Source organism: Alexandromys fortis, unplaced genomic scaffold (genome assembly GCF_014885135.2).
Source record: "Alexandromys fortis isolate MF-2015 unplaced genomic scaffold, M_Fortis_MF-2015_v1.1 scaffold_13, whole genome shotgun sequence".
NCBI classification, from domain to species: domain Eukaryota; kingdom Metazoa; phylum Chordata; class Mammalia; order Rodentia; family Cricetidae; genus Alexandromys; species Alexandromys fortis.
Genome location: NW_026067908.1, coordinates 16,524,969 through 16,597,057, shown reverse-complemented (window position 1 = coordinate 16,597,057; position 72,089 = coordinate 16,524,969). Strand labels below are relative to the sequence as shown.

Here is a 72,089-nt window from a genome sequence, read left to right as displayed (position 1 = left end):
ATGGTTTTTTTTTCCCCCAACAAACTAGTGCGGTAAGAGCGTTTGCACATAGACTAGCATGCTTGCATGCAGTCTAAGAACGCTCAGCAAGAATGGAGATTAGTAGCCAGGCAGTGGTGGCACACACCTTTAATCCCAGAGGCTCTCTATGAGTTCAAGGCCATCCGTGTCTACAGAGCAAGTTCCAGGACAGGCTCCAAAACTACAGAGAAATCCTGTTTCAAAAAAAAAAAAAAAAAAAAAAGAATAGAGATGAGTGTGTTACTTTGTCAGGTTGGCTTTCTAGTGGGTTTTTCAAAGCTTTTGTGTGCACATGTGCATGTTGTGTGCTTGCATCTGTGTGCACATGCATTGCAGGCATCCAGAGGTTAGCCTGGATGTCATCCTCAGAAACACTACATGTCTTTCTCTCTCCTAGCTCTTACATCCTCTCACTCCTCAATCTCTCATTCTTTCTGCTCATCTGTCTTCTTTTGCCCCGTCTCTCCCCTTCCCCTCTTTACTCTCTCTCTCTCACTTTTCTATGCCCCTCCCATCTCTATCTCTTTCCCCTCTTTTCCTCTCCTGCCTTCCTTCTATCCCTTTTATCTCTCACTCTCCTTTCTTCTCTCTTCCGTATTTCTCCCCTCTATCTCCGCACCCTCTCTCCCTCATCTTTTCTCTTCATTCTCTCATTCTGTCTTCTCTCTCTATTCTTGCCTCTTTCCTGTCTGTTCCCTTTCTCTCTCTGCACTCCCCCCTTCCCTTTCTCTGCTCTTTCTCCTCTTCCATGTCTTCCTCTTCTCCCCCTCTACTCTCTCCTTCTTTCTCTCTTCTATTTCCTCTTATTCCCCCTTCTCCCATTTTATTCTCCTCTCTCTACTGTTACCCCCACCCCTTCTCTCGCTCCTGACTCTTTTCTCTCTTCCTTACATTCCACTTCCCCTTTCTCTGTCTCCTAACTCTCCTTCCTCTCCTCTCCCACTTTGCTCTCTGCCTTGTCTCCCTCTCAGTATCATCTCTTCCCTGTCTCTCCTCTCTATCTTTCCTTCTCGCTCCTTCCTCATCACATTCTCATCTTTTTCTCTCTTCTCTCCTTCCCCTCTGTCTCCTTTGTCTCCACTCTCTCTTCTCTCTTTCCCCATTTATCTTCGCTCTCTACCTTTTTCTCTCTTCCCTCCCTCCTCCTCTTATGCATACCTCATCTCTCCCTGCCCTCTTCTCTGTAGTCCCCCTCCCTTTAACCTTCCCTCTTGCCTCCACTTTCTCTCCCTTATCTCACATCTTCATCCTCTCCTCTCCTCTTTCCTCTCTAGCTCCTCACTCTCTCCCATCTCTCCCCTCATATTTTCTTTTCACTCTCTCATTATGGTTCCCTCTGTACTCTCTTCTCTTTCCCTCCCTATCACACACTCTCTTCTCAATCCCCCATTTTCCTCCTTCCCTCCTACTCCATTCTCCTGCCTCCCACCCCTCTTTCACCTCTCACTGTGTTCCCTATTACCTTTCTCTGCCCAACCTGTCTCTCCTCGTCTCTTGTTTCAACTGTCTCTCACTTATATTGCATGCTTCCCTTTCTCTTCTACTGTTTCTGTTTCCTTTCTTGTATCTCTCCTCTCTTTCTCTCCTCTTTCTCTCTCCTATATCACCCCTCTTGTTTCCCCTCTCTTGCTGCTATTCTATCTCCTCTCCCTCTCCTTCATCTCTCTCTCTCTTTCTATCCCCTCTATCTAATGTGCATTAATAACATAGCAGAAGGATATACTTGTACAGATCTGCAAATACCTGAAGTGGAACATCAGGTACATTTTTTTGAATAGTGTAGTTCCCTGGAATATTCAAGTACACAGTGTAAATAGAGATTATGGTACAGCAACAATAATAACAAAGAAAGAGAGAGGGGAGAGAGAAGAGAGGGGACAGGAGCACAAGGAAGGTCACAGAAGACAGAAAGAAGAGAGATGGGACACAAAGAGGGGATGGTGAGAGGAGAGTGATGTGGGAGAAGGGATAGAGATAGGAGACAGGGACAGAGAGGTGTAAATAGATTTTTCTTTGGGCTGCCAGCTCATAAGAAATGACACAAAGACTTATTAATTATGAAAACTCAGCCTCTAACTTAGACTTGCCTCATTAGCTTTTATAACTTAAATTAATCCATTTTATACACCTATGTGTTGCCATGTGACTAACAGCTTTTACTTTTCCTCCTGCACATCCATCTGCTCCCTCTGTCTCCATTGATGTCTCCTCCTTTCTTCTTCTTAGAGCTCTCTGTCCCCAGAAGTCCAACCTAACCTATTTCTGCTCACCTAATTGCCATAGGCTCTTTATTAAACCAATCACAGTGACACATATTCACACAATGTAAAGGAATAATCCACAATAAAGGAATGAGAGAGATGAGATGGAAAAGAAGGGAAAAAGAGAAGAGGAGATAGACAAATGAGAGAGAAGAAAGAGAAAATGAGAGACAGAGAAAATACAGGGAGAGTAAGAGAGGAAAGAGGGATGAGAGATGAAGTCAAGAAAGAGAAAGAAGAAGAAAGGAGTTAGGAAGAAGAGAAAGGAAAGTGATGAGACAATAAGACCACACAGATGGAAGGGAGTGAAAGGAGAAAGAGAGACAGAGAGACAGAGAGAGACAGAGAGAGGAAAGACCAATGAGAGGTGAGGGATCATGGTGAGGGAGTATAGAGAAAAACGTGAGGCAGAGGGGGAGAAAGTGGAGAGGAGAGACTCACCAGGGAGAGCGACAAATGAAAGGATAGAGAGTTATGAGAGAAATGAAGAGAAGTGAGAGAGATGAGAGAAGAGTGTGGGAGAGATGGAGAGAAAGAGGTAATAGAGGTGAGGGTGGAGGATGGAGAGAGGGAAGACAATGTAAGGAGAGAGAGCAAAGACATAGAGGACAGAGGGTAGAGAGAGAAGAGAAAGACAGGGAGAGAGGCACTTCCAGCATTCTAAGCTGTAGGAGCCCAGAATCTGGGTACAGAATTCTGTGTAGGCGCCTACAGAAAGTCAATGTTCAGCTTCTAGGGACTGGCAGTTTGTCTTAAGTAAAACAAAGTGCAAGGCAGGTAGAGTGTATAGGGCCAGAAGGACAGATAGGAAAATTAAAACCATGTATGGCTAAGATAACAATTAAATGATGGAGACTTGAGTTGTTGCAACAATGGAAAACACAGTTAACATTTCCCCAATCTCAGAAACAAACTCTAAAGTAAGAAATGCTTCTAAGGAAATAGTAAAAGATATTATCAAGAATGGCCACAGACTATTCAAATTGTACATAAGCAGGGCACAGCAGCTCTTAGTCTTTCAAAGGTATGAATACTCCTAACTTTAAAATGGTTAGCTGACAAACCTGTGGGGGTGAAACAATAGCATTTGACGTCAGAAAAAAATTACAGACACTAGAACAGCTGGTACAAGAGCAGTTAAATGATCAACATACTGAAGAATTGACCAGTCTTGAAATTATCCTACATTTGTTATAAAAATAGCAGGAAAATGGAGAATGTTTACATATTTAAGGGCCAAAACTAAGGTGGTTCAGCCAATGGGCTAGAATTTTCTTACATTCTTTATTATCTAAGGGATGGTCTATTATAAGGATTTATTTAAAAGATTGCTTCCTTTTTTTTTTTTTTTTTTACTATAACTATACAAGAACAGGACAGAGGAAAGTTTGACTTCACAGTTGCTACTTATAATAAATTCCCAGCCTGTTAAAAGATGCCATTAGAATATTCTTCCACAAGGAATGTTAAACAGTCCCACCTTTTGTCAATATTTTATACAACACCAACATCCATTATAACTAATTTGTGAGCCGGGCGGTGGTGGCGCACGCCTTTAATCCCAGCACTTGGGAGGCAGAAGCAGGCGGATCTCTGTGAGTTCGAGGCCGGCCTGGTGTACAAGAGCTAGTTTCAGGACAGCTAGGACGGTTACACAGAGAAACCCTGTCTCAAAAAACAATAATAATAACAACAACAACAACTAATTTGTAAACAGTTCCCTGAATCTATAATTTACCGTTATATGGATATCTTACTGGCTGATCCAGACTGAGAAACATTAGAAAAAATATTTGAAGAGGTAAAGAAAATTTTACCTTGCTAGCAATTACAAATTGCTCCTGAAAAAAAAAAACACAAAGGAGAGTCTATTAATTATTTAGGCTATAAGATAGGTTTTCAGAAAAATCAACAATCAAAAGCACAAATCAAGAGCTCAATTATGAACTCTTAATGATTTTCAAAAATTTCTGGGAGATAGTAACTTGCTATGTCCTACAATTGGAGTAACAACTCAAGAACTAAGTAATTTATTTCAAACCTTACAAAAGGGTGTAAACAGTCAAAGAAAATTATCAGCTGGGGCTGAGAGAGAATTGGCTCTGCAGTGCAGAAATTACAGGATGCACATGTGGTTCACTTGGATCCAAAGCTTGATGTATTTTAGTTATTTTGCCATATACTCATTCTCCCACAGGAATTCTTATGCAGAGAGAAGATAATATCATAGAATGAATATTTTGCCACACAAACAGACTGCTGTTTTTTCTTGTTGACCATGCCCTTTGCTTTACAGAAGCTTTTCTGTTTCAGGAGGTCCCATCTATTAATTGTTACTCTCAGTGTCTGTGCTACTGGGGTTATATTTAGGAAGTGGTCTCCTGTGCCAATGCGTTCAAGTGTACTTCCCACTTTCTCTTCTGTGAGGTTCAGTGTGGTTGGTTTTATGTTGAGATCTTTGATCCATTTGGACTTAAGTGTTGTGCATAGCAATAGATATGGATCTAATTTCATTCTTCTACATGCTAATATCCAATTATGCCAACATCATTTGTTGAAAATGCTTCCTTTTTCCCATTTTCCTGTTAGCTAGGCAAACTTACAACTTGGATTAGAAAGTTAGCTTACAAACTTTTAATAAAACATCCAATGGTTAAAAACCTTATTTAAAATGTCCTATGGGAGACCTTGAGTCACTAAGTAAAATTCTTAAAGGGAGCAGTGATTCAAATTCCAGTAGACAGATAACAGAAGCTGCCAGACAGGTACTTATCCAGGTAGAGAATGCTATACAGAAACAGCAAAAACATTATATTGATTAGGATCAGCCTTGACAAGCATGTATATTACCTACAAAACTTACTCCTACAGCAGTGTTAGGGCAAACAGCCCACTTCTATGGCTGCACCTTTCTGTTAAATCAATTAAGGTATTAAACCTTTATTTTGAAGTACAGATTGCTTTAACACACACACATAAAAGAAATAAAATCTAAGAGATATTTTGGCAGAGAACTAACTATGATAAATGCTCCTTATACTAAACAACAGATTGATTGGTTATTTCAAAATAGTAATTCTTGGGCAATGTGTTTGCTCAGTTTAAAGGCCAGATAAACAATCTTTTCCCAGCTGATCTGTTGCTACAATTTGCACAACTACATTCCTTTACTTTTTCTAAAGTTGTAGAAAAAGATCCCTGAAAAGATGTTATGCTAAATTTTACAGATGGTTCTTCCAATAAAAGAGCGGCATATGTTGTTAATGGTAAAAAGAAATTGTGGAGCGTGCCCATGGCTCTTTGAAAACAACTTAAGAGGATAAAAACCAAAATAAAATAAAATAAAATAAAAATTGCCACATAATGCCTTAAGTTATACACCTTTTATGGATGTCCACGAGCAATCTGCTGCAGACAGATTTTGGCATGATGGCACCAAGGTGACCTTTGCTAAGGCAAGGTAAAAAGCAAAACAAAACAAGCAAACAAATAAAACCCTTCCACTGGATTTTGGAAAAGACCTGACCCTGTATCATTTTGGGGTCAAGAATATGCTAATGTTTTTTTCACAGGAAAAAAATAAAGCTGGATGAGATGACTGTATATACAGTAGAGAAATGTCAGCCCTGACGAGATCGTAGCTGCTGATGACTCCATAGGAGAAGCGGAAAGAGGTTCCTGAATCCGTGATCCTGACTTCCTCAGCCCACCATGCTGCAGGCTGAGGAATAGGGTACCTGAACCAAGGATCCTGACAACAGTTTGCTGCAGTCTGACAAGGGAAAGAAGATTGTGGCGATGACTGGTGATTTCCAGCCTCTTGATGGACTTGCTACACAGACTTCCAGACCTAGTGAGTCAAGTTTACCTTGAAGCCTGACGAGAAACACAAACTGAACAGTTGACTGTTTTAATCTGTGAGCCAGAAAACTCATTTTTGCCAGTGTAGTATTCAATCTGCTGTTGAAATATACAGAGAGCCTGAGAACTGAGACCTCAGTTTTCCCAAGGGGAAAAAAGATCTCAGTTACAAGCAGTGACTGAAGCCCCTCTTCAAACATGGAGAGTAGCCTAAGGGATTTTTGCTGCTCCTCAGAGACTGGGACAATTACTTAAAAGCAGCAATGTTGCTAGACTCTGACTCATCAGAGAAACCTTTCTTGTTTGACAAATTGTGTGTTTATTGTTAATTTCCACTCCAGAATTATGGTATTGACCAGTTAATGTTTGTAACTGCTTTGGTTCACCATAAGATATTAAGAAAAATTTTGACATTCCTTATGAGTGCTTAAATTTGACATGTTAGATAAAATATTTAGATTCTGATACAACTAAAAATTGTTAAGAAATACTCTAGACCAATTAAAAAGTGCATTCCCAACCCTGGTGATCCTCCTCTCCTTTAATTAGAAACTGTAGTCATTAGGAAGGTGATTATTCACAAAACGTTATCCATGTGCAGATGAGCTCTCTTGACAAAAAATTGGCTCAGAGACACAGAGCCTGGAGGTACTTCCTCCCTTAACCCTTTGCTTAAAGAGGTCAGTGTCATACACGGGTTAGATCTTTTTCTTCCCAGGCACCTAAGACATGGATATGAATAATTAGAATACATGTACCAAAGACAGGTAAGTCAGGGAAATGGGAAAGTGTTCACCTAAGACAAACACGATCATCTGTCCTGTTGCAGAAGCCCAGGCTTTATTAAAATAAAGAGGGAGGGCCCAAAGTGTGAGCTTATTTCCACAGGTCTGAGGGTCAGAGACTTGGAGGTTGCTTCAAGTGACTGACAAGCTTAGTTGTCTGTCCCAACACAGGATGTGATTACTTAATTCTTTGACATTAAGGTAGTCCATATGAGCAGGTCCATGCCATCCTGACAGATATGAAAGTATCAACTAACAGGGAAGCTACAGAAAGGAAGAGAATGACACAATACACACGATTCCTCACATAAGTAAGAATCCCAAACAACCTCAGATAAGAATGGGCAAGGCAATTCCTATGGGAAAACTGTTCCCACCTCCCACAAAGCTAAAACAGTGCTGGTCACCAAAGCCATCACAATGAAAATGGCAAGTTCCACTTGCTTCCCATCATCCTCTTGGCACTTAGAAGTCCAGAGGTTCCAAGCGGCTCTCTGATGGTGTGGGAGCCCACGTGTGACTCGGTCTCCATCTGGAGTCATTTCTGACTTAAAGAAGTCATTTGAGTTCAAACCTGCTTGCTCTATGTTTTCTTATAATCTTGAGGGCTCTGAGAGACTTCTGATTTAGCCCAATGAGAAAAAAACACTCTAACTAGTAGACAGTTTGCTGACGACAAACCTGAGGAACATCAAGATAGAAGTAAGGCTACTTCCGAGGAGAATCACATGTTGGAGAGGAGGCTGCTCACTCAAGGACAGGAATAGTCTTGTGGTTAGATACTGACTGACCTTCTGTGCTGTGCTTTGTTCTGCTTTTGTATATAAGCAAGTTCTAAAATAAACTCTGGGTTGTTTGGTTGCTTTAGCATGACCAGACAGACCTCCCGAGTCTATCCTGTCTTCTGTTTCTTCTGACTGTTCTTTGGCCTTGAGAATCCCCTACCCAGGAACCCTAGCTCACCTTGTTGGAGCAGGGCTCCTACATGATGTAGTGTGTTTTGTGGAGGGCAGGTAGATAATGCAGCTTCAATGAGCAACTTGGTTGTTGTGAGATATTTGATTACTCTGTGTAAAGATATGTCACTGTGACTGGTTTAATAAAAAGCGAACTGGCAAATAGCTAGGCACGAGGTACAGGCGGGACTTCTGAACAGAGAAAAGCTCTGGGAAGGAGAAAGGGGTATGGCTGGACACAGATGAAACAGGACATGCAAGAGAAGAGGTAAAGGCCAGAAGCCACAAGACTGCATGTAGCCGAATAGAAATGGGTTAAGTTATTAGAGCTAGTTAAAAACAAGCCTAAGTTAAGGCTGAGCTTTCATTATAAGAAGTTTGTCATTATTGAGAGCTGGCAGGACAGAGAAAGACTCATTACACTTAGTAAACTGTGAAACTGGAGGTCTACAGGCTTTTTGAGTCTGAAGCTCCTCCTCTTGGAGAAACTTTCGTTTGTTCAAGAAAAGATGAAGACTGATGCTATCAGCAGCAATCCCTGTGACATCAGAAGCAATGGGGAAAACCTTCATCCCCATTAAAAGGGACAATAGCGGTATGTTTGTATATGAAGTGATTTTAGGATGGATAAATCAAATCATCACCATGGTAAACTCTATGTCATTGACAGGAGAGCATTGTAGCTCAGGCTCCAGGAAAGCAAACTCTGAAATTCAGACTCTTATGTGACAAGTTCACTGGGAAGTACTCTTCAGAACACTCGTGGGGGCCTGAGAGGAAGAAAGAGCTGAGCATGTGCAACATCCAATCTCAGGAACATCTCAGCTGTCTTCACTAAGCTGTCCTAGAGCAAGGCTTTAAGCATTTCTGTTTTCATGTTCCTCAGCCACTGGATGGCTTGCCCTGAGGGAAGACTCATCTTCTGGCACAAGGTAGCTTCTTTTTGCTGAGCCTGATTTCCTGTGCAAATGTGATAGCTGTGGCAGCTGATGGCTGGTGCTTCCACTCTGAAGTGCAATTTGGTCACGCACAATTCTGTCCACCAGAGAGGGAGAAGCGTGGTAAGGAGGTATTCAAAGGTCTGCAGAATCAGGACTTGGGGGGCTCACGGGGGGGAAGGAAGACTTTGGGGATGAAAGAGTCTGTGAGTCAGTTCCCCAGGTCTCAAAATTGTGACCACCTGGTGTAGGAGGTCCTTCTGTTTGTGTGTTGTTTTCATTGGTTAATGAATAAAGAAACTGCCTTGGCCTAGTTGATAGGGCAGAACTTAGGTAGGCAGAGAAAACAGAACTGAATGCTGGGAGGAAGAAGGGCAGAGTCAGAGAAGCCATGGATCTTCCACCTGAGATGAACACCAGTTAGAATCTCCGGTAAGCCACTGCCACATGGCGATACACAGATTAATGGAGACGGGTTAAACTAATATGTAAGAGTTAGCCAATATGAAGTTAGAGCTAATGGCCAAGCAGTGTTTTAATTAATAGTTTCTGTGTGGTTATTTCAGGTGTAAGCTAGCCAGGCAGCCGGGACAAACAAGTGGCCTGGCTCTTCTTGCAACAACCACCAGTGGAGGTTGGTATATGGATCTTATCAGAAGCTACCCTGACAACCCACTGGTATTACCAGTCAAGTCAGTTCTCCTGTCTGGGTTCCTCAGACCACCTGAAGTTTCTAGGTGGAATTCTTTCAGAAGAATCTATGGCTTGGCTGTTGCTAAATACACCCAAAGCTCAGGATGTCCCATGTCTCAGCCTGTCTCCATTGAGCTGATAACTGACTGGAGACTTAGGAAAATGTAGAAGAATCAAGTAGCCCCAGCTTTCCATGTCGGGCATCTCGAGGAACTGGGTAAGATCCTTTGTGGCGCTGCTTACCTATCTGGTAGAAAAGACAGTTCTTCCTGTGTGTCCTGTGGTCACCATTTGAACATGAATCTTTTCCCCGAGGAGTGGAACCATTCAGATCATCTTACCCGCCTCTGGTACCTGACTCCACTTCTCTACCAATGGTACTGTGTCACCCCGGCTCTCTGTGCTAAGCCAAACCCCTGCCTGGCCTTCACACTATTGGCATTCTGAATTGACTTCAAGAATCTTTTTTATAATCAAAGAAAAATCAGAAAATACAGAAACATCACTAAAGCACAGTAGGGGTAGGGAGTTGTTTCCAGACATAAAGAACTGGTTTTGTGGGAGCCTAGGCAGTTTGGATGCTCACCTTACTAGACCTGGATGGAGGTGGGTGGTCCTTGGACTTCCCACAGGGCAGGGAACCCTGATTGCTCTTTGGGCTGATGAGGGTGGGGGACTTAACTGGGGGAGGGGGAGGGAAATGGGAGGCGGCAGTGGGGAAGAGAGAGAAATCTTTAATAAATAAATATATAAATTAATAAAAATAAAAAAAAGAATAAATGCCTTCAGTCTCACTACAGGCACTTTAACATGACCATTTATCAAAATAACAACAAGCTCAAACCTGGGGCCCATGACCTTCCCAGCTTTTGACTAGGATTACAGTGCCTTCCTTAAGGTTCCTTCCTGTGGAACAGGCCTCATAGCCAATTGATATGAGTTAAGTTTCCCCCATAAGTCACGCCACTATTACACAAATGGGCAGATCTTGCCTGGTATCTTAGTTACTTTTCTATTGTTCTGAAGACACCAAGGCAACTCACAGAAAGAGGTTATTGGGAGCTTACATTTTCATATGGTGAGATCATGACCATTATAGTGGGGAGCATGGCAGCGGGCTGGTAGGCACAGCACTGGAGCAGCAGCAGAGACGAGAGAGCTAACTCACTGGGGATCGCTTTTGAAACCTCAATGCACCTCCCACCAACTCCCTATGATACACCTCCTCCAAGGCAAGGTCTTACTCCCTAATTCTTCCTAAACAGCTCCACCCACTGGGGACCAAGTGTTCAAACATATGAGTCTATTTGGGGCATTCTCATACAGATGATGGGAGCCGGCAAGTCACTACTGATTCATGCTGGGTCCAGCACTGGGTAGGAATACTGCCTCTTCTCAGTCCTCAGGATGACATAGCACCTTCCAGCACTGTAAACACTAGTCAGCAGGGATGAAGCTGTTTGTTTTCTTCACGTCCGATCCAAAGTGTGTATTGACTTCAGGGACTTACCATATCGATACGATGGATAACTATGTTGGAGATAGGGTTTCTGTTGCTGTAATGAAATACCATGACCAAAAACCACGCTGGGGAAAAAGGGTTTACATAGCTTATGCTTCACCAATGGAAGTCACGACAGGAGCTCAGTCAGGGCAGGAACCTGGAAGCAAGAGCTGATGCAGAGGCCATGGAGGGGGCTGCTTCCTGGTTTGCTCACAGCCTTTCTTAGAAACCCAGGACCAACAGCTCGGGGACGACACCACCCACAATGGACTGGGCCCTCCCCCACCAATCACTAATTAAGAAAATGCCCTACAGCTAGATCTTATGGAGGCATCTCTTCTCAGTTGAGGTTCCCTCCTTTCAGGTAACTAGTTTGTGTGTCAAGGGGACAGGAATAGACAGCACAGTGACCAAGGGCAATGAGGACTGTGTTATTCTGGAGACTTTTGGGGCCTTCCTGATCAATAGGGAGTCATCCCTTGCCTTGTACTTCAATTTCAGCTTAATAACCCACGTCTTCTGGGAGTGGCACTGTCTCATTAATGAGGGTAATCCTGTTGTATTTGGAGATTAGCTAACTAGTGGGTTTCTGTAAAGTTTACAATTATCCTTAGTTTTGGTTAGCCCACCAGCTACACTGCCCTCCCCTATACCCCAGCCTCATACACACTAAATCCTTTATGCCCTAATATGCCTTGTCGAGTAATAGGGAAAATATGGGGGGGGGGAGGGGGCAAGCATTCTGTTTGAATACCTCTTTTGGAAAACGCAAGATTCTGAACAAATGCATATGTGGTGTAAGCCTGTGTTTAAACTTGCATTCTGTGGGAAGATAAAGTTGAGGTTCAGTGATGCAGAAAACCATTTAAACACAAATGAGACTAACACAATGCAGGCCTCCAAGCCCTGGCCCCAACCAGAAAGTTAAAGCCAATGTTTAATTAGTAAGAATCCCTAACATATGGAGGAATGAACTTCCAACGAAATAAATTCATTGTCTTGTAAATAAACCATTTTTCTTGGGTACTTGACTTTAAATTACTATAAAAAATAAATTTTTTTTTTGCAGGATACCCAAAAATTCAAAAAGGATGAAGGTCTCAGCCTAGAACTACCAGGAATCTCTTCAGCAAGTAGCCACAGTAGCTAAACACCTGTAGCAGACACACAGCTGTAGCAGACATAGGGGACAATCTGATTCTCCACTCTCCACTACCAGACCCAGGAACAGACTAGCATGGAATGCCAAGGTCCTACTTAAACAGACAGAGATTACAAGATCTCGGGCACTGAGCTACATTCCTAAGTTGGTGTTTTTGATGAGGATAATATAGAAACTAAAGATATTATCTTGCTCTATATAAAATGTGTAATTTCTTACATGCTAGGGGAAAAATTGCTAAGTTGAAAACCAATTAAACCAATATTTGTCCTGATTTTAAAGAAGAGATTTTCACTTTCTAGTCACTTAAACACAATGGGGATGTTCTATCAGGAACTCACCAAGGCCAGCTGGCCTGGGTCTGAAAAAACCTGGGATAAAACCGGACTCGCTGAACATAGCGGACAATGAGGACTGCTGAGAACTCAAGAACAATGGCAATGGGTTTTTGATCCTACTGCACGTACTGGCTTTGTGGGAGCCTAGGCATTTTGGATGCTCACCTTACTAGACCTGGATGGGGGTGGGTGGTCCTTGGACTTCCCACAGGGCAGGGAACCCTGATTGCTCTTTGGGCTGATGAGGGAGGGGGACTTGACCGGGGGGAGGAGGAGGGAAGTGGGAGGCGGTGGCGGGGAGGAGGCAGAAATCTTTAATAAATAAATAAATAAAAGAACTGCAGCACGCCGCTCCCGCCAGCAGAAGAGACGACCGCAACAGGATTCTTCTCAGAACACACTTTATTGGAGCACTTACACTTGAGGTTGTAAAGAGGCAAAAGATCCCGTCCCCGTGACGCAGAAGAATATATACGGTGCCAGACAAAGCCCTGACGTGTCATCAACCCAATGGCTCAGGCCAGAATGGAGTGATCGTGCTTAAATTATGATTGGCCAGATCGGATGGCCAGATCGAAATACTCCCCGCGTTGGGGGGGGGGCTCGCGGGCGCATGCGCTGTGGGCGCGCATGCGCACAAGTTGCTCACAAGCTGTCAAGTTTGACGTGGAACAGCAAATGGCACCCAGGCCCCGTGCCCCTGACATGACAGCGCCATGGTGCGCGCTACATCTCCGCGCGCTACAAAGAACTATTTTGTGTGCACATGTATGTACCAGCATCTGACACAGTGTATGTGTGGAGGTAAGAGGGCAACCTGCAGATGGTTCTTTTTGCCATGTGGCTCTTGGGAACACAACTCAGGTCATCATGAGGTGACTACCACACTGGCTTCTACTTTTTAAAATTAAGTGGGCTGGTTGTATGTTGCTGTCATATCTGCCATCTTCATATACCCTACTCTTTGATCAAAATGTTTTCAGGGTTTCTTACGGCCACAGCTGTGCTAAGGCCACTTCTATCTGCACTATCTTTTCCTAAACATCACATACTCAAATCCTGCCAGACATTTTTTCCAAAGGCGCTGATCTCACCAGAGTCTTCTCATCAGTCTCTACTGGTCTATAGGTGTTTAGGTGACTGTGGAGGAGACACTGAGGAGAAGGCTTTGAGGTTTCCAGAGCTCATGCCGTCCCCAGTTAGCTCTCTCTGCCTCCTGTCTGGGGATGAGAAAGCTCTCAGTTACTGCTCCAATGCCATGCCTGCTGCCATACTCCTTGACACGATGGTCACAGACCCTTTAGAACACTCTGGGAATGTGAACCCCAAATTAAATGCTCTCTTTTGTAAGTTGCCTTGGTCAGGTTTTATTTTTGCCACAGCAATGTAAAGATAACTAAGACAGTGCCTTCTTTTTGTAATTCAATACATAGATTGCTAATAATTTACAAAGATCTGTTTTATTTTCAAATCTTTACTTACACAGACTTGGCAGCACATTTCTCCTTAGCTTTCATTGTAAGATAATTTCTCAAAGCTTAAAATTAGGTATTTTAATATGTCACAAGTAAACATGGAAAGATGAGTTTATATTTTAGGGAAAATCTTCCATTATTGTACAAACACTGATATTTACAATATTCTTAATGTTGGTATATACAATATAGCATAACATCTAAATGTACAAAAGTTTTAAATCATTTCATTGTTGTAGAACGCTGTTAAATGCTAAGTGCTGAAAAACTCTCAAAAACTGCCAATATTGTAGGAAAAAGCAACAAGTTCATACACTGTCATGCAGTATCTTACACAAAACACAACTGTGCAAGTCAACTCCAATCTACACACATAAAGGCAAATGACTCAGCTGCATAAACCATGCTAAAATCTAACTACAATTTCAGAGTTCACATGCTAAAGCAGACCGTTGTTTTCTTTGTCATGTTTTGTTTTAAAGATAGGCTCTTACTATGTAGTCCTACTCCTGGAATTCATCATGTAGACCAGGCTGACCTCAAACTCAGAGGTCCACCTGTCTCTACTTCTGAGTTCTGGGATTAAAGGTGTGTGCCGCCACACAGGGCTCAATTTTATAATATGTGAAACAGGAATATGAATGGTGAGAACATTTACTGAATTCCTAGAAAGCTACTGGGAAACCTCAGAGGAAACAAACCAGGCATTTCCCTGGGACTCACGGGTATATGACAGAAACACCGAAGGAGGAGAATAAAAGCCACCCACGTGCTGTGGGTTAATTTCACCTTTAACATTTAGTTTCATTTAGAATCCTTTAAGTTCCTCTTGGATATTTTTATTTTCTTGTGATTTAGTGGGGGCAATAAGGGAATGAGGTAGCTTAGAAGAAATACCAGAAAGCGAAATTCCCGTAAATGAAAGCACACATAAATCCTTTTCAGGAAAGGTCAGGAAATAATAACCTAAGTACAATACATTATTCTCCTAACAGTGATTTTTTTGGGGGCATATTAAAAATATATATTAAGTTGTAAGAGCGTTATTAAAGAACAGGAAAGTGGAGATGCAGATCAAATTTCTGTATTAAATTTGTTAATGCTGATAGAGTATGTTTATCAAAATGTGTGCTTTTCTTTGTGCTTCTGTGAAGGTATTCTGCCTTCATGCCATGTGACACTTGGTGGTAGAGGTGAGAGAAGAAAAAAGAAACACCGGGTGGCCAGCTCTACTACTGATAAGAAATCCACATGGGATGCCTGCGGATGACGGGCAAGCGTGTCATACAGGCAGGAGGGCAATTAGGTGGCTTCTGCTGGCACAGAACGGGGCAGCACTCTTGGGCATACTGGTTCTATCGGCTTCTCCATTGCACTCAAACCCAGAGAGACATACGGGGAAAGGTAACCTAAAAAGCAGGACAGCTCAGACTGGCATTCTGAGGCTGCCATCTTCTTTGTCCTGAGAACTGAAGAGGCAGAAGGAGCTTGCAGTCTGCATGTCACAGCCCTCACCTACCCCATCTGGGAGCAGGGGCACTCTGTGGAGAAACAACTGCGGGGACATCTGAGTGGGTCTGTGTACCACTCTCAGTAAGTGATACAACCATCTTACACCTAGGAGCTGTGAGGACGGACGGATAAAGGGGCTTGAGAAAGAAAGGAGCTTTACCCTGTGAAGTGTGGCACAAGCTGTAAAAGTAGAAACCAGGATAAAAATGTCTACCTATCTGTCTCTCTCCCAGGACTGAATGGTAGTGAGCAATGTCCTGAGTTCTGGCTAGGATGGGCAAGAACAAAGCGCTACTGGGCAGAGTGACAAAGATAACCTGGAGGTGGTGGGAAGGGACAGGGAACATTAGCTGCATTTTCCCGAGGCCTCTGAATACAGACAGGGCAAGCTATCCATTAGGCACAGTGTCTCAGACTCCCAGGGCATGCAACCAAAATTTTACTTCATTTTTTAGTAAAAATAATATAAATTTTAAAGGACTATTTTAATTCAAAATATGAATACTGTCACTGTATACAAACACAATTATAAAATATAAATTTAAATTTCATACAGAAGGGGTCCGAGTGGGCAAAAGTACTTGGGGCCTGAAAAGCTCATGAGCTGTGAGCACAGGGTCAAACCAACTGCAGCAATGGGAGCTCCAGGCCATTTTTCAGCACTGGAGAAGAATGCCAAGGCTAACTGAGGGCATTTGTTTTCTTGAGTACTATTTTTGAAGAACACCAGTCTAACAGAGGAGAAGTACTATTATTAATTTTCCTTACCCAAGGCAGAACAAGACACAAGTTTTAAGCTCATTATTTAACAGCTATGTTCTTCAGAGAGGCAGAACTTGGGATGAAGGTCTCAGGTGTCTCTGGTCCTCCACTTCTGCACACACTGTTGGGATGGGCTTTTCTCTAGGAACCTGCTTCATCAACTTCTGTGTTGCATGCCTCCTTGGGTCCAGACTCATCTGTGCTTCTTTAAGGCCTTGGAGGCCAAGGTTGGCAAGGCCAGCATGGGGGCCATCCGCAGTTGTCCAAGCATGTAGATACTACTGTAAGAGAGAAGAAAGCACCATGGAAAACAGACGGGACACAACAGGAGACAAATGATAAGTCTGAATGTTCTCAATTCAAGCTGCTAAAGACTGGTAAAGAAAGCACATATCTTTAATCCCAGCACTAGGGAGCTAGAGGCAGGCAGGTATCTGTGAGTTCAAAGCCAGCCTTGTCACAGAGCTAGTTCCAGGGCAGCCAAAGAAACCCTGTCTCGAAAAACCACCCAAACAAACAACTCCTCCAAACAAAACAAAACAAAACAAAACAACTCACAAACCAACCAACCAAAAACCCTCAGTAAAGAAGGTAATTCCTGTGTGAAGTATTTCTGATAGTGGATCTGAGATATCTGCACTCTGTATATACTCCTCTGCATTTAAAAATATTTTGTAAGATAAATTATAAATGTATTCTATAGTGGAAAAAAAGACCCTCAAGGCCCTCCACTCTGACTACTGCCATCTTTGAAGTCCTTAAAATGTAGCTCAGGGTAGTGAAGATGATTAGCATGTGAAAAACTCAGATTTGACAAAGAACTCTTAACAACTCAGCAACATTCCAGGGAAACATCAATGCAGCAAGCTAATCCACAGCTCCTGGCTCTGCTGCACCAGCCTCTGGAGACACAGGTGAGGAGGGGAAGGGCACAAGAGAGTGAACTGCTACTGGCTTTTGTGGCCTGTGCTTGAAGAGACACCACCTTATAAAATTCAGCTCTGAATTTCAACTGAGACTCCTGGATTTAGAGATGTGACAGAATTAAGGTCTTATACCAAAGCTGGCACGAATTAGGTTGGGAGCGCTATTCCTAATTTTGTGCTTTGGAGTTCTTATACTTCCAGACTTCAAGGGGATTTTACAAAGTATGTTTCACTGTCCATATTAAATGTCCTCACGGGAATGGAAAAACTACTAGTTTCCTTTAAAAATATATACATTCATTTGGGAACTGTACAATCTTAAAATGAAGTTACAAAAGAAGCAACCTAAAAAAAAAATCAGCAAATAAAATCAGAGCTGGAATAACACTGGGAGGTTATATGTTATAGCCTCAGCTGTCCATAGGAACTTTGGACTAGAGAAAATAAACTCTATTTCTTTAAATTATATAGCCCAAATCCGATTCAGGCCACCTAAGACTGTGAGGCGACTCCATCCAGTGCTGCATTGTTCTTTGGCTACACCTGCAGTAACAAATTCAGTTTCAAGTTAACAAAACTGTCACTAGTAAGAGAACCTGGACAATGGGCAAACACCAGTTTTCCAGCTAACACAATATTCCCTAATTGGTCCTTGTAGTGATATTTTGTTTGTGTTTTAACAAATAAAGCTTGGGGGGCTGGAGAGATGGCTCAGAGGTTAAGAGCACTGCCTGCTCTTCCAAAGGTCCTGAGTTCAATTCCCGGCAACGACATGGTGGCTCACAACCATCTGTAATGAGGTCTGGTGCCCTCTTCTGGCCTGCAGACATACACACAGACAGAATATTGTATACATAATAAATAAATATTTTTTAAAAAGCAAATAAAGCTTGCCTGAAGATCAGAGTGCAGAGCTAAGCCACGAGTGGTGGCAACACCTTTAATCCCAGGACTCAAGCGAGAGGAATCTCTGAGTTCAAGGCCATCCTGGGCTACACTAGATTGATCCAGTCTCAAAGTGAAACTGAGTCAGGTAGTGGTGGCCCACACCTTTAATCCCAGCACTAGGGAGGTGGAGATCAGAAGTGATATGGCTGGGCAGAGAAAGGAATATAAGGCAGGAGGAGAGAAGAGCTCAGCACAGTCTGAGGATAGAGTCTGAGGCAGCAGTCTGAGGCAGCAGTCAGAGGGTGCAGTCAGAGGACACAGCTACTCTTGATGACCACTATATGAGAATAAGCCCATATCTCTTCCTTTTCACATTATTTATAATAGAAAAGTTTAGAATTTTATAGATTAAGAGAAAAAATATTTAAGTTGTATTGCTTTAAAATCTCAATTACTTATAGTAGCATGCTAAGATTAGAGCACAATGTCTTACTTTTAAAATATTACAAGAACAACTCCGTTGTCCTGTTCTCTTCAGCCAGTCCATTTTCTTCCTTGCTTTTGTAATTGGAAAGGAACAAATTTTCTATTTGGGTCAAGAATTCCTCAGCGATGAAGCAATTGGCTACTTTGCTTAGTGTTTTCCTTAGACACTCCAAAAGCTAGTTGAAAATAAAAAGTTTTACGTTTAAATACTTCAGTAGTAAGAGGGCTTGCCTAACTATCACAATTTCTTTTCAAACCCCAGTAATACTCAAATGAGAAACACCGCTCTCAACAGTCTCAGCTGCACTACTGGAATCGCTGCTGAAGGCGAGCTTAGCTCCCTCATAACTCTACAGGAAATCAACACATGCAAGCAGCGCTCCCAGCTCTGGCCAAATCTGTGATCTTTGCCCTTTGTAACCATACGCTTACATCCGCAGAGCCGCCTCTAAAGACTGAAGAGCAAACAACAGGAACAATGAAGCACACAGAACTGTGGGTCCAGGTATGAAGTCTGGAGACCAGAAACAAGGCTCAAAACTGAGCTCCAGCACAGTCACCAGACAAATGAACAGAGACAGAGACGGGAACAACAGAGAACTAAGTACATAGTTTTAGGCCAGTTTTCCTGGAGATGCACACATTGGTTTTTCAATAGTATGTAGACAAATGTAGCAAAAAGAACTTAGTGTGTTTATTCTTTCTGGATATTCCCAAATAACTAAAACAAAAGTGTTGACAGTCTATTCATCTTGACCAGAAGTGTGTGTTGGGGGGGGGGGGGGGGCAGGGGTGCGGTTCTAAACCCTTATTTTCCAAGTACTAAGTTAAAGCCAATGACCACTTAAACTTAAATTAGATTTATACTATATTTTTTTAAATGGCCAACTATTATGGTCAAAAGGAAAACATGGTACTTATGAATTTTAAAGAAAAGATCAAAGGTTCTTCATTGTACACAATTGTAACCTGCTAAGAAATATATCAGTCAACACTGACAAATGCACTCTAAAAGGGTATTATTTCTATGTATACCTTTAGCCAATAGAACACATTAATTTTACAAAGTATATTAATAAAGGAAAACAGAATGTATTCACAGAACAGTGGGGAAAACAAGAACAGCAGCTTTGGAATCTGAATAATCAAGTCTGTAGGTGGAGACTGCTCATTCGTGTCCCAGCCACCCAGACACAAACAAAAACACAGAAACTATATCAATTTCAACATTGTTTGGCCAGTAGCTTATGTATATTTCTAGCTAACTCTTACACCGTAGATTAACCCATTTCTATTATTTTGTGTATCACCATGAGGTTGTGGCCTACCGGTAAGGTTCTGGCTGGCTCTGCTCGCGTCTTTCTCCTTGTACTTTCTCTCTCTATCTCTGTTCAGATTTCCCACCTGGCTTTACTAAGCCACTGGCCGAAACATCTTCTTTATAACTAATGGTAATAAAGTATATTCATAGCACACAGAGGGGAAATCCCACATCAGAAGCCAATTAAAAATGAAGGCAGCTTACTTTCTGCAAACAAGTAAGGTCAGAATCCCGGCGAAAGATTCTATCCATGGGGACACTGCTGCAAGAAGGAATTTGAAAAGAAACTGGTGACAAAGACACTATTTGTTGTGCAACCAACTGTCCCTGATGCCAGACATCAGGATTCTGTATTGAATCTAGGCTTTTCTTTCTCTGATTCAATTTAATGAGAAAGACTGCAAATGTGGGGCCATCACAAACCGTAACACGTACCTATGGGAAAGCCTGTATTTCTCAATTATCCACCTTGTCTTTTCAAACACTAATTCCCACTGAGGTTCTTCTAACATCTGCTGGACTTCAAATTTGTAGGGTAAACCTAGAGGAGTATAAAGAAGCACACTGTCATCAACTCCAATCTCCTTTTCTGACAGTGCCATCAAAAGCACCGTGAAAGACAGGATGGCATCTCACTCATCACCCAGGCCAAGAGGCCTTTTCATCAGAAAAGGGCAGTATCAGTAACAAACTGGGACTGTTCTCGGCAAAGCAGGCATAGTACCTTCTGAGGTACAAGCCATTCCGCCCATGGGAACGCTGATCAGCAGGCAGCATTCCTAAGAAAAGCTGACAGAAGCACCAGGCGTTCAGACTGTGCAGTTCTTCTCAGTGGCTGTCTCCTGCCTCTCCTAGCTTCTACACAGAGCTGTCCGTACTTTACTAAGTACTCGAGGGTGTTGTCTAAGCTCTCTGGAATTCAGACTGGTCTCTGGTAACTTAGCCGTCTCAGCTCCACCACTTCCACTCAGGTTTGCCAGCTGCGTTTCTCTCCTGGTCACTAAAGTACAGCAACCTGGGCTTAACTGATTTGTTCCCATCTTCTAGCAACCATCTTCCTTCACAGCCTGAATTACATCCTAAGTAAAATACTACTGTTTTGTATATTTTGCCTACTATTTTGGTTGATTCAAAAAAGTCCTTATTACTTCATTTTAGCCAGAAACAAAATTACATAAATGTTAAATTATTAAATTCTAATGAATAAAATGTGAATAGTCATATGTCCTCAGTACCAACTAATTGTATTAGATATGATTGGAATAGAGGCTCATAACCAAAACTCAGAAGACTGAGATCGGACTTAAAGTGAAGAAAAGTTTATTGTAATGCTTTGTGTTGTAACTTTTATAAATTATAGTTAAGCTGAGGAATCATGTGCTTTATGTGCTATACTCAGTAGGGCATTCTGAACTATTCCTGATATTACTCACTCAAAAAAAAATTCTCAGTGCTGATTAGGTGGTACTAAGGATATAAAAATAATAATCAACAGTCAACAGTGCTGAGACTTTTACAGAACATCAAAGATAATTAAGAATAAAGAGAAATTAATTATTAAGCAAACATTCATTTAGAATCTACTTTATGCCAGGCCCCACACTGGAAGCTGGATAGAAAAGTGAGTAAATACACTCTGTGGTGTCAGAGGAAAGGGAATGGTGCAAATGTAGTTCACACAGAAACACACACCCAGAGAAATCTGAGCCTCCACCCAGCTCTTTACAAAGTTCCCTCCCTGCCTTTCTTTGTCTGCAGACAGAGCTGCCCACAACAGTTACCAGGAGATACACATCCCAGAGAAACTAAGCTGGGTAGTTGGCTACGTCAAACTAGTTCTTTCTTGAGACAGATGAGACTTGGGAGATCTGAAGTCAGTTTGCCTTTGGGAATCCTAATATCCCAGGAGGTAATACAAGGATGGGTTATGGTTTTGTTTATTTGCATGCCATAGCAGAGAAAGCAAGAATGGATTTATGAAAATATTTGTATGAGAAAAGAACTGTGTTTTAGTTCTACAATATCTCCAGTGCCCAATATATACACACTTCCTATGCACACAAAGTCTCCAGTGCTCACGATCACTGCCTGCTCTAACGTTTCTCCATTTTCTTCCTTTTGTCTAAGGACATGGTAACACTAGAATGAAAGGGAAGAGGGTACTTTAACTAGGTGATATGCAATCAGTCCTTGGCTGATACACACACTTTCGCATCAAATAGTTTTACACAGTTATAAGTTCTTTGAGGACAGGGACAGTAAGAAGTTATTACTGTCGAAACTTACGATAAGCACCATCATGGCTAACTTCTTCACTTATAACCAAGCAGGTAATCTGGGAGTATGGCAAAGAGTTACTTCGATTATATGGACTAACAATCATCCCAATGAACTTTGCTCCTCCTCTGGAGAAGTAACTCTGCAATGAAAAGTATAATTAATTTCAATGATCATGGCTCTGACTGATAGTTAACTGGAGGAAAGAAAACAAACAAAAAAGGGCCCTATCTAAATAGCAGCAACTGAATGAAATGTCCTATGTACTCATTTCAGGCCCAAACTGTTCACCTTCATCAGAGACACTCCTTAAAAATACAAACAGCATGGCTGGGAGCTGGCTTAGGATACAATAGGTTTCACCTATTCAGAATCCGCAGAATACGCCTGTCATAACCAGTTATGGGCACCTGTAACTTGTAGCCTTAGTACTGGGGAAGGGGAAGGGAAGACGGCAGGACTGCTGGGTACCAGCTTAGCTACAGGGTCAGTGAGAAATCCCATCTCATGGGAATAAAATGGAAAGCGTCAGAACAGGACCAAATGTTCTCCCCTGGCTCATGTGCAAACACAGAGGAGTGTGTGCCTCACCTCACAAACATACATACAAAATTGAGAACAAAAGGACAACAGAAGTGCCGCATATAGGTGTGGTGGTACACATCTATCTCAGTACTTACAAGGCTGAGACAGGAGAATGCAAAATTACCACGAGTTCTAGGCCAGTCTGGGCCCACAGATTAGCCTTTGTCAAACAAAACAAAACATATACCACAAATGTTTTTACATACTATGATGTCAAATCGTTTGACTGTAATTCTTATTAATGTGGCAATAATTTATGAATAGCTACCTACATAGAAAATACCACAGTAGGCGGGGCAGTGGTGGCTCACACCTTTAATCCCAGCACTTGGGAGGCTGAGGAAGGTGGATCTCGGTGAGTTCAAGGCCAGTCTGGTCTACAGTGCAAGTTCCAGGACAGGTCCCAGAGATACAGAAAAATCCTGTCTCGAAAAAATGAAAGGAAAGAAAAGAAAGGGGGGGGGGGGAATACACATTAAACCTAACAGTGAGTAAAAATACAACTTGTTTTTTTACAAAGAGATATATCAATGTTTCTAATTACTACAGTTAAGACAAAGTTATAACAAGTCTAGTCCTACTTCTTCCTGACAGTTTTTAAGGGCTCTAGGAGCTTGTACACACACACACACACACACAAAACCTGCCTATACTCAATTGTTGACTTTCCCAATGCTTACTGATTTAATACGAAAAAAGCAAGTTATTTCAAAACTGAAGATGTAAAGAATGTTAGTGTAAAGCTAAAAATAACAGATGTTTTATTTCACAAAAATCAACAGGAGGATGTATAATAATTTACAAAATGTAGGTACATAATACTATAAACACACCTGGTATTTAGCTTGCGTGTCAATATCTCGTAAAGATGGATTCGGATCAAAAGCAGGATGAGAATGGTACCACCCAATAACACTGTAGCCTCTCAGAGCCAAGGTTTCTGAAGCCTGTGTTTGTGATACAGGATCCATCTCGCATTGTAGTCCTGTGCTCAGACTGTTACACGGTTCTGCTGCACAGACCTGTAAAGGATTTTTCTTACATTATAGTGAAATCCCACCAATTCGATTACTTGCCAAATAAACCCCAAAAGTGAGATTGTAGTCTTTGAACTCAGGTAGCATTTTTCTAATCTAAAAGGCATGATAATGGTTAGTTTTCTAGGCTGCACCATAACACCTACCCAAAGGCATTTTCAAAAATTCCCATTACATATGAAAATAATTTCAGCAGAATGAAGTCCGCCAGCATTTACCCACAAGCACTAGAATACATTACTGCACTTAAAAGTTGTAGCTTTTCACTGGGGAAGGTAGTGGGTAGCCAAGGCTGGCAAAATCCTCTTCCTCTTGATAGGAAACAGATGTTCAGTAAATGGAACGCTAAGTCACTTCTGAATACTTAGCTTTCTATACTTGCATACTCTCACATGTCCTGATAAAAATCAGTATTTTAATTATACTTTCTGAATTATATAAAATATTTGGTATGGCAGCAAGACTTGGTAACTGAACTGCTTGAAACATTAAGACTTACTTCAAGGGTCTTCTCAGCCTCTGAGTATCTTCCTCCTAACAGCCCAATCACCTCCGCCATAGACACGTGAGCATGCTACGGGGAAACAGGACAGACTCAGACCTTATCCACACACACACCAACGAAGAATCCTAGGACAGCTGCACAGCGGCAGCTGCGCTGCTCTGAACAGAGACAGCAAGGAGCTGGCAGCGGGGCTTGAAGCAGGGGACTCAGGCGTCAGTCCCTTCCTGCTGCCATCAAGCTTTGAAGCACACAGAGGAAGGTGGAACTTTTTTACTTAAAAGGAAGATACCATTTGCTATCAAAGGACAGAGTGAATCCCTCCAGAACCTCCTGTAGTCAGTGACCTCAAACACACACAACTGCTAGAGGGTCTGCAGTAAAGGGCGCACAAGGAGCCTCTGGGATTTACATGTAGTGGATGTCAGTCATCTACCAGGCAGCAGACACAGGATATTAGAAAATGGGTGACAATCTGCAAAACTCACGGCCATTTATTTTTTTCTAAAATATGGAAACGTGCAATTGTCTGCCTTTCCTTCAAAAGAAAAGAAATTAGATTTCTTATAAATCTGAAATATAAGTCTTCCACTTTCTCTTAGGCCTATAAAAAATGAATAATGGAAATTCAAGAACAGAAACCAGAATAACTAAGTGAAGTACAATAGGTTATCCTTACCAAATCCATTATTAATAATGCTTCTGAAGCTACTTTCACCTGAAATGGCTCCTGGAATATATAAAAAAAAGGAGAACATAAAAACATAAAATACAACAACAAAAGCCAAACAAAAAAACCCCCAAAAAGCACAAAAGCATAAAAACAAAAACATTTTGTTCTCAGAGTTGGAATATCCACCCTTTTCTTCTTACCCACCAAGTTTTCATCATTAATCAAAGTTCAGTACAAATGAGACTTAAAAACAACTAAGCCTCAAAGTCCTAGCAGCAAACTGCTCTTCCCTCCCACCTTCTGCCCGGCTGGGTCACCGATCCTTACTATATACCCTGCTGTGTCCAATTCACCCGTACACTTGCCTCACACAAACGGTAAAGAGTATTTCCTCTCCCATGGGGACATTATTTGTGATTACTCATTGATATCAATACCTGCTTTTCTTCACTGAAAAAATTACAAGGTATCAGTTGGAAAGGATCAAGTGAGCTGAAAAAGAAAAAAAGATTAATCACTAATTTGAAAAACTAGTAATAATATAACCTCAAACCTCTGCCTGTTTGAACAAATATTAGAGCAGGAGAGCCCTACTAAGGAGGAGCCACATGTCCTTTTAGGTCTGACAGAAAGCAGGAACTCTGGGACAAAGCAACTTCAGCAACTGAAGGAGCTGGTGAGCAGATGCAGCTCTTCAACTGAAGGAGATAGTGTAAGTTCAGGGACAAAGCTATTACCCCAACAGGAGTTCAGGAAGTTCAAGTAGCAAGTTTCTCAAAACAGCTTGTCAGGCTGTTGTGATATATGCCTTAAACCCCACTGCTCAGGAGGCAGGGCCAGCCTGGTCTCCAGAGGGAGCTCTAGGCCAACCAGGGATGCATACTGAGACTGTCTCAAAGGAAACACATGCACACCAATACTTGTCAGTATCCTAACAGATCCACTATAGCGGGACTCAATAAATACTTTCTAAACGAAGGGCAACAAGCAAGTCTATTACACAAACCAAAGCAAACAGAAAGCCCTACGACATTATTTCAGAACGTAAAGAGATGGAGAGGGGAATCTAAGCAAAGCCAAATACAAAAGCAGGTGCAAACCAGAAAAAAGGCTTTGACCACTAAAAATTAAGTTTCAAAGAAGATAGCAGAACAATTTTTAAAATTTACTATTGTTTTTAGATTTATAAAATTTTACTTTATGTGTGCAAGTGTTTTGCCTAAATTAGATATGTATGTGTAACTGATACCCACGAAGGTCCAAAGGATGTCAGATCCCTTAGAATCAGTTACGGATGGTTGTGAGCCTCCATATGGGTGCCGGGAACGGAACCTAGGTCCTCTGCAAGAGTAGTGAGTGCTCCTAATGACTAAGCTGTGTCTAGGTATCAGAACAATGTTTATAGACAGAAAAGCAACTGGAAATGTTTCTATGAAGACAACTTGCAAAGAGCAGCATGCTGAATTCCCATCTGACAAAGAGTCTGTGAGGAAGGGTATGTTTTTAATAAGGCTTCTGTCCCAGGGCCCAAAACATGTAGGAATTTTAAAAACTGAATAAAAAGATCTCTAAATGAACTGAATGAAAAGTAAGATGGGTGAGATAGGCCATGCTTGTGATCCCAGCACCTGGGTGGTAGGAGCGGAAGGATCAGTGGTTTAAGGTCATTCTCTGCTATACCTCAAGTTTGGGACCACTTTGGGACAGACTGTGTCAAAACAACAAAACAAAATGACTCCCTCCCCCCAAAAAACTAACGGTTTATGCACTGGAGAAATGGCTTGAGGGTAAGAGTACTGGCTGCTTTCGCAGAAGACCAAGGTTTGATTCCCAGTGCCCACATGGTAGTTCACAACCATCTGTTACTCTAGTTCCAGGGATCCAACACACTCTTCTAGTTGCCAAGGCCATCAGGCATGCACCTACATGTAGATAAAACAGCCATACCATAAAAAACAAACAAACAATAATAATGCAGACTGAGACAGACTGGAAATGTTGGAGAGAGAATACACTTAAGGATGTCTGTGGACTTAAATTATACAGACAAGAGCAGGTTGGTATTTCTTGAAGGGCTGCTGAGGATGGCTACAGACACTTCACGGACAAAACACAAACAGTTCACACTGGAAAGAGGAGCATTAGATACTGAATACCGGTAACGTTCTAGATGAGCAAAGAGGTAATTAATATCAATGGATTCATGAATAATGTTACAGTAAGTGTACATGCAGTGTTGGTGGGAATGATTTGTTGCAAACTAGACACTACCATTTTCAAATCTGTGTTTTAAGCAAGATATCTATGATCTGTATTGTGAATAAGATAAAGGCATATGGGTTAGCTGTGCTAAAGTGCATTAGATGGCTGAACAGCGATTTCCGAGGCTTATTCCAGTAGACCTTTTTATCATGTGATCGATAATAGAAAAAGTAACAACTTTGTTGCAATGCAGATGAATCAATGCAAAAAGTACAAAAATTGAGAAAAGTTGCGTGTGGATTTAAAAGGTTCCTGGCAAGACAGAACAGCTTAAAAATAACAATAAAGCTAAATTCCACAGAGATTCAGAAAATAAAATTTGGAAGGCGTCTAGGCTTATTAATGTCTTTTTTTTTCCTTTTTTAAAAAAATACTTAGCCCATTTGTCCACAGGGTAAGGTTCAATTTCCATTTTGCAGAGGTAACAGACAATGTGCTGAGTTACACTACCAGGTCTAAGGACTCCTGGGCCTAAATCAGTTTTCACACTAGGTAGCATGACCAAATACTACATGGCCACTTCTCTGTCACTCACTCGGTTTTTCTAAGGTAAAATGGACACGATACTCACACTACAAAGGGTTATCAAGGGATTGAGTGTGCTCACATAAAGTACTTAAAACACAGCAAGCAACGTAGCCACTTTAATTATTTTATAAACGAGGAAGCAGGCCCTGCCAAGGAAAACAACTGCTGCAGCATATAGTACTACTACTTGTGTTTGGATAAGTAAAGCTTGCCTGAAGATCAGAGGGCAAAGCAGTCATCCTAGTCAGCCATACAGGCACACACCTTTAATTCCAGGACTCGGGAGACAGAGGCAAGGCTACCCTGGGCTATAAAAGAGTGAGTCAGTCTATAAGAGAAACAAACAGCTCACACAAGGGTGATCCCAGCAGCTGGGATCACACGCCTTTAATCCCAGCACTAGGGGGTTGGAGACAGGAGCGATATGGCTGGGTGGAGAGACAGGAACTCAGTTGAGTGTGCAGTCTTCAGGATTCGTGAGCATAGCATCTCATCGGTCTGAGGTCTTTGCTTTTCTGATCTTCAGAAAATTTGAACCCAAATAGCTGTCTCTGGGTTTTTATTATTTGTGCTACAACAGCATTTCTTAATATCTTGCTTTGAAAAGTGAAAGGCCAAAGCAAGATATCTAGAAAATCAAGGAATTCAATGTACTCAGACAATTCTACAAATTAAAATTTTCTTTCCTTCCTTCCTTCCTTCCTTCCTTCCTTCCTTCCTTCCTTCCTTCCTTCCTTCCTTCCTTTTCTTTCTTTGACAAGGTTTCTCTGTGTATCTTTGGCTATTCTGGAACTCGCTTTGTAGACCAGGCTGGCCTCAGGCTCAAAGAAATTCACCTGCCTCTGCCTCCCAAGTGCTGGGATTAAAGGCGTGCGCCACCATGCCTGGTCACCTCCAGGTACATCGTACACAAAGCATCTACCGAAGCTACTGGTTATTTGTTCAAGTATTTCTTAACCGTGTGTGTTAAGTTAAGAAAATACATTATATAACACTGTACCTTTTCGGTAGTTTTGAAACTTTTGAAGATTTAACAGGTTTGCACTTTTCCTCTTCTCTTCTTTTTGCCAACTCTTCCGCAGACAGATGCTAAAACAAAATCGCCAAAGAGTTCATCAGCTTCTCATGCAGAAGAAATCAAACAGTTAAGGACACGTGAGAGCAAGACGGACCAAGTCAGTATGCACTGCTTCCTTACTACTAATAAATACTGGGCCATAACTTTTAAAATTACGCCAAAATATATAGCCTTATCACAATGAAATTGTGTTTCTTCTCCTGACTTGCCCATTTCAATCAAGGGTATCAGTCCTTGAGTTCCAAAAACCTCCAAATCTTTATTTCTCATTTCTGGTTTCCAGGGCTCAGGTGGCTAACTTTTCTTTACAACTTACGACGCCACCGTGTATAATGAATGCAGATTTCAACGGCTGAGGGTGGAGACTGGTGGTAGAGTGGTACCCTGTCTATCATGCATGAGACCCTGGTCTCATCTCTGGCACAGTGGGAGTGAGATGCCCCAACAGCACAAAATTCTGGAGCGGAAGTGTATGGCTCTGCTCATTATCAGCCGAGAGACCTCTGCTGAGCTCTTCTTTAGAAAACAAATAATAGCAGCAGCAATCACTGTCACAGTGTGCTGTGAAGTTAATCACGCTAGTGTTCCTGATCTAGTCATTTCTACGACCACCCTACACTCTAATTGAACAGACTGTGCACCGTTCCCAGAACAGTAACGTTTCCTGTATCTGTACCTTTGCTTGTGCAACTCCCTCAGCCTAGAATGTTTCCATCTACATTTTGAGATGATTCTTCTCCTGATCCTTTGGTTCAAACTCTCATCACACTCTTTGGGAGTACCTCATATCCTTAGACCAACCTTATGGAAGGAACCATGGATTACTTATCAATATGCCAACAAGAGGACTCGGTGTAAGGTTAGGGACAGGAAAGTGGGGGAAGGAGCATGAGAAAGGTAACATTTATTGAGTACCTACAAGCAGGCTTACTGAATGACTAACGATAGGACCTTAATATACTTCATCTCATTTCTTTTAAATCCTTTCAGGATGAAGGGCCAGACCCTCACCCAGCCCCCACTTTGGCAGTCACAACAGACTGCAGAAAAGACCAGCAAGATGTAGGCCCCTGACTCAGGAGAATGTGCTGAGCCCCCGACCTTGCCCTAATTAATTATGGGGAAGAAGCTGCCAGAAGATTTCCTTATGGTAAGGAACCAATCAGAAGTTAGCTGGTGGCTCTGGCTATGCTCTGATAATGGTAGAATGCAGGAACCACCCCTGGTACAGCAATCTTTCTGCAGCTGCAGCTAACCAATCAACTTAGGACACCTTCCCTGGGTCTGAAGGTGTGCCAATCCTGAAAAGATTCCCCAGACGCCCCCCCCCCCCACAACTGCTTAAATTACCCCCCAAAAATGCCCTGCCCCACTGTGGCTCCAGGTCTCTCCTACTCCACCCGCTGTGTCAGACAGACAGAGGACCAAGTTAACTTGTAATTTAAAAGACTCTGCTTTTGCATCAGACCTGGTCTCTTGGTGGTTTTTGGTGGTTCAGACTCTGGGCACAAGAAGAGAGGTATCATTCACATTTCATAAATTAAAATTTGAGATTTAGTGCAGTTAAGTAGTTACTTGAGACAACAAAACTAATAAAAATATATTTATGCCTTCTTTCCACTCTACTACACTAATTATCTACAACTAATTCTATATGTAAACACATGTGTGCATGTGTGTATGTATGCATGCATATTTGTTGCCTATGTTTCCTTTCAGGGTCCCAATTTCTATAGAAATAACACTTCAATATTTATAATTAAGTATGCCTAAAGTTTAGAACACTATTTTAATTGGTTTCACAAACATTATTCAAAGGAACATCAGTTAATGAAATGAATAGAGCACACCAACTCCTTAGTCTGGCACTTATTCTTGACTTAGAGATAAAGAATAAAAAGTCTGAGTGCAAGTCAGACTCCTAGTTAACTGTACTACAGATACCTCTGATTTGGAAACTTTTCAATAAACTGACAATGGAACAGGACACACACTTCAACAATGAAATTAGTATAATATATGGGAATTAAAATAATGAGACAAACAAGTTTTCAAGAACAAGCCACAAATAAGGTCAAAATACCTCAAATGTTTGCCCTTCTAAGTCTTTTGCATCACACCAATTTCCCCATGGGTCTCGGACCCTACGTCTTCTTGTACGCTATATTAAGAAAAAAATAAAGGCAAAATGTAACAAAACTCACAAACTCCTCAGCACACAAACAGACAAAACTTAAATAATAACTATCTAAATCTCCATTACCTGACTATTTTAATGTCTGATCATCAACTCACTAAACTGTATTTTGCTGATCACAGCTAAATCAGTTCTCTGCTTAGAGATACTCAACCAACTTCTCATGGGCACTAGCAGCAGCTAGCAGGGTAGGAGCTAAGTACCACATCGAGGTACCACTTTGAACACATGGTACTGATGACTCTCTGCATTTTACTTGATTTCTTCTTCATCTTCCTTTCTTTTACCACTTAGGAGCTAAAATATCAGGAAAAAATACCGTGAAGACTAGAAAGAAGCACCAAGAAAACAGATTTGCTTCTAATTATCTGTGGTAGAAAGGAACAACAGCAAAAGATATAGTGAAAACAGAAGCAAAATGATCACCCCAGATGTAGAAAGGCCATTGCCAAGTTAATTCAAACAGTGAAACACTACAAAACGTGTGGCACCTGCGAATCAACTAGTTTTGCAAACCTCACATCTGAGGTCTTTAAAATGGACCAGCTGCCAGAGGTGTGTAACTTGCACGATCTCCAAAGAGTCACTTGAAAATAACCTTTCTGAAGACAGCAAATTCAGATAGAAATGGTTCACAGCCCAAATAGTCCGAGCCTTACTTTACCTGTCACCACTGCAACGTGAGTGAGAACTTATTACATTTTGCCGTATAGGATACTTACTGGATAACTGTTGTTTTTGGGACAGGGTCTCACTTCTGGAGATCAGGCTGGTCTTGAACTCCCTGAGATCTGCCTGGTCTCTACCTTCTCAGTGCTGAGGTTAAATGCATGTGCCACCACACTCAGCTGGTGTGTGTGTTGCTGTGTTTGTTTTCATTTATGTTTTCTTAATGTTTATGTGTGTTTTGCCTTCATGTATGTCTGTGTACTACATGCATGTCAGATGCCCAGGAGGCCAGTACAGGGTGTCAGTTCCTCTGGAACTGGAGTTACAAATGCTTGTGGTCTGCATGATGTGCGTGCTGGGAGCTGAACTTGGTCCTCTGTAAGAGCAACAAGTACCCTTAACTGCTGGGCCATCTCTCTAGCACCTAACGTGTTAGGTTTATAAAGCAAAACAAAACAGCCCAAGGCCACTGTAGTAGAATATGTTTCTACAGACTCTGGCAGTGGACTTGAGGGGTTTTCCAGTTTGGTTGATTTTTGTCAATAGAACCAGAAAATTAACTCCCTAAGGTGAAACACAAGAGAAAACACGTTCTTCCACTCAGAGGCCGTCTGTTTAGTAGAACAGCTGCTTACCATAGACTGCAGGCGCCGGGCGAGCTGGTAGGCTGCTTCTGCATCCGTCCTGTCACTCACTCGTACTCTATCGACTGGTTGTGGCCTGTTATATATTGCCTGCTCTGTTGGAATTCAGGAAAGACAGAACAATCTATTATTCTGTGAAATCAGTTAAACAAGAAGATATACTATACTGACTACAGCTGAGCTCCATGGTTCTGATCCCACAAGCATACATTTCATGTCATGTGCCTCTTCTCAAACGAATAATGCTGCTGATGCAGCTCAGTAAAAGCCATTATAAAGAATAAGTAACTCGTATAGCTTCTGGTTAAGTGAGTACTGAGCCCACTCTGCTGACCGCGGCAGTTTAGTACAGAAAACATGTCATCTCTGTGGCTGTGGCTACAATAGCTTAGCTTCTCAAATAGCTGGCATCTACACAGAGCTTGGGGCACGAATGCCACAATGTGGAAGAGTAACCCTAAGGCAGACTGTCCATTCTCAATACAAAAGTGAAATCACCTGTCAGCGCTTTCTGCTGCGCTCTCTAGCTCACCTCCAAAACAGGGGTGGTAAGGCCCTGGCTGCTCATTACTGCCTGCACTCATCACAACTGGCTTTCTTCAGAGCTCTGCCGTATGAAGTCAGTGATCGGGAAGAATTCATTCTGACATATGAATACGCATCAACTTTGAATCAGAAAAATCAAGACTGAAAGACTTCCGCTAATAAAAAAAACTGTGTGCATGTGTACATGTGTGTGCATGTCTAAGTCATAAAACAACTTGTGGGAGCTGGGTCTCTCCTAGCAAGCAGATCCCAGTGATCAAACTCAAGTCTCAGGCTTAGGGGCAAATGCCACTGAGGCACCTCGCCAGCCTTCTTAAAATACTTTTGTGCTTTTATTATAACTAAATATATAGGTTCATAAGTTACTGCCTTTATTTAATCACTGCTAGAAAGCATCTCTAGCGGGAATATGGTACAGGGTGAGTAACACTTCACATTTCAGATTTTGTTGGATCTTAGAATATGTGCAGAAAAATGCCCCAACATCTAAACCTTTTCAACAGCCACGCTGCTCTCAGCCTGTATCTTTTTAAAGTAAGTAGACTATCCTCAGATGTCTCATAAATTATTCACTTTTACTTGACAAAGAACTCTTTGTTAAATTATTTCTATTATGTACATAAAATATTTCTTTAAAATTGTATCTTCAAAGGGAAACAGTTTAATTAGCAGAAATCTGTTTAGCATCAAGTCTTAATGATACACTTATTTCATAATGTTACAGTCTTTCTCTGAATTCCAAACACTTAACTCTACTTGAATTTGAACCGTCATAAAAATTAATGGGTGCTATAAGGATAAAAAATGCCAAGTAAAAGATGTTGTTGGGTTTTTATTTTTACCACATCCAAAATTGATTGCTCCTATCAACTCGAGGTATGTATGAATCCGTCCAATACAATTAACATCCCCACAGTTCTTCAGGCCAGGACGTACTGAGGTCTTATTTAAGTATTTCGGTTTGCATATTTCCCTAATTAAGAGATGGAAGTACAATTATTTTGGATGAACAGAAACATTTAAAAAGGGATTTCTGGGGAAAACTTTTAATATATGAAATATATTAAATTTTTACCTTCACTTAATGCCTAATTGTGTACAAATAAATACCCAAGTGTCCTTTTTTTCACAAGTTAAATATCTTTAAATGAAGCAACAACTTACAAGTACCTGTAAGTGTGACTGTGTTACAAATATTCTTCCAATACTAAGTCCCATAGATCCCAGGTATCCCCCAACCTTGAAATTAGCAGCTTATTTTGTACAGAACCAGATTCACATCTACATCTGTGAATAAAAGAGCACTTTGGGAATTAAGATTTAGTACTGAGACAGTCCCCCTCATCTTCCTGTTTCATGGTAATAGTCTCATGCTGCTGGGCAACTGTTCTAACACGGAGTTTTACTTTCCGTCCCAAGGCTGTCCCAGCTTTGCCAATGCTGTTAATTACTAACTCTCTCAAGAAGCTTTAAATATTTAAATATTGTATATTCACTTTTAATTTGTAAGCACGTAGACTCAGAGGAAAACAGATTTAAGTACTCTAGGGATTTCCAAAGGGATTAAAAACTCCCAATGAAATTAAAGATTCATATAATAATCATATATTTGCTTAATGTACTATGTTAGAAAGCATAATATAAAATTTAACAGGAACAGACAACTGTACAATAGTAGAAATCAATTACTGATTATGCCAAATGCTGCATTGTTAGGTACACATGCTCAACCTTCATAATTCTAAAAGAAAGGTTTTACCAGTCCCATCTTAGAAGGGAGGAAACAAGCTGGCTAGAATAACCACAACACCTACTTACTTGAGGAAGTGATAAGATCAAGATGCAGACAGTGACCCAGGTGCTAAGGGACAGCACAGATACTACTTGGTCACATTTCATTCTATAAGTACTTATATCCCATGTCCCAGACACCTCTCTAAGAACAAGGGTTCGAGGTGAACAATACAAAGTTCCTACTTTCAAAGATCTTAAATTTCAATAATGACTATCAATACATAAAGGAATAATATATACTACATTACTAGACAACAGTGCTACAAAGAAAAAGAAGCCTAAGTGGGTGGCTGGACACAGGGCAACAAGCAGGCAGGCTACGTTAGCAAGGGTGCGTAGGGAAGGGCTCCCAAACAGACAAAATTTAAGTCTACATATCTGTGAAGTACATAGAATATGAAAATAATTGTGACAGAGAATATTGTGACGTCTACAGAAAAGCTGAAATTCCAGTGTTCACTGAAAGAAAAACAAACTATTGAATATGACATGAAAACAGGGAAGAATGCAGCTACTCAAAAATGACAGGAGCCTGAAAACTGGCTTAGTCTACACCTGTCTTCTCTAACCAAAAGGCTCTGCAAGAAACTCAACAGCCTTGCCCATGGCTTAGACAGTAAATGTTTCTGTTCACCAAAGTCATTCAATCTTCTTCCCGTAACCCCTGAAAGGCCTAAGATATTCTAAGCACTGCCGTAAGCACTGGGGACTCAATGAATAAAACAGACAGAACTGTCTTCACGCTGCTGTATTCCTGAGGGATCAGGGCAGAAGACAACTGACAAAACTGTGGCCTTTTCAGGGGCAGTATGTGCAAGACGAAAATAAATACAGGCTGTCAAAACAGGGAGAGCATGACCAGAAACCTCCCCTTCCCTGAGCAGACCGAAGAGGTCAAAGGGCAGCACTGTATGCTCGGAAGGAAAAGAAGATTCGGCTGGAGTTACGGCTTTTAAACACTGGATCAACCCCTAGTGCGACCTGGAACCATGTTCTCATCGTCTGTGACCCTCATTCTTTCATCTGTAAAGACTGCCAAGAAAACTGAAGACAACTGAAATACAAAGCATGGCACATGGTAGAACAATGGTGTTAACAGCTGGTAACACCTAAATAAAAACTTACCCTAAATAAAACCAAATGCATCTGCTTTCACGGAAAAGAAAGAATGAGTAGGTCTCTTGATTTTCAGACTTTCCCTTTCCCTTGTTTAAGTATTACCTGTGTTCTGTTTTCTACTTTATGCTTTTCTCTTTAAAAATATTTCTTTTGCTTTTACACTTTTCTATAAGATCATTTAAACAGTGACATCAAATAGGCTTTGTGCACGAATAGGAAATTACTGTCATATAATCTACACTACCTATGTAACTTATTCTACTAACTTAACATCCAAAATTCAATGTGACAAATAAATTTTGTTTAAAATAACATTAAGTATGTACAAGTCATAACATTTCTGAGGTAGAAACTATTTTGACAGCCTTCAATTTTGACAATCCATCCTTTAATTTCCAAAACCCAAGCCAGGTATGAATAGAGATGTAATTGAATTAGCATTTAAAAACTGTCAGCTAGGCAATGTGGAGTAACAGAGTAACAGAACGAGTGAGCTGGACTGATACCTTTCATGGGCCAGTGGCTGGCTGAAAGATCAAAGGCAGGTACCCTAAACCTCTGAGACTGTGCTAATCTGTTTCAAACAGAGAAGATCCCACTGCCTCTTTCACAGGCCTGTTGTGAAGACTCAGATGAGAAGATACATTGCAGCTTTCTGTAAACCACACAGCACTATGTAAATGTTAAGTGTTTCTCTGAAGGACTCCTTACTCTCATGACATCCTTAGCCAGAAGATGGTTCTTCAGCATGTTCATCAGTGCAAAAGCACCTTGTTTATAATACGGCTCTCTTTAAAAGCCATGTAAATTAACATTATGTGAGTGAAAGGAGAGCTATTTAATAAGGTCAATGTTAATCTTCAGTAGCATTTCTAGGTTCTAGCAGAAAGCCATTGCAACAGGACAGGATAACCCTTAATAGAAGAGAAAATTAGGAAAAAAAACAGAAGGACAACACAGAATCCCCACCCAAAGAACTGGGAAGCACTCTAAAACATTAATATCAACTCTGGGTGCCTAAAGGAGGCTTGAGAAGCTACCATGAACGAGTCTAGGTACTTTCAGTGTATTTAGGTTAATAAGGACTGAGGTCTTTTGGTTTAATATACTTCAACATATCAAGTTTTTAGAACATGTACAATGTAATTCTTACCACTGATCCAAAATGTAGTTTCTAATTTTCAAATAGCGTTCTGGTGTTTTAGTTTGGCGCCCCTCAAAAAACTCAGGAATTGCTTGCTTTTCTTCTTCTTGAATGACATTTCTATCAATTTCCACTTCGTGCTCTGGTGGCTTAAGCTCTTCTCCTTCATGGCTGTCCTCCACCTGCCGACTCTCACAGGACTCTGGAGAGGGTGAGGGCTTGGCTTCACCAGTTACTTCCTCCCCATCTTGCACATCGTAGCCTTGAGCCAGTCTATTGTTCTTCTCACTTAATTCGAATGAGTTTTCGCCATTACTGGTCTGTAACGATGCAATTTCTGAGCTTGAACATGCTTCTGCTTCACCTGGTTTCTCGTTCTGAAGATACTCCCGGGAAGATTCAGCTAAGGGGCCTTCCAAGCATATGAATTCTCCATGGTTGGCTTCACAAATTTTACTATTAGGAATGTCGAAAGTAAGATGGCTGCCAGAATTCTTTTCTGGTGTCTGAGAAGTCAGCTCATCCAGTTCGTCTGTGATGTCTACGTCTTCATCATCAGATAACTTTTCAATTTTTACAGCATTCAGGTTAGGATCGGCACGCCCCCTCAAACACGATGCTGCCCGCACCTTCGTCCTCTCGTCTTTAGATTTCACCTGAAGATCACTGCTGCTCTTCTGAGCTGGTGGTTCTTTCTCCACACCCCACTTTACCTGATTAAGAATCAAAACAGCATCCACATAATATTACTTGAAGTTTAATCACCTTACATAAAAAAATTAGGTAACATATTTTTTTCAACTAAGTGTATGCTAACAGCCATCATATTTTCACTTGCTTTTAAAAATCTTATACCACTATCTAGTGAGAAGAGCCACTCTGAAGCTGTGGAGATTCACGAAGGATCTCACACTTTCACTAATGAATGCATTTTTATGCACCCATAAGAACACGAAAAGCAATTAGTTTTTTGTTTGTTTGTTTTAAGACAAGGTTTCTCTGTAGAGCCCTGCTGTCCAGGCACTCAATCCAGGCTGGCCTCAAACTCAGAACTCAAAAGATCTGCCTGCCTTTGCCTCCTGAGTGTTGGAATTGAAAGTGTATGCCACCACTGTCTGGCAGGGACTGGCAGTTAACTTTATATCCCCTTTCATACCTCATGTCCATCACCTGCACTCAGTCTGATCTCATCCCTAATGGTTAGCCTTTCTTGTGTTCTTTTCAACATATTATACTTCATCCATGCATACATTTGCTTATATATATACATATATATGTGTATATATATAAAATTGACAAGATCTTACACATGACAGAGAACGCTTTTTTGTCTTTCTGGTTTTGCTTAATATTATACATACATTCTAAGTCTATCATTTTCCTATGAACTTTGTAATTTCACTTATCTTTAAACCTGGATAGTATCTCTCTCTCCCAATATTCTCTCTCTCACAGTATGCTCTCTCTCTCTCTCTCTCTCTCTCTCTCTCTCTCTCACACACACACACACACACACACACACATGAAGGCAAAACACCCATATATATATATATATATATAAAATAAAAATAAAATATCCTAATTTAAAAAAATATACACAGCTAAATACAGAATAAATTATTTGAAAAATTAAGAACTAGTAGTGGATGACTACTTCTTTCTGAAAAAGCTTATTAGATTTTCAGACAGTTTTTGATAATAAAAACTCTTGTTTTTAGACAGATTTCATAACCATGTTAGGTAGCATTTATATCCCCTAAACTCCAAAAATTTCCACAAGTTTCTTCTACAGCACAAATATTTATAAAATAATGTGCACTTCCCAGAGGAAATGCTGGGCTGCTTCACATTTCCTCTCAGGAACACTGTTTGCTTTGAAGACCGCATGAACTCTCCTGCTTAAGGTCTGCATCCATTCGACAGCAGCCTCAGAACAACTAAGAGGGCTGGAGCCCTGCACCGAGTACCATCAGCTACTAGTGCGTGGAGCTTCACTCTGAGTCACCCCTCGTGAGCTGCAGAGCACACGGCTGCTCCAAAGTGTTTTTAAAAAATAAAAAATAAAAATAAATAAATCAAGTAAGCAAACAAGCAAACCACCGAGCCAGAGAGAGGACTTGGTAGGTAAGCCAAGCTCAACACCATGAGTTCAATCTCCAAGGAAGAACTTATTCCCACAATGTCCTCTGACCTCCACACTCTTGCCACAGCACAAATAAATTAATCAATTTTTTTCAAGAGCCAAAACACTTATATAAAGTATAAGTGTAAACTACATAAGCTAAGAAAGTCCTAACAATAAGCCTACTCAGCTGGAGCTGATGACGCATGCCTACAACCTCGGCATTCAGGATGATTGTCATACTGTTCTAGGCCAGCTGGGGCTATATAGTAAGATCCCCTCTCAAAAACGAAAACAAAAAACAAACACCCCCAAAAAACAAAAACAAAACCATCCAGACTCTCCTTACTGTCTGTATTGAATATTTGTTCTTACTAACTCTATCCAAAATGTTATTCCCATTCAGGATATCTGCACTCCGCTTACCTGATTTTTAAAGTACTGTCTGGCGTAAGTCTTCACTTGTAAAACTGTGCGACTCTGAACTAGTGTTGCAATTTTGGTCCACCTTCGGCCAAATTTAGCCTATTATCAAAATGGAAACAATTTGCTTTGGAGTACCTTATTTAGTAATATTTCAAACAGTTACCACAAAATGAAACCCAATCCATCAGACTATGCCCTTAAAAATCAAAGCCCATATTTCTTTGACTCTAGAATTCTGAAAACTAAACAAAATGACTTACAATAGGAAGGGAGATAGGAGACATTTAACTTTTTCTTAAAAAGTCAACTGGACACATTTCACATTAATTGCACTTTAAACTCAGACTTTATACTCTACAATACCTTTTAAGTATCCTAGAACAAACACTCTACACTGGGTATACAGTGAAATGAGGGTACACAAACAATGACTTTCATGGTTCAATGACAGATAAAGTAGACCCACACCAATGCTCCCTTCTGGGGCCAAAGGCTGTGCCACACTGATGTGGGATTCCCCTCTGTATGCTGCAAATACCACTGGTTAATAAAGAAACTGTCTTGGCTTGTGATAGGGCAAAAGAGTAGAGCTAGTGGCGGGGGGGGGGGGGGGGGGGGGAAAAAAAAAAGAGGGGGGGGGGAAAGGGGGGGGGGGGGGGGGGGGGGGGGGGGGGGGGGGGGGGGGGGGGGGGGGGGGGGGGGGACGACACTAAACTGAATGCTGGGAGAAAGAAGGCGGAGTCAGAGAGATGCCATGTAGCCACTGCTAGAAACAGATGACCAGAACCTTGCCAGTAAGCCATAGCCACTTGGCAATATACAGATTAATAGAAATGGGTTAAATTAAGATGTAAGAGCTAGCCAATAAGAAACTAGAGCTAATAGGCAAAGCGGTGATTTAATTGATATAGTTTCTGAGTGATTATTTCAGGGATGAGCAGCTGGGAACAAACAAGTGGCCTCTTACAACACCACACCCTGGGCATTCCTATGGAGATTTCATGTCCAAAAGAGAAAATATACAATTCTAGATATATGATAGATATTTACACACCAATTTACATATTTAGTATGTAAATCTTCACAATGATATTCCTACAGTAGATCAACAACACACCACCCACTTTTTTAGAATTCTTAAAACCATGAAAAAAAATGAAACCAAAACCAAAACCAAAATAAAACCCAGAAAAACCTCCCAGACTCAGATCTATAGACCAGGTAGTCATACCTTTAAAGTAAATACTTTAAAGTCATACTTTAAAGTAAAATATCTTTAAAGATCTGACCCAAATGATAAAGCTTCATTTACACACTTATTTCTGTCATTCACATAGGTGATACATTAAAACTCAAAGTTCTTCTGGGAAAATTTAAGAGTAACACCTAGCTAGTATTAACTCAGTGACAAATCGATTCTTTTTTCTGTAGAGTGAAGGTCAATGACTTGTTACCATGAAATGCATTTGGATAAATTGAGATTTTTTGGGGATGACAGGGTTTGGACACTAAGAAAATGACAGGTGACACTAGCAAGAGGAGCACAGCAACACCCACCAGTTTCCAAGTGCAGTGAAGATACAGCCCCATGCTAAGGAAACAGACGGAATGAAACCTTCCCTAGCCCAAGCCTGAGAGAAACTACATCAGTGGATAAAAGTGGGCAACACAGCACAACAACTGCCCAATAAATCAGAGCATTTTCTTCTGTAGGAAGACATTCTGTTTAAAATACCTTACTGTGTACAAATTTCTATGCATCTATATAAGTAAATTCTCATCTGCTTATATACAGACCAAACAACCCTAGAAGGATAAACAAAGAAGAGCTAATCGATTACCTCAGAAACAAGAATAAGGTTTATTACCGAACACACAAATGGGTCCCCATAACCATCACAAAGCAGAATCTTAAGTTCACAAACCACTTGCAAATATGAGCATATGCATATTTAGTCTTTGATAAGGGGAAAAATATTGAAAAAAAGAACTGTTTCTACAGTTAGTTAATACTAGCTAGGTGTTACTCTTAAATCATTAAAACAAAAATTAATTTTTGATAATTTAATTCTCATACAACAGGAAAAAAGCAAACATAACTATCATCAGTATAGAAAAAAACAAAGAAAAAACCTATAGTTTATGTATTTATATTAAAACACTCTAATACATAGCTCTCATGCTACTGATTAAACAAATACAAACATATTTTACTTCTCACAATTTGTATATGTTAATAATTCAATTTTATTCAAATGTTCTATAAATATTATACACTACCTATAAAATGTATATACATTCTCAAAATCAAATTTAGTATCATTCTAAGTTACATGTACCCTAGAAAATATACAACCTACTTTTGGTTGTTTAAAAATTAATGGTCATTTTATTAAACATTTCTCTGTGTTATATTTTTAGTATTTGAATCACATACATATATTTAATACTTCATAACTTATAAGAGATTTCAGTGAAACAGTCATACAAAAGGTATTTTTGGTCTTCAAATATATGTACTAAAATATGTGGATTATGCACAATGCTAGATAGTTGAATAAAAAATAAAGAATTAATCTTATATCCTATTAAAAGTTGTGCGGATTTTTGCTTCTAGAATAATTTTACTGTAAGTTAAAAATTTCTCTACTTACCAGTCCTTGTTCAAATAGTTCTTTTTCTTCTATTGTCCACTTTACTGAATAACTGGCTGGTTTTGTAGGAGAATGTACCCTGAAAGTTAAAAAAAAAAAAAAAAATCTGAAATGAAACATTCCATATTTATGCAGCTAAAGGTTATAATAGACCAGTAGTTCTCAACTTTCCTAATGCTGTGACCCTTTAATGCAGTTCCTCATGATGTGGTGACCCCCAACCATAAAGTTATTTTCACTGCAACTTCGTAACAGTAATTCTGCTACTGTTATGAATCCTAACAGGATGTGTGTGTTTCCTGATGGTGGTCGGTGACCCCTGTGAAAGGGTTGTTGAAACCTCCAATGGGCTGCAGCCGGTTGAGAACCACTGTTATAGACCAGACTAAAACAAAGACTTCTAGTCTACTGAAAAGGGGGGAGGGGAAGGAGCAGCTGCTGCAGCTGGTACCTGGGCAATAAGGTTTACCTGTTCCTTAGTTCTACCAGAATGATGGGAAACCAACAAACACCCACACAGCCCCAAACAATATAATCTTGGGTCTGAGCGAGGACAACACTAAAGACAGCAAAGGAAGTCTCTCTGGTACAAGGAGACGGCCTCAGACTGAAAACAAAGAGCAGCCATTAATATATTCCCAAAGCCTAAGAATTAAATTCTGTATCACAAGAAATAAAGTAGACTAAGGAAACTCTCCACTTTCATCAAGCATCCAGTCTTCCCACTGACTTCACTTTGTATAGCAAAATAGAAAAGCCAAAGTCTGTTCATGCTCAAACCTGAGTTTATAAATGCTAAATAATGACCATTCTTTTCCAATTAAAAAGAAAGCATATTTGTAAAACCTTTAATTTTTCTAGAATTTTTTTGAGACAGGGTGCTGCTGTGTACTCCTGGCTGGCCTAGAACTCACTATATAGAACAAGCTGGTCTTGAACTTGTGGAAATCCTGATTCTGCCTCCAACTACTGGGATTACAGGCATGCACCAGTATGCCCAGCCCAATTTTGGTAGGTAAATTTTAGAAGCCACAGATACAAATGAAATTGTACAGAATGATTTTTTAAACTATCAAACAAAAAGAAATCAAATCAATCCATAATCTATCTTCACTTTGTGATAAACTGCCGACAGAAAGACATTTTTAAAAAATTCTGGCAAATAAATGACAGCATAAAAGTATGTATTCTAACACCTATGCCAAAACCCTCTTTCAAAATAATATCCTGTCCTTTTCTACTGACTATGTATTCTAACATCTATGCCAAACCCTCTTTCAAAATAATATCCTGGGGGCTGGAGAGATGGCTCAGAGGTTAAGAGCATTGCCTGCTCTTCCAAAGGTCCTGAGTTCAATTCCCAGCAACCACATGGTGGCTCACAACCATCTGTAATGGGGTCTGGTGCCCTCTTCTGGCCTGTGGGCATACACACAGACAGAATATTGTATACATAATAAATAAATATTTAGAAAAAAAAATAATATCCTGTCCTTTTCTACTGACTAGATCTAATTGTTAAGAATTTTCTCAGCTGGGAGGTGGGGGCGCACACCTTTAATCCCAGCACTTCAGAGGCAGGCGGATCTCTAAGTTCAAGGCCAGCCTGGTCTACAAGAGCTAGTTCCAGGACAGGCTCCAAAGCTACAGAGAAACCCTGTCTCCAAAAAGAATTTTCTTATAATTTTCAAATGATTTGAAAAGGTCTAAAGGGGCTGGCTCAGTAGTTACAGTATTCAATTGCCAGCACACTTATCAGGCTGCAACAACTTCCTGTTACTTCAGCTCCAATGGACCTGACACCTTTAGTATCTGGGGGGAACCTGCACTCACGCACTCACACACACATACACACACACACACACACAGAGAAACACACTACACAAACACACACACACAGAAACACAAGTGAGCACACATAATTTTAAAAGTAAAAAGGATTTCTATTTTTTAAAAAAAGTTTTTAAAATAAGAATAGGTACATACGTGATTTTTGCTGTTTTCTGCAGACTGCACATGAAAAGAGAAAACGGGAAGCTTGTGAAGAAGTTCCTAAATTTGTAACTCAAAACTTTTAATAGTAATATAACTGATTTTACCTGTTGGTGTGCTTTTTATCATCTTCCTTTTGATTAATCCAGAATTTTCCTGGAAGTGATTTATTAGACAAATAATACCTATGTAGACACTAAGGAAAATTAAGCAATATTAAAGTCATATAATTCTTATGTACTATCAAGTAGGCTGACTGGTGAAGACATTTAAATGTAATCAAAACCTATTCCTTTTGAAGCTTGCCCAGGGCTGTAAGTCCACGCTTCACATGTTGCCTGTAGGAACGAATGATCACATAACACACACACAACACCTGCCCTGCACCACAGAAATGCTGGTTCCCCCCCTTCCTTCTCTACCACAAACGCCTGAGACAAAGTAGCTCAATCTTCTTCTTTTCTAAAATATGAATAGCAAAATAAATGAATTGTTTTGTAGGGTAATATGGGAACCACTGTTTTCATAGTTTTAAAAGTCACAGCAAAGAGTTCAGGATTCTTCTCCACACTAACATGAAGAAGCACCCCTCAGCATTGCTGAGACTAGCCTGCCACAAAACTGTTCCATAAGTCTGAACTTTAACAAATATCAACCACATGTCTACATAATAAAGGTTCTCCTTATCCTCTAAAATATATTTAGTGTCTAAGAGCTTATGTTTAACTCTTACTCTACTTACTTGTTTTTACATCTGGAAGTGAACAAGTGACTACCTGAGTGTTCAATAACGTAGAATTGCAGAGTTCAACATGGTGGCCACTGGTCACATGTGAGCATCAAGCATCTGGAACACAGCTAGCATTAACTGAGATGCAGCGCTAAAGTAAAATGTACTGTGAGTTCCAAAGACTTAATATGAAACCCTAATGACGTTTTCATTTGGGGCTAGACACATGGTTCAATCAGTGTTTGCTATACAATCCTAAGAATCTAATTAGGATCCATGTAGAAAGCTAGGTGCAGTGGTTTATGCACATATAACCCCAGCACTAGAGAGCAGACACAGGAGGATCCCTAGAGCTTTTGACTAGCTAGCCCGTCAAATCAGTGAGCTTCTGGGTCACAGGAATCCTTGCCTCGAAAAATCATTTGGAGAAGGAATAAAGAAAAGACTTCAAGTCAACCTCTGGGATCTGCACACATGTATATAATATCACACACAAAAAACGATGTTTTCATATAAGCTGAGAGTTTATGTTGTAAAAAGGTATATAATATAAAAATTCACTTATTTTATTTTAAATGAGGCTACTAGGAAATTGGAGATTAAATGTGCCTCTCATTAAAAAATAGTCTAGGCAATATCTGAGAAGAATTACAGTGTAAGGGGCTAACCAATGGCAACTAAAGATATAGAAAACATTCTTAAATTAACAGAGCAGTTGGGAATAAAATAACCGAAGTTCTGGATGAAATAGTGGACAGAGAGGGCTGGAGGGATGGTTCAACAATTAAAGAGCACTAACTGTTCTTCCAGAAGACCTGAGTTAGATTCCAGCACCCCCATGGCAGCTCTCAACTGTCTGTAACTCCAGTTCCAGAAGATCTGACAACCTTATGGTCTCTACAGGGACCAGGAACACATGAGGTTCACAGACATACATGCAAACAAAAATACACATAAATAATGATAATAATAACAACAATAATAGTGGACAGATAGCCATAAAAAGCATATGGAAAAGGTTTTTTAAAACCACTATTTGTTAGTAATCTTTAAATTCAGAAAATCAGAAATTACTGATTTACTGAAATTTTCTGAAATTACCGATATCCTCTCATTTGACATAAAAAAAAAAAAAAACAACTGAGTCTCGAATTTAACTGAAACTAATCAGAATCATCAGTCAGTGGCTGAGTCACAGATAAGGACCTAACCCCCACGGGGCGGGGGTACAGAAATCAATCTATTTTGTTTCTCATTTAAAATTCCTCTCATATAACATCTATAAACTGCAGAGTATAATGTGAAAAGCTCCACATGTCTCTAAACGTATGCCTTGTACAGGTAGAATTTCTGAGTTTTAGCTTTTATAACTTTGAAAATGGAAGCTTGGAATTGGGAGTTCTGACTTAAATATTTTACCATTTCTATGCAATATGTACGCTCTACATGTGGACATGGCTAACAGCAAAAACAGTTTGTCAGTCTCAGATGCAGCTGTAAAAGATGCTACACTGTGACATAAAATTACACAATCGAATTGCTAAACAGTCATCCAGCAATTACAGTGTCCTCTTCTATGTTTGCATTGATTCATTTTTAACCCTGAAACCTTTACTCTTCTCATAATCATGAAGGATACTCTTCTTCCAACAGCATTTTCTCGATGGCAGCTCTGTTTTCAGCACTGATGGTGCTATCCAGAGTCCAAGGCTAATTGAAAGAAAGAAGAGAATATTTCATTACCTAAAGAGCTATCTTATTTCGTTGAGTGAAATACATAATATAAACAATAAGAGCTACAACTCACTAATGAGCACACAACCACACTTTTGATTTTCACAGTCACCCTGAGACAGTACAAACAGTTCATAGATGCATCTGCAGCACTGGTGGCATTGAGTGGAAGAGAAGAAACCGCACACGAAAGCCTGCTGGATGCCAAGGCTCACACGCCTTTAACTGTACGCAGTAATAATGGCTGCCATACACAAAAGAACTCCTAGGCTTCAGGCATTTTGCGGACTACTTAACCTGTTCCCAAAACTCAATTCCGTTACCCTAAGTAACTGATCATACTCATTTCAAGTTTCAAGGTTACAAAATTTCAACTCCTATCTGTTTAAACTCCAGACTATTCTACTCAGTATCCCACACAAGACCTTTTGGATGTCTACCTGGCTTTTCAAATGAAACATATACAAAACAGAATTCAGTATCACCTGTGTCCAACTGCCTTTCCAACTTTGCCAAGAGCACCGTCAACCACTTAAACAGCTAAAAATCACTATGGATTCTTTTGTTTCTCTTCCATCTCCATATGCAATCTACTAGACAGCTCTACCTTTAAAATCTAATTCAAATTGGTTCAATTACACCTCTACTGGAACACACAGGACCAAGCCACTAATATCTTGCTTGCATTATTGCAAATGGTTCCTAGCCAGTTCCTCTGTTTCTACTCTTGCTTCCCCACTGTTTTTCACCACAGCACCCAAAGCATATTTGACAAAAATGAACCCACTAGTGTGTACTGAAAGTTATAGAAATATTTCAATGACATAGCAGTTAGACAAAACTGAAACCCATGAGCATAAGCCAGTGCTTCCACACTCGCTATTCCTTCTGCCGAGCATGTCAGTTTTTGTAAGTCTTCATTTGTCCAGTCACTTTCCCCATTACATTTCAACTTAAATGTCACCTTCTCAGTGTCCTTTACTGACTTTTCCTCAAGTATTCCCCCACTCTACTAACCTCAGTCAACACTGCTTATTTCTTTCATAATCTACAAAGGGTTTGTCTGCCTATTTACTGCCAGGATCCTGCTTTGTCTATAGATTCCAACAGAGCAAAGTCACATCCACCTTGAAGCGCTTTGGCCTGCCCTACTGTGTGGCGTGGCGAGTACGCAGCTGCTGCTACTGAAGCCGTGACCCTGTGGTTATGCCCATCTTTCCCCTGCAGAAATCAAAGCTGACAAGTGTGAGGCGTGTGACAGAGATTTATACCTAATCAAATCAATCTGAACTTATTTCTCAAGAGATCGGTTTTTCCCTAGTTGAAAAAAAAAAAGGCGTCTCTATTTTTAAAGGAAGTGTTTCCATATACTGCCGATGGGATTGTGGAGAATTAGTGCTCAGGAAAGGAACAAGGGCACTCTGGACAGTAAGTGCAGTGTTACGTCATCTGACAGCATACTTACAAGACAGCCAGTCTCCCTTCCCCATGTTGAATCAAGATAGTGATCTTCAAAGACTGATGCTGTGTTTTCATCATTTCTGTAATACATATAAAAATTAATAGAAGAGCGATATTATATCCATTTACAACTATAACTCACACAGGATAGGGCTGGCCATTGTTGATGCTAAGCAAACACCTTCCCCTCCTTACCAAAGATGGAACACTCCAACAGTACCTACTCTACCTTGTAAACCTGTGAGGGGAAGCTATAATGCAAGCACAAAAGCCACTGCACGCTGAGGCCAAGAGACAAGTATACACATGCACACAACTCTACAGCTACGTCTGTTAGAACTATCAAAGCCACAGACCCGACCACCCTCAAAATGGAAAACAAACAAAACTAGACGTAAGAACTAAAATAAAAGGTATTGAAGGAATTTAGCAACAACTTAATTTAAAAGTAATTTGATTTAGAAGATTTCTGTATCCACGAGAGATCAAAGTTTACTAATTCTGTCATTTTCTTTTTCACTGAAATAAGTACGATATGTGTTTCACTTACAAGACAGAACCGTCGGGTTTGGAGGGTCTCAAGGTATCACGTAATCAACTTCAAGCACACAACAGGCAAACATATTTATGTTTCCTAGTGAAATTATTGACTTTTTCCTGATCTAACCTAGTGATAAGACACTCTATGAACTGAAAGCAATTTCTCTCAACTACTGACACCAAACAGCTCTAAACTCAGTCAACTGTGATTTCAAAGAGACTAATAAAGGCTTCTATGGCTATGTCAATAGAAGGAAACCTTTGCACAACTAGGTCTACCAAGAGTGCAACAGGTGGGCCTATGCAGAAATCTTTTCATATAGTATACTACAGTGAGTATACTCATTCACATGCTGATGTATGTATCTGAACGCCTACCCGAATCTCCTTTACATGGTTCAGCTTCAAATAACCTTTCCTCTCACATCTGCCAGGCTTCATCTTCCTCTTAGCCCCTGAAACTTCAGTCTCTCTAGTGGTCCAAATGATCCAATTCATCCTGCCCCTTTCTGTCATTGTTTTTACTCTCTGTTCTAAGGACCCATTGGTTTTACACCTTAAGACCCTTACCGGGTCAGTGCATGAGAATAAAAGTGGCAAGCCGTCCCATCATCTTCCTTCACCCTTGTCCATTTACTAAACACACACGTAAGGCGTACTGTCTGTTCCACCCAACAAGAATTAAGAGTTTTATGACAGCAGGGATTTCATTTTCACATTGCTGTATATGCTCAGGGAGCGACATACAGAATATAATCAGCAATTGAGTGAATGAGTAAACGAGGCAGTTGGGTGGGTAATGGACCAGAGGTCTGTAACAGTTAAGGAATAAGTACTTTACCACAAAACTATCCCGGCATGGTGATACTTAACTGCAATTCCAGAATTTAGAAGGTAGAGGCAGGAGGATCAGGAGTCTAATACATAGCAAGGCCAGCCTGAGCTATATGAGAACCTGGCTCAAACAAAACAAAATGACACAATAAAACAAACAAACAAACAACAACAAAAACTTTGCCTTAAGACCAATTGGAAACTGAAGGTAAAAATCAGATTTGGATGTAAAAAAGATTTAACTTTAGAATGGAAAGAGACTAAGAAGAATAGTAGTAGAGAATTATAAAAATACTCGAGAAACACAGCAACAACTTGTATCTAAACAAAAAAAAAGCAGTATGAGCAAGAAGTGTCATTTGGGATAATCCTTAATACCAATGGGCCTTTAAAACCTGACCAATGGGGGAGTAGAAAAATGGCAAAAGGAAAGGGGAGGGAGTACAGGTCTGTGCTCTGGGACTGGCTGGATGCTGTTGCCTTGTATTCAACAGGGACAGCAGAGTCGGTCTTAAAGAGGAAGCTGCGGCTGGGCGGTGGTGGCACGCCTTTAATCCCAGCACCTGGGAGGCAGAGGCAGGCAGATCTCTGTGAGTTCGAGGTCAGCCTGGTCTACAAGAGCTAGTTCCAGGACAGGAACCAAAAACCTACCGAGAAATCCTGTCTCGAAAATCAAAAAAAAAAAAAAAAAAAGGAAGCCGCTGAGGTACCGCATGTGAGAGAAACTGGAGTCCTGGTCTGGAGCTCACAGGGAGGTGGGCCAACGAAAGACTGGGGAAAGCAGATATGGGTGGAACTTAAGGAACTGCATCAGAATGGCAGGGCAGCAAAAGAGCCTCACAGAAATTTAGTCAGTAGAGATGCCAGGCTTGGAGATATCACTGGGTATGGCAGCGAGCATGCCTTTCACCAATAAGGTCTTTAAAAGCATACAGAAAAGGAAGGTGAGAAGAAATAACAGTTGAAGGGAAACCAAAATACAGTGTTCCATTTTTGTACCTAGCTTTCAGTATGTGCTTAAAAGCAGTATGTTTCAAACTAATCCCCAAGAGCTCCTTAAACGCTACGGTCCTCTGTAACAGCACACCTCAAGGGCACCGGTCATGCTCAACTCAAGATGACTCTAACTCCAGCATCACAGGGCACCATTCCACCGGTAATAACATCAATGATGCTCCTTAAGCAGAGGCTGACATCAGGAACCTTCCTAACCCTGCTTGCATGATCAATCAGGAAAAGTAAACAAAAAAGGAAGAACATAACTATTCCTAGGTACGGTGGAGGAGAAAGTCTGCTGTAGATAAAAGGGAGAGTATGGGTAGAGGCAGGGACATCTAGGAGAGTCCAGATGACCCCAAGTAGAGCCACGGGAGGAGACGAAGGGGAGAAGGGAGAGGAGACACTGACCAAGAGACTGACCAAGAGAGTAAAGGCTAGACCAAAAGGGCCAGTTGACCAAAATGGCTGGATTATATACGGAAGGGTATTTGGGGTCAGGAAAGTCCAGGCCCAGGACTGGAAAAATTTAGGGTATGGCACAGGGTATGCCAGCCATACCCATACCCTGTAACAGGTAAGGACTTAGGGATGCTGGGAGGATCTATGTTAAATGGGCACCTCAGCCATTTGTCCTGGGTTTCAGTCCTAACACATAAGGTTAACATTACAAATGCCACCAATAGACCCTTGCCAAGAAAATGGTACAACAAAGAAAAAGGGAGACAAACGAAACACAACCACAAAAGTTAAGATAAATCTATGAAAAAAGGCATAGAGCCAACGTTCTTAGGTAATGCTGTCTGAACCAGAGACAAATTCATTCCTTCGTGAAATCCAAACAACTGTCCCTGCCCACTTAGTTTACTGATTTACAAAAGCTAAAAACCACAAACTCACAAGCACTTGTTTAAAACTGAATGATTACACCAGTGTGTAGAATTGCTGTTATCTCAGGCTCCCCGCAAGAGCTCCAGAGAAAAATAATCATATGAACTTAACTACCCCTTACGTAACTCTTAAATGCTTTAAGAGTTCACAGGACGTGTGTAAATGCTCCTCATTTTGGTAACTCATTGAGAAATCTATACAATCAAGCAGCTCTCCAGTCAGATGGATTATACCAGCCACTATATAGGCCAAAACCAGACCAATATTAGTAAAAACATATAGTTCAAAAGAGTTCAGACGAAGTTGCCGACAAGTTACGAATAATGTAATTGGCTGCATTTACAACTCAGGTCTTCTGGCTTCTACCTCCCATTCTGGTTCCCGTTACTTAAAAGGAGGGATAATTCTTACTCCTAAAGTGAGGTGTCAAAGCAGGTTCAGTTTAAAACCACACCGCCCGTCCTGCAGGCACTGGTGTTTAACATCCCTCACTGGATCTTCACTGTATTATCTCTAAGACAGTAAAAAACCTGTCGGGCATCTAAAGTATGCTAAAGCATCCTTCTCGATTACTCATCGAGGCTCCAACAGTATGATTGACACGTGATTCTTTAGTTTCCAAGCAAGCGAGCAGAGGCTCAAATGCCTTGACCCGGGTCACAGTGACAGTAAACAGGAAGAGCGACTGCAGAAGGAAAACCAGAACTGTCCAACTATAAAATCTGGACCCCCTTGAAAACTGCCTTTCCGCAAGTTTTCACAACTTTCTCTGCGAAGGAGGAATCAAACGACTTGACCAAGGTCGCCTGCTGATGCAGAACTAAGTGCCTACGAAGTCAGGTCCTGTGGACCAGATGCCCGTGTTCAAGTTGCTGTGAGGAGCCCGAGACGAAGCGAATGCAGGAAGGAATCCGAACTGGAACGCGGCCACTGCATTCCGGGAAGCAACTAAAAACAGTCGGGTCGGGACGCTCAGTCCACGCCCCGATCCGCAGACCCAGCCGACTTCCGGTCAGGAGCAGCCCGAGTCCCGACGCAGCCCCTGCGATCGCATCGTCCAGCCCTCGCCTAGCACCGCCCGGCCCGCAGCACCCCGCTCAGCGCCTCACCCCGGCTGTGCAGCCGCCTGCACATCTCCTTCCACATCCACATCTGCCTCCTCTGCCTCCATGACTGCACCTGACCCGGCCGTACTCACGAGATCCCGCGAGATGCAGCGGGCCGGGGGCGGGGCCTTAGTGCTGCGCGCGCCGCTGGGGAGGCGGGGCTTCTGAGAAAAAGGTGCTGGCGGGGGAGACCCAGGAGATTTGCTGTGAAACCCCCGGCCACCCGCAGACCTTTCTACACTGTGTCCGTCCAGGTCCCTGGATACTGGGGTGTGTCACTTCTCTCACGTGTTACATGGGATTACTCTCGGCAGATCTCTTTCCATTCGGACTAGGGACCTTGTTTGATGAACTGTGCGTGTGACAGTCATTGCCTCTGGTTCTGTCTGTTTTCACACACACGCACACACAACACGCACGCTTACCCGCATGCTCTCACCCACCACAGATAATTCTTAGAATGACCCAGTGGAATAGGTGCAGGTTTCATGGATTTTATGTCACGGATAAGGAAACAGACTCAACGTTGATGTGATTGTCCAAGCATATCTCTAGGAAGACTGGCTTTTTAAACTTTGCCCTACGTGCTCACCATATAAAAATCATTGCTGGGAATCTGTGAAGCAAGGAACTTAACCAAAATAAATAAATAAATAAATAAATAAATAAATAAATAAATAAATAAATAAAAAAAAATCCCAGATGAATGTGTATTGCTACATAGCCATATCAAGTACCCAGTGCCTCAGACCCATGGGGCAGCCATTCCAGTAGGGGTCAGGCTCAGAATGGCAAAGCCTTTCTGTGGTCCAAGTATAAATGTTTATGAATAATTGACCACAGTGTGCAAACACTAGCAAGTACAGCTTCTTCCTCCTGGTGTTTACAGCCCGAGACAGTGTCCCTGCAGAGAGTTCATAGCGGTTAGCTTACTCCTGCCCCTGTGCTGTACACAGTCATTGTGCTGAGGTTCTGTACTGTGGTTTCTGTGCTGTGGGTGTGGCTGGTGCCACTCTTTCAGAGTGTGCTCAGCCCACCTGACTCCGGCTTTTTTGTGTATATATCTGTTATTTCTTTAGTTCCCATCCTATCTTCATTCCCTCATCACCCCAGCCATGTTTCAAGGACCACTTGCAAGACAGCAGCACAGACTAGAGATCCTCATCTTTCATTGGGTAGACAATATGAAGGATGTGGCCTGGGTCTTAAAGCATGGTATCTGTGGGTAGATAGGTCATTGCTCTGGCACTGCCCAGCAAACAAACACAAAACCTGAAAGGATACACTGTTTCCAGGAAGCTTAACTGCATTATCTCTTTCAAACACTATGTAGAATTAAAAGAATAAAAAAGTATTTAGAAAATAGCAAGGTAAAGTTACAAAGTCTGGCATTCAAAGAAGTAAGAAAATAAAGGCCATGGAAAGAAAACAGTGATCCATTGGAATTCTTTTGGTTCCAACACAGATGTTAGAGTTGCTATGTTTAGGCCATTTCCATGGGAGAGTTCCTATGCTAGAACTGACATGTGAGAGTCCCTAAGCTAAAACATTAGAACAGTGGTTATAACTCTACTCTGAGTGTTTAAAAAGTTAATAGAGACATGGGAAGCTGTTGGGAGCTGCAGACCCTCAGACCCTGAACTTTTTATGACCCCTTCCCTGCTGGAGTAAACAACTTGTTTTTCTATGTTAGTAGCTGCTCTGAGCATGGGACCCTCATGAGTTCAGGATAACAAGGAAGTAGTTTCTGGTGGACTTGCATTAAAAAAATCCTGAAAGCTAGAGTATGGCCACTAGTAAGGAGAGCACTATATAAGTTGCCTTGGAACATAATAAAATTGGCATTCTTGCTTCAAGAGTGACCCATGTCTCTGTGTCTTCTTTACTCCCAGACCCTTGCCCAAACATGGTTCCAGGTGATACAGGCACCACAGGAAATATAAAAAGAATGACATTGAACCTTTGGAAATGGAAATTTTATTTTCAGAGATGAAGAACACACTTGATAGTACTAATGAAAGAGTGGATATTTCTGAAGAAAGAATCAGTGAACCTGATATAACAAGATAAGTCGTCCAAATGAAATGCTCAGAGTGACAGAAACTGGTAGATAAAAATGGCAAAGGATTACTGAGTTATTCAATGAGAACTTTGAGCATCCCACTATATCTGTAATTTGAATCCCTGGAAAACAGGCCAGTAAAACATTTAAGAAAATAATGACTAAAGATGTTTCCTATTTTGAGGAAAATAATAAATTAATAGACTCAAGGAACTCCATAAACAAATGATATTGTGCTGTCATAAAGGTTAGTTCCTCAAAACCAGTGGACAAAGATTTTCCTTTGACAGTAAATTTCTTGTTGAGAAAAAATGAAATCCAGAAAGTTGTAAAGCAATATGTCTAAAGTATAAGGAGAAAGATAACTAGTCTACTTAAAGCTCTATTTATTGTAAACAAACCTTCCAAAAATGATAACTCGACTTTGTTTTTGTTTGTTTTGAGACAGGGCTTGTTATGTAGCTGAGTCTTGCCAAGAACTCAAGATTCTCTTGCCTTTATCACCAGAGTGTTGGGATTAGAGGCAAACACCACTGTCCCCAACAAAAATTTTTGGAAGACATACACAGTATGAGAGATCAAAAATTATTGAACAACATCCTTCAAGAAGAAGAGAGCATATATACATGCTTATACCTTTGTGTCAGCATAAATGTATACAGTTTATAGTGGACAAAGGCGAATGTCAAATATTGTCAAATATTTTCCTCTCTCATTTTATACCTTTTTTTTGATACAGAATCTCTCATTGAACCTGGAGCTCACCCATTCAGCAAAACTAGTTGACCAGCAAGTTCCTGTCTCTGTTTCCCCAAGTTAGGCTCATTCTACCAAACTCCACTTCTCCCTCTAGGGATTTGAACTCAGGTCCTCATACTGAGCAGCAGGCACTGTACTGCCTGAGTCATCTCTCTAGATCCATATGTAAAAATTTTCCTTCATATTTAAATCTAAGATTGTTAACTGTTAAAACATAGGCCATGCATGGTAGTATGTGCCTGTCAATCCCCAGTGTTCTAGAGGAGGAGGTGGGAGAATCAAGGCAAGCCTGGGCTAACAATAGAAGTGGTGGTGGTGGTGGTGGTGATGACAATGATATTGATGACAACAAATGAAGTCTGAGATTCATAAGATATATGACATCAATGTATAAAATCTAGTAAGAACATTATCAACTTGACCACATCTGGAATCAACAAAAACCTAAGCAGTTGCCCATGCCTGTGAGGGGTTTTCTTGACTGGAATATCTGAAGTAGAAAGACTTTCCCTACGTCTGGGCTACACCTTTTGGTTGCAGTCCACATAAAAGGACATGGAAGAATTTTGCATGCAAATGGATGAAACTAGAAAACACCATCCTGAGTGAGGTAACCCAGACTCAAAAAGATGAAAATGGTATGGACTCACTCATAAGTGGATACTAGCCATAAACAAAAGATATTGAGCCTATAATTCATGATCCTAGAGAAGTTAAGTAACAAGGTGAACCCTAAGAAAAACATATATAGACTCACCTGGAAAGTTGAAATAGAAAAGATCACCTGACAAAATTAGGAATATAAGCTTGGGGAGAGAAGAGAGGGTGAAAGGGGAAAAAGAGGGGAAAAGAGGAGAGGTGAGGAGAACTTGAGGGAGGGAATGGGATAGTTGAGATGGGGAAAGGACAGAGATGAGAGCCAGAAAAGAAATATCTTGATTGAGGGAGTCATTGTGGGATTAGTAAGAAACCTGGCACTAGAGAAATTTCCAGGAATTCAGAAGGATGACCCCAGCTAAGACCCTAAGCAATAGAGGAGAGGCTGCCTGAACTGGCATTGTCATGTAGTCAGACTGAAGAATATCTTAAATATCACCATAGAACCTTCTTCCAGCAACTGATGAAGACAGAGGCAGAGACCTGCATCAGAGCACTGGACCGAGCTCCCAAAATCCAGTTGAAGAGTGGGAGGAATGAGAATATGAGCAAAGAGGTCAAGATCATGATGGGTACATCCACTGAACCAGTCTACCTGAGCTAATGGGAGCTCTCCAACACCAGCCAGACTGGGAAGGAACCAGCATAGGACCAAACTAGTTCCTCTGAATGTGGGTGACAGTTGCATGGCTGGGGCAGACTGAGCGGCTACTGGCAGGGACACCAGATTTATCCCTACTGTTTGTACTGGCTTTTTAGGAACCTATTATCTTTGGATGGCGACCTTGCTCAGCCTAGATATAGTAGAGAGGGCCATGGACCTTCCCCAAAGCAATGTACCTTGCCCTCTCAGAAGAGTGGATGGGGGTGGGAGGGTATGTGGAGGGAATGGGAAGAGGGCAGGGAGTGGGAACTTGGATTGGTATGTATAATGAAAAAAGATAGTTTTCTTTAAAAAAAAAAAAAGAAATAAAAACAGGACAAGGAAGAAGAAAGATTTTGCTTTTTTCCCTCACTTTCATTGACAAGTTATCTGTCTTGCTGCTGGGGCATTCCTTCCCTAGTATTAGAACCTAGCTCTTCAGGATTCCAGCATAGACTGAAGACCACCGGTTACCTAGGAGTCCTCTGGAACTGCAGACTGGGACTGCCAAGACGTGCAGTCTCAAACAGGCTGAACAACTGTCAGAATTCTGGCCTTTTCATCAAGAGTCAGCTAGGGTTGGACTACCCAAACCACAGCCTGAAAGTAACCTAATACACACACACACACACACACACACACACACACACACACACACACACCAGTTTTATTCATTTAGAGAACCCTAACCAATACACTATAGCTCTGCCTCCATTTAGAGATGAGGAACCAAAGATCCCAAAAGTTACTTTTTCAGAACTGACACTCTAGCAGAAGCCTTTCCAAGCATGCCTGACTGTTGTGTTGTATGTTCATATTACAGTGGAAAGAGGAGATATTTTGCAATGACATTTGGTATTTTGCCATTTGGTTTAAATGGCGAGTGGATATATTTTCTAGTTTGAGATGCTTAAATCCAGAAACTAAAAAAGAGTATATTTTGAGTATTGGAACCTTATGAAGAGCTTGTACATCTTTGTATGTAGGCACTAATGTCCTGTTCCCTTTGTTGACTCAAAAGAATGTTACCGCGGACACCAACCTACAAACCTTCATGAATTTGCTAGAGGAATGTTTAGTCAATAAAGCCCCCATTTCATTTTCTAAGCTAAAGCACTTTTGAACCCATTGGGCAGACAGATGATTTATGTCCTGTTTCTCCCTACTTCTAGTGAATGAGAAAAGATCACTGTGTTTGTATTGAAAAGCAATGTATAATTGCAATTTTAATCCATAGACTCTTGCATGTTAGCATTTATGCTAATTAGTTTGTGTTTTAAAAGCAGAGAGTGCCATGCAGCTCCTCTAATATTATTTCCTCGTGAGTGGAAATGTCAGCTAAATGACTGCCAGAGATTTAAAAGAGTTCCCATCTTCAAAACACAATAGCTAATGAGGAAAAAGGAAGCCCACTTTATCTTTACCGAGGTGATAAAATAGAAGAATGCAGACACAGAGTTATGGACTGCACTTGGCAAGCGTTAGATACGGCTTGAATTTTGCCAGGAAATGAAGCGCATTTTCTTTTTCTTTCTCCTCTCCGGTTCCCTGAAATCACATAATGTAGCTACCGAAACGCTGCTTTCGATATGTTGTGAGGAATGTTTGCCATTGTCCTTCTTACATTTTAATGATAGTAATGATGCATCCATCTGACATCAGTTGGAAGAGAATAAAAGGAGCCAGCATTCATGAGTTCCTACTGTGTGGCAAGCATTATGTTCTCTCAGGCAGGAATTGCTTTTTACAGATATGTTAGCTGAAGGTCAGAACAGTTACTCAATTTACGCAAAGAAAGGTACCTTATTTTGTTTTTTATTACATCGTGGAGTCTTGAGTAGCAACAGCATCGTTGCAGCTTAATCCTTTGCTTCTCAACAATTCCCATGGCAGAAATAGCTCCAGGTGAACAGGCATAGACAGGCTTGGGTCACATGCCAGTCCTGAAACCAAGAGGATTCGGGTCCATTAGGACCACATGCAATAGGGAAGAATGATGACCATTAAACCAAAATGAGGCTTTCTTTTTAGAGAAGAGGGAAAGGATCCTGGGAAGACAACCCAGAACAACAGCACAGTGTGACATGTATGTGTTAATGTGTGGTGGTTAGAGGACACTTGGGAAAGTTGCGTCTTTTCTCCCAACCTGTGGGTCCTGTGGATTGAACAATGCTCACCAGGATGGGAAACACTCACCTTTACCCATTAAGCCATCTCTCCAGTCCCTAAAAATGTATTTTATAAACAATCAAAGATGGGAAAATGACATCCTAGAATTGCCACTAGAGAAAAAAGACAATAGCAGGTATTGGCTAGGCCATGGAGACATGGGAACACTTGTGAACTATTGTCGGGACTATGAAATGATGGCACCATTACGGAACATAGTATGACTGACCTTTAAGACAATTAGAAACAAATTACTGTATTATCCAGCAACTCCACTTCTGGGTATGAATATTCAAAAACTTGAAAGCAGAAATTGAGGGTATTTTTACACCAATTTTCATAGCAGCGTTATTCATAATATTCAAGAAATCGTAAGAGCCCTCTTTAGGAGTCACTGTTTAGGGAAGTGTCATGGTAGGAATAATTTTAAAAGCTCAGAGATTATAAATTAACTGTCCCTGGCTTTTTCAGCTCTTTGAGAGGATTTGAAAGGGGACAGGCAGTCGACATCGAGGAACTGCTCGTATGTATCTCCATGGTTTCCATTTAGTATGGGAAAGCAGTTTTCAAAGTTTTCCATGCCTTCGTTTGATTTGATTTCATGCTCACTGAAGCCCATTTCCATCTCAGTTACCAACACCTTGAACTTGTGCTTTTCCTCTCTTCAGTAGACCAGATGGCATTTGGTCAGACTTTCGGCTTCTAAGCTCCGTGGCTCGGAAACTGCATTAGGAAGATTCCGTGGCATTCTTCTTACTGATCCCACTAAGCCCCTGAGAATATACTATGACCACTACGAGTTTTCAGCCTAAGTCTGGACCCAGCGTAAAAGAAGCCAGAGACTTGGAAGGCTCTGAGGCTGTAGTGCAGTCTTTAGACCTCGTTATCCCAGAGGAGTCCCGCAGCGCCCCCCAACCTCCAACCCCTAAACCCCCTCCCCCTTCCGCCTCTTCATCTTCCCACCTGGGCCTGGGGCCAAGACTGCTAGGACCCTGGGAAGGTGGGACAGAGCCATCTAAGATGCCTCCCAGGAGGAGCTGTAGACAACCCCCACCCTTTCTCAGCGTGGCAGGGATTTAAATCCCGCCCCGACCAGAGAGAGGGGCCTCTCTTTGTAACTAGGGTAGGCTTTGAACTCACGGCCCTCTGTCTCTGTTTCCTGCCAGCTGGGATTATAAAGCACTTCACCAGCCCACCAGGCCAGCTTCACTTTCTTTTTTGATTTTTTTTTCTGTTCCTGGATTGTTTACCTCAGAGTTTAGATTCTCAGTATGGGAAAAATGCTGTTTGCTGGCGTGGGCTGTGAGTAGTGGTGGGCGGAAGTGACTGTCTGGAACGTTAGCTTTGAATTTACTGTTGGGGAGTCCTGGGTTCCATCTGTAGCAGCGGATATGTTCCAAGTCCCCCAGTAGATGTCTAAAACGAGAGAACATTGAGTGTGTGTGTGTGTGTGTGTGTGTGTGTGTGTGTATAAAATAAAATTTCACCTTTCATTTAAAGGAAGCACTTTCATGACTTCTCTCTGACATATCTGCCTGATTGCTGTGTTTGCACTTTGGGATTATTAAGTAAAATGAGCTATATCACTACAGTTGATATGTGATGACCGTTGGCAGATTATATGTGTATATATTATAATAATATATATAATATGTGTATATATGCATATATATAGTATATAAATGCTGGATTACTGAGTGTTCCATAGGCAGGTATAGACACAGCTTGCAAATGCTAAGATGAAGACGTGATTCATGTTTGGGGCAGATTCATGTTTGGTACAGGATTTTGCTATCCTCAGCCACATGGAACTTCAAATTTAGGTGTTGTCTATTTTTGAAATTCATATATCACAAACTCAGCTGACTGCTGGCAACAGAAACCACAAATAAGAGAACTAGTTTTTTTGTGTTTATTGGGTTTCACACTGAGGTGTGCAAGCAGGGAGGATTAGTCCCACATGGGAACTATCTGAGGGGAGCACACACTGTTCACTACCTCAGAGAAGCAGCCCATGAGGCTTTGCTGACCCGCTATTCTTAAACAATTTGCACATACAGGAAAGTGCCAGCCAGAAAAAGTACTGATGCCAGGAGCCAGCTCGTTGGACCAGGGCTTGCATCAACTTTGGAGATCAAATAGTCGGTGGCTCAAAGTCCCACTCTGGTGCCCTCTTGCCTCTCAAGCATCTGAGGCCTGCACTGTTTTCTGTGAACTATCTGTGTACTCCTATCCATAAAGGAAGGACAGACAGAAAATACCAGAAGAACAGAAGGGCTGCAGCTTTCTATTGTTTATTCTCTCTTTTCCCTTTAGCATTCTCTCTTCCATTCCTCCCCCACCTGTCCTCACCCTTGGTAAAATCTCAAGCAGATTGTCAACTCAGAAGGCCTAGCTTCTCGACTGCATCATGTATGGACGGTGTGTTGCTGGAACAAGCCATTTAACTCTTTTGAACCTTTAAAATCTTTGAATTTTTTTTTTGCATGGCTCTTTTCAGTTTATTGCATGAAGGAGTTACACTAGTCCAAGTTAAAAGCGGACCCCAAATGGTTACATTATACAAGCTGTGAGATTTTTAAACTTGTGACAAGAGACAGGAGGGAAATTCTACTCATTGCAAGGAAATCCTCACTTAAGCTTCAGAGTCACAAGCACTTAAAACCCATGAACCTTCAGCTGATCGTCCTTAGCCAGTCCAGTGTCTATTAGGAACTGGCATATGTTCTTGCGCTGGTCACTCTGTAGCTGAATTACTTCTCTATATTCTGGATGCTCAATTACAGTACCATTGCAGGCAAATTTCTTCTTAAAGGTCTTCACTAGTTTCTTTTTATCGTAATCATCAGCGATCCCTTGGACAGTGGTAAGGGTCTTCCTGCCGTTTCTCTGTTGAATTCTTATATGGATATAATCCTCAGTGCCAGCAGGAAGCAGGTCATCACCCTTACTTGCATCAGCAAAGGGGTCGAAAGAGTGGAGGTTGCCGGGAAGCGAGGGGGCTCGAGGGGGAGGCAGCTGAGTCCTCGGCGGGGGCTCAGTGACTGGGGCCAAAATCTTTGAATTGTTCATTAATTGTATGTGTGCTCCACATAGATACACATGGGGGGGTCTGTATGTGCCCCACATAGATACACATGGGGGGGTCTGTGTGTGTCCCACATGTGTTCATGAGAGAGAGAAAGAAAGACAGAGACGTAGTGCGCATTAGAAGAGCAGAGACAACTCTACAGGAACTGCCTTTTCAAATATTTATTTTATATATAATAAATAATATTACATATTATATTATATATAATATATATGTATAAAATAATACAGGTGTTTGCCTGCATGTATGTCAGTAAACCACATGTAAAGACAATACAGCCATTTTCAGATTCCTTCTTTTATTCCTGCCCTGTTTGAAACTTCTTGCTCAATATAGTTTGTACAGTGACTCTTAGAATTTATGAGTCTTTTAAAAACATATTTTAAAAAGTTTTTGGACCAGTATGTATTGCATGTAGAACACATTTCTTCTCCATGCCCCAGTAACCCACTTTGTCTTCTAGAGAGCTGGTTTCACTTGTGCCTTCATGTGAATTATGCAGGTTAAATATCACACAAACAAGAGAAAATATGTAACAAAAATTGCACTTAAACATTTGTTACTTAAATATTTGCCTTTTAAAACTTTCTTTTTATTTATTCTGCGTGTCTTTCACATCATGTATCTCAATCCCATGTGTTTCCCATCCCTTCTTATTCTCCCTCTCTCCCTGCAACACCCTCCCCCAAATAAAATTTAAGAGGAAAAAAAGGAAAAATCCATCCCATCATGGAAGGTGCAGTGTGACACAGTGAGTCATGTTGCAAACCCTTTTAGCCACACATCTTGACTTACAAATGTTCATTGCAAAAAGCCACTGGTCTGGTTCGAGGCCTCTGGTTTCTGCTACACTATCAATGCTGGGCCCCACTGAAGCTCCTGTGGTTATCTTGTTGTTGCCCTGTGCTGTGGAGATCCTGCAGCTTTGGGTCTGCAGGACCAGTCCCTTCGCCTGCCCCAGTAGAATGTAGATGAGATGGACGTTGAGGTGGGCCAACTCATAACTCTGTATTCTGGATCTGGGTAGTTGCAGGGTTGATCAGCCCGCTGGTTCTTTTCTGTCCCCACCATCCGGGTGAGTCCCCCAGTATTTAGACTTTCAAGCTCCATAAATTTCTGATGTCTGATACAAAAAAAGTTGGAGCTCCCATGGGGAACAGATATCCCTAGTGAAAACACAAAGGACCTCTCTGGCTAGTGACTCTAAAGCTGACCCTTTCAGGAAGAATTAAAATTGGACAGAGGAGAGGGGTAGGGAGAGGCAGGGGCCACTCTAGGATGAAGGCTGGAAGCCTTAGAGCAGGCAGGAATTGAAAGGTGGCCACTGAGGCAGAAATGAAATGGAAGGCTGGTGTGATAGCAAGTCAGGAGGCAGGCCAAGACCCAGTTCAGTGGCAGGTGGAATTTCTAATTGCCAGCAGTGGGAAATCATGAGAGCAAGGTAGAAAGTGGCATGATTTTTTTTTCTAGAAAATCACTGTGGTTATTGTTTGACTTACATATCCCAGGTCACAATCCACCAAGGGAAGCTAAGGGAGGAGCTCAAGGCTGGAACCTGTGTGCAAGAACTGAAGCAAAGGCATGAGAGGAATGCGGCTTCCTGGCCTGCTTAGCCTGCTTTCTTTTATCACCAAGCAGCATGCTTCCAGAGGTGGCACCACCTTCAGTGAACTTCATGCTTCCATATTAATCATTAATCAAGGAAATGACGCCCCCCCCAGACTTGCCTACAGGCCAGACTGATGATGCAATTTTCTCAGTTGAAGTTCATTCTTCCAAAATGACCCAGTTTGTATCAAGTTGACAAAAGAAAAAAGAAAAAAACAAAAAACCAGCCAGCACTGTAGATGGAGTTTTCTGTCCTGCCCAGTCTCACAGTCATTCAGTCTCAAATAAGCACACAGAGACTTATATTAATTAGTTACAAACTTGTTTGGCTTCTTAGCTCAGGCTTATTACTAACTAGCTCTTACAACTTAAATTAACCCATAATTCTTATCTATGGTTAGATGTATAGCATTCTCGCCTTGCTTCCTCTGCATGTGATTGGCGACTGCATCTTGCCTTTCCTGTTCTTAGAATTCTTAGTTTGATCTTTCACTTATACTTTCTCAGTGTTTTATTAAACTAATATGAGCGACAAACTTTACAGTGTACAAGAGCATTATCCCACAGCATTTGATGATAGAATTTTCTCAATTGAAGTTCATTCTTCTCAATTGACCCTGGGTTGTATCAAGTTGACAAAAACAAAAACAAACAAACAAACAAAACAAAAAAAAACAAAAAAAAACGAACAACAAAAAAAAACCAGTCAGCATAGACAGCAAAGTCTTTGAAGTTCTTTGAACTTGGACCTCTATGACTTAATAGTTCAGGCAGTAGGAAGGTGCTATAGAAGGAGTTCAGAAACAGGAACAGATAGAGGAGGGTCCTTGAGTGAATCAAGTTCTGAGGTGGCCTCTGTGACTTCATTCCTGTCTTTAAAGTGAGACTTCCTCTTTTCAGGGCAGTCTGAACTTTGGAGCCACCCCAGTAAGCTTATTCTCACCTCTCTAACACCAAAATATGAATACCCGAGTGGAGGCTAAGATTTTGTAGTGGCATAATTGAGAGTGTATGATTTGGGGAAAAATAACACACACACACACACACACACACATATATATATCTGTGTATGTATGAATGTTTCATCACTTTGGGATCTTGAAACTGTAGGCTGTAGAGTTAGACTGGCAAGGTCTCAATGTTGGCTCTGCCTTGTTCTAGCTGCTTTTTCACTTTTCCTAAATATAAAATGCAGAACATTGTAGTTGCTAACTCACAGTTGTGAGGACAGCTGAATTCCTGGATCCTGTCATGGTGTTTTATTAAATCACCAGCATTCTTGAAATGGCCTGTTCATTGTCTGCTCCCATTCTTAGGTAGAAGGGCCCAGAAGTATTTCTAAGCCATAGACCAGGAGCCTATCACAGGCCATGGCTCAACGAAAGGTTCCCAATAAAGACTCATTGAGTAAATGACTTTATAAGTTTGGGAAAATTAAACATGTTATTTTTAATATAGGCAAGAACTGCGTATGAGTAAGACTATACTTAAAGTTGGAGTCTGTAGCTCACTCTGCTGTCTGTGAGAGTTCTAAGGGAGCCCAGTGGTACTTGTGCTGCTGGTCCTGCTGTGCTCAGCAGTTGTTTGGTTCTGAACCAACTGAACCAAAGGGAAGAAGATGAAAAGATCAGATCTGAATTGAGAATGTACGCTCGACCTTTGGTGAAATTCATTTCCCTAAACATAGACATTCAGTCACGGGTGTTCAGTCACCGAGGCAGGCTGCCCCTTCTGAGAACAACCATTTGCCTCCCAAAGGGGTAGAGGCAACTATTCTCAAATAGCACAATGGGATAGAAGGATAGCTGTGCAGGGACAGCCGTCCTTGCCCTGACCACTGTACCATTGGGGAAGGTACTGCTGCAAGTCTTGCCAACATTTTTACTATCGTGAGTGTTCTGGTTACATACTACTGTTTAACAAACCAAACAAACACATATGTATGTATAAATATATAATGGATTGTACTAATTTGTATATATGTATGATATATGCATTATATATGTATATATATGCATGAGTATCTTGACATGTTGTATATTTTAGTCACTATGTTTTAGGAAATTTGAATAATTAAAATCATTATAATGGGAAGAAATGACATATTTTTGACCTAACAGCCTTTTAAAAAATCACTCTATGGCCTAAGCAGCAAAAATTATTAGAAGCAGTACAATAACTAAAACAAAACAAATCAGATATTTTTAATTTTAAAAATACTAAGAGAACAAATAAACAAAATTCGGTAAATTAGGCTAAAAATTTTGGCTCAGCTAAAGATAAAATATTTAATTTAAATAGATGCCTTTTCCCTCACAGTGTTGTTTAGCTGGGCGATTCTTGAAGCCTTTCAAGTGGTAGTTGTGGAGATGGCACTTGGCTCTGGCATCTCCCAAAGACGTCTCAGTCAGAGTTAGCACCCAATGGGAAGACTGCTCTGCCTGCGTTGATGGTGCCGCTCCCTCTACCGCTTTCTCTGCTTCCACCATGGAATAATCAGTCTTGTACACAGCAGCTGACTTACCCTATAACTGATTTTCCTAGAGACCCAGATGAAGACTACTTCTTCTTATGATTAGCTCTGCCATTCCCAAACATGACTCCTGCTCTATTTGGTTGGTTAAGAAAGTCACTGCCTAGTTTAGAATCAAAAAGAATAGCCGGACTCTATCTCTCCATGAGAAGGGGCGGGGAGTAAGATTTTACATTTCCTTTATAGAATTTTCATCATGAAAACATGAGAACAGAGAAGAACATTAACAGTCTTTTGAAGTATTATGTCACAGGCACATTTTGAATATCATATGGTTGACAAAAGGACTCAAAAAAAGTGCTGTTATCTCCATTTTAGGTAAAGCACTTAAGCCTCAAAGATCTTGACTTGCTAGTCAATAGATTTAAAAAAATCAAATCAATTTATTTCTGATTCTAAAGTCACACATTCTTTCTAGAAACTACACAACTCCTTACTATTATAAGATTGCCACTTACAGAACATAAGGACTTTTAAATGCCTGTAAATTAGCAAACTCTGAAAACAGGTTTCTCCAGGAGCTTCATTAGTTCAGGTTTTGTTTTGAACCAGTGTTTAAAAAACTGATCTCAAGGAAAGCACACTCGGCCTGGAAATTCCTGTGTCCTGGCCTTATTGATTTGATGAAATGCCCTAACTAAAACACCTTAAGAGAAAGGGGACTTATTTTGGCTTTCAGTTCTATAGGGATACAGTCCACGCTGGTAGAGAGGACACAGCAGAAGGTAGGAAAAACAGTTGCAGGAATAGGAAGCTGATGATCATACAGTAAACACACTCAAGAAGCAAAGAGTGAACCAGAAAGGAGAGCCATGGCTAACAAAGCCTGCCCCCTATTGACTGGATTCCCCCAGGGCCCCTGAACCTCTTACTGTTGTCCTGTGATCGTCCCTAACAGTGCTACCAGCTCAGGACTATGCCAGCCACTTCACATTCAAAACATACCACCCAACTAGATGGGGGAAGTTGCTTTCAACCAAAGGTTCATCAACAGAGCTTTCACTACTGCAGAACGAGAGCAGAGCTCGGTACCTGCTCTGGGATTTCACAGGACTGTGTTCTACAGTGTTCGCACTTGAACCTCATGGCATACCCACTAAATCCTAGAGCCAAATTCAGTCTTTCTGTTCACAACATTTTGTAGAGTGCTTGCCTAGCATGCACAATGCTCTACCATCCTGTACCCAGCACTGAAAAATAAGAACAAAGAAAATATGTAACTTAGCAAAACACTGTATATTTAGTGTCTCATCTCCACAGCTCCACTTTCTAAAGGAAATTTTAATAACAAAGATTTTATATCTCACTTAAGAACCTTGAAGTGGAAATCATGTAACCATATGAGGTTGAAATATGGTCATAAAAGAGAAACAAGGGGAAGGTATTTAAAATAAAGCATGTGCTTTAATGAAACATAAATAAAATTGTCCAGCAGAGGGCAGCTGATAGGAACGCTCCAGCTGGGTCACCATCTCTTCCTGCAGGTAACTAACAAAGTGCTTTGGGCAATAAAGGACCAGCTCTGGCCTCAGATCCCGATTTGGGTAGCACTGTTGCATTATCCAGTGTTGAGAGCATCCCTGAGGTTTTCTGAAAGAAAATCAAGGCTCAGATTCAGGCTCAAGTATTTTAGCACAGGGCTTGTGCCAGGTTTCACAGGGAAGCTCAGTAAAAGTGCAGAGTAAGGTCTAGCACTCGTAAAGTATTCAATGTATTGGAAGAAACAGGAAAATAATAGGTTAATTGGTTTTTAAATCTTCATAAAATGCTATCATGAAGTAAAACTTTAGGAGAAATGAGATCATCTCACTGATATTGCCCCCAGCTTTGAAGGTTCCCTGTCATCTGGCCATAAATTCTCTCACTTTCCCACAACACGAGTAACACGTTTTCAAGCCTTCCACATCTCACTCTGACTCTGAACTAGAGCATAAAAGCAGCTCAGAGAATGGGTGAAACGACACTGCCCACTCCCGAGTTCGTCTTTCCAAACAGTCTGTGGCTGGCCCCGCTTCTGTAGTCCAGATGGGGCAGGATGATATGAGAACTTAATCGCTTGTATCTGTTCTCCTGTCGGCTGGTGAGGAGCTTGTGATCACAAACAACTCTCTCGGGGGCCCTCAGTAATAGTCTCTGGAGAGGTACCACCCCCATACCATGTGTGGACCACACACTGGTGCGTGAGTCACCTCCTGGGATGAGTGATGGCTGACTCAGCTCCGGAGAGCTTCCTATTGAGCCAGCCTTCGTTCTGAAGTCTTGGAAAGAGAACAAAAACAACGTTGGAAGGAAACAATCACCTTCCCTTCATCAGCTGTGAGGCTGTTAACGCTGAAAGAGGGCCTTGCTGCTCACCAGAGACAGATTCTGGGTCCTAGGGGATTCGAGGCTCAGATTGGCCTAGTCTGCTGGAGGGGTAGCATCCTGGGTTTCCTCAGCAGTTCACCTAGGGGCTCTGAGAACTACTTATTTAGGAATGAAATCTTCATTTCTCAAAACAGGCATGATACATGGTCCCAGGATTCTTCTGGATGCGGTTACTATAGGCAGTATTGACCCCTGTGGATGCTAAGTTTCTTCCTATACATATGTTCCTCTGGAAGTTTACTTTATAAATTAGGAACAGAGGGCTGGAGAGATGGCTTAGTGGTTAAGAGCATTGCCTGCTCTTCCAAAGGTCCTGAGTTCAATTCCCGGCAACCACATGGTGGCTCACAACCATCTATAATGAGGTCTGGTGCCCTCTTCTGGCCTGCAGGCATACATATAGACAGAATATTGTATACATAATAAGTGAATAAATAAATATTAAAAAAAATAAATAAATTAGGAACAGAGAGAGACTAGCGATACCACTAATAAAATAGAACCATTATAAGAATACTATAAATACTCTTTAAACTTATGAATTTGTAGACTTTTCCAATTAATATTTTTGTACCGTGGCTGAATATCGCCAAATAAAATTCAATCCTTGGGTAAAGGCAACTTCTGTAAGAGATATACTATCCTGATTTCTACTGCATAATTGATTTGACTTAGGTGCAGCCTGCTTAAGAATCTGCCAAAAATCAGGGGGCAGTAAGTAGAGAACTGGCTCCCACATACTTGTCTCCAGGCGCTGAGACTCAGCGAACACCCGATGTCAGGCAGCTGTCTGGCCCCCAGGAGAGTGTTCTTGTCGGTTTATTGGACATGTGCCTTTGCCTCTGTTCTATGCTACGTGCACAGACTGTGATGAAAGGGGCCACGCTCCAGTCCTTGACCTTCCACCACACCATGCTGGGCATTTGATACATCCTCTCAGATTTGAAACGGGTCCAGAGAAATAAAGTATGAAATGCACCTTGCCTTTTCCATGGTAGATGCCGAATATGTGATATTCACCTGCCTTTCCCAATCCACACATAGGCAATGGACACAGAATGCACACATGCTCAGTAATCATTCCAGCTCTCATGGTAGTAACCTAGGCTTTAGTATGGCATAAATAAGATTGCAATGAAATTTTAGAACTCTTAAAATGCCAGACACCATTATATTTTATGCAATTTCACCGTAACGGTTTCATTAATTTAATATTATTTTGCAAGCTGAATAGGTAAAGGCGTTCTGTGCATGCTGTTGAGGAAGGGCGTGTACTCTGTGAAAAGTAAGTGGCTTTCTTTTGAGGCATAAGAACAGATACTATTTACTAATCATTTACGGTATCCTAGGTTTATATTAATTCGTTATATGCTAGTACACTCTATGGAGGTCTTACAGTGGGCCACACAGGAAACTTGGAAGGACTTTAGGAAACTTGTCTAAAGGCTATGACCTAGTGTTTCAAATATATCATCATCATCCATCATCATCATCACAATTCTTTATTAGTTCTTTGAGAATTTTACCGTATGTTTTGGTCACCCCCCAAACCTATTTCAGCTCTTCTCAGATGCATTATTTCTGGATTTAAGGGAGACAAGATCTCTCTCTCTCTCTATGACTCTGGCTAGCCTAGTACTTACTATGAAGACCAGGTTGGCCTTACAGCCACAATAGTCTGTTGACCTCTCTCTCATTCTGTGTGCTAGGATTATAAGGATGATCCACCATACATAGGTTCCAAAGTAATTTTTTTCATCAGATCTGGTCTTAATGACCTGAGTTGCATGATAAAGCTTAAATGAGCAAGAATCGGTTTGTAGCCATCTAGAATGTTATTTCCTTGAAGTGTATTTTTATCTTACTTAGACCTCAAGCTGGGTGGTGGTAAATGCACAGGTGTTTCTTCCAGAAAACAGACTTGAACATGAAGGCAGCTGCTGGCATGTATGGATTAAAAAGAGAAGGATTTTGACAGTAGACAAAATTCAGTATGAACCTAAAGGGTCTACAGGATGACTGCCACACATGGTGAAGACGGGGGTTGGTGAGAGGGTGAGGGGTCCACCCTTCCTATTTGTGTCCAGCAGTCTTACCGCAAATGCAGCCATTCTGAATAACAGTGCCCAAAAATGGGAATTTGCAAATCTTGCTGTCCAGTCCTAGTGAAGCCAAAGAATGATCTCTTCTAGCACAGCAGTGCACACTGGATCCAGTCAACATGCAGAAGTTGACGATGTGCAAGTTCTAGCTTATCTAGTGTGTAGTTGAACGCTGGGGCCGTCACATACACCTGGCACCTTGTTACAGCCATGTTTTCTATGTAAGTAGAACACTGGGACTTTCAGAAAAGTCCAAATAAGAGACATGGTGGTGGTACCAGATGGCTTTGCCTGTGGAAATACAGTTCACAGCTGCAGAAAATGATGGCTCAATTTATTTTCTTTTTTTGTTTGTTTGTTTGTTTTACTTATTACCTAATAAACTCTTGAAACAACTTCTCACAATACGTGTGAAGATCTGGATTTAGACTAAGGAGGAGGTAACTTTAAATGCCAATGTTCATTGCACATAGGCCACACTCTTCTCTGGCAATATGGTAGTTCAGCTATGTTGTGGCAGGTGAGTGGATATTTTTCATATGGATTACGAGCAGAGGACTTGTAAGCTTGGGGAGCATCACATACTCACACAAGGCCCTGAACTGTGAACTAAAGTGCTGAGGGAAGGGAAGGCCGCACAGATGATGGACATCTCTGCATGCACTGGAACACATAACTTAGCATTTGTATACTCATTGGCCGATTCAAGCATCATTTACTGAGTTACTCTTCTAGGTGACAATTGTCAAATTAATGTGTGGCTGTCATCCAGAAACTAAAGGTTGAAATGTATCATCTGAAATCCCTGTTTGGAAGTCTTGATCCCTAGCACCTCCTAATGTGGCGGGATTTGGGAATATGACTTTTAAAGAAGTAATATAAGTAATATAAAATATGTTAGGTGGGCCTTAGCCCCCCCATTGCTGTCATTACAGGAAGAGACTATGGCACAGAAGCAGATTGTCTTACACAAGAGGAGAGCGACTTTGGAAGAAGCCACCTACTAACCCACTGGTCGAAATCTCCTAGCCTCCATGACAATAGAAAAAAATAATTTCCACTGTTTACGCCACCACGCTTGTGGTACTTTGTCAGGTGATTCTAGGAAATGAATGTGTGCTGGGAGGAAGAATTATGGAAGATGTAGTTTCCTGGGCTTCAAACCCCCATGCCACAGGGAGACCTTAGACACGCACCAAGATTTCCAGGTTGTCACACGATGACCTAGCATGTTTGCTTTAGCTGAGGACAGGTGAGTTTGGGAATGACTCTAAACTTTTTTTACATATTGACTCATTTCCTTGTGGTTCTCTTTCTTCCTCAGGAGCTTTGGCTGCAGGTCCCTGAGGAGGGAGGGAGCAGAAGCAGGGGAACAGAGTTCAGACGGCTGTAGATATGATCGAGATGGTCCTCCAGGAGGCGACGTGAGCGAATCAGAGCAACTTTATTGCAAAGTATAGAAAATCTACAGGATTGAGGAGCCTGGGGACAGGCCATAATTTGCATTAAGTGATGCACTCCTATCATAAGGCTTCTTATGTGGCCGTAGGATCTATAGCAAAGCTCCTATAGTTACCATTCGTGCAGCCGGGGAAACGTTTCCAGCAGGAAACTGTGCCGAGGGTAACGATAAAGGTAAACCAGGCATCCAGACCGCTTTCAGGTAAG

At 41.2% G+C, this 72,089-nt stretch overlaps 2 protein-coding genes across 9 annotated transcripts; both read right to left on the bottom strand.

Moving 5' to 3' along the window:
• Nucleotides 1-13,960: 13,960 nt before the first annotated feature.
• Nucleotides 13,961-52,569, bottom strand: Mysm1 (Myb like, SWIRM and MPN domains 1). Of its 8 annotated transcripts, none has more exons than XM_050136148.1 (21): nucleotides 52,434-52,569; nucleotides 48,068-48,143; nucleotides 46,508-46,578; nucleotides 44,246-44,323; nucleotides 44,133-44,156; nucleotides 42,147-42,225; nucleotides 39,493-39,591; nucleotides 36,954-37,657; nucleotides 33,730-33,860; nucleotides 32,333-32,436; nucleotides 30,915-30,992; nucleotides 28,754-28,842; nucleotides 25,401-25,455; nucleotides 24,970-25,020; nucleotides 24,288-24,362; nucleotides 23,585-23,773; nucleotides 22,176-22,308; nucleotides 20,325-20,430; nucleotides 20,094-20,151; nucleotides 18,576-18,744; nucleotides 13,961-16,549 (listed from the first exon to the last, which is right to left on the bottom strand). In XM_050136148.1, the coding sequence occupies exons 1-20, from the start codon at nucleotides 52,493-52,495 to the stop codon at nucleotides 18,586-18,588; spliced, it is 2,421 nt and encodes an 806-aa protein (XP_049992105.1). In that variant the 5' UTR covers nucleotides 52,496-52,569; the 3' UTR covers nucleotides 13,961-16,549; nucleotides 18,576-18,585. The 8 variants fall into 8 exon arrangements, with proteins under 8 accessions (XP_049992105.1, XP_049992107.1, XP_049992110.1 ...); XM_050136150.1 differs by having other exon boundaries at nucleotides 13,961-16,546; XM_050136153.1 differs by lacking the exon at nucleotides 18,576-18,744.
• Nucleotides 52,570-61,210: 8,641 nt separating this feature from the next.
• On the bottom strand, nucleotides 61,211-61,792 carry LOC126498101 (eukaryotic translation initiation factor 1-like). Its single transcript, XM_050136450.1, has one exon. It carries the CDS (start codon nucleotides 61,790-61,792, stop codon nucleotides 61,379-61,381), a length of 414 nt encoding a protein of 137 aa, XP_049992407.1. The 3' UTR covers nucleotides 61,211-61,378.
• Nucleotides 61,793-72,089: the final 10,297 nt, after the last annotated feature.

Coding starts and splice junctions, on each gene's coding strand:
- Mysm1 (XM_050136148.1), bottom strand. CDS start 52,495: ATGGAGGCAGAGGAGGCAGATGTGGATGTGGAAGGAGATGTGCAGGCG. Junction 28,843..30,914: donor TAGAAGGGCAAACATTTGAG/GTATTTTGACCT, acceptor ATTTTGTTTTAG/CATCTGTCTGCGGAAGAGTT. Junction 18,745..20,093: donor ACCTTACTTGTTTGCAGAAA/GTAAGCTGCCTT, acceptor ATTTTCAACTAG/CTTTTGGAGTGTCTAAGGAA.
- LOC126498101 (XM_050136450.1), bottom strand. CDS start 61,792: ATGAACAATTCAAAGATTTTGGCCCCAGTCACTGAGCCCCCGCCGAGG.